The 70715-nt window shown below is 52.0% G+C and overlaps 3 protein-coding genes and 1 pseudogene across 4 annotated transcripts; all 4 read right to left on the bottom strand.

Annotated features, from left to right (window-relative positions):
* Positions 1-11456: 11456 nt before the first annotated feature.
* On the bottom strand, positions 11457-11762 carry LOC311218383 (feather keratin Cos2-3-like; the record flags this gene model as incomplete). The annotated part of the gene is made up of 1 exon (XM_084301059.1): positions 11457-11762. The coding sequence occupies one exon, from the start codon at positions 11760-11762 to the stop codon at positions 11457-11459; it is 306 nt and encodes a 101-aa protein (XP_084157185.1).
* A 13555-nt stretch (positions 11763-25317) lies between these two features.
* Positions 25318-25623, bottom strand: LOC311218353 (feather keratin Cos2-3-like; the record flags this gene model as incomplete). Its single annotated transcript, XM_084301015.1, has 1 exon — positions 25318-25623. The coding sequence occupies one exon, from the start codon at positions 25621-25623 to the stop codon at positions 25318-25320; it is 306 nt and encodes a 101-aa protein (XP_084157141.1).
* A 7045-nt stretch (positions 25624-32668) lies between these two features.
* On the bottom strand, positions 32669-45636 carry LOC311218632 (feather keratin Cos2-3-like; the record flags this gene model as incomplete). The annotated part of the gene is made up of 2 exons (XM_084301384.1): positions 32669-32994; positions 45534-45636. The coding sequence occupies 2 exons, from the start codon at positions 45634-45636 to the stop codon at positions 32669-32671; spliced, it is 429 nt and encodes a 142-aa protein (XP_084157510.1).
* A 9177-nt stretch (positions 45637-54813) lies between these two features.
* LOC311218531 (feather keratin Cos2-3-like) lies at positions 54814-55595 on the bottom strand (annotated as a pseudogene). Its single transcript has 2 exons — positions 55517-55595; positions 54814-55121 (listed from the first exon to the last, which is right to left on the bottom strand). The product of its transcript is annotated as a feather keratin Cos2-3-like (transcript).
* Between the last annotated feature and the right edge of the window lie 15120 nt (positions 55596-70715).

The raw sequence follows: 70715 nt of genomic DNA, 5'->3' as shown, positions 1-70715 counted from the left end.
TGGAGCGGAGACTCCCCAGCCGCCCAGCGCTGTTTTGCTTGTGTCTGCTTACTTGATTAATAAAATAATTTCAATAGACCAGTAAATTGTGTGGTCTAACTTATAACAACTTGGTGCCGTGACTCGGATGAAGGCAATCTGATTGAAAGACCTTCGAAGGAGGCGCCCCGCTGATTTCAGCGGCCTTCGCTAGGACTACTTTCATTCAAATCCTTCACCGACGAACCCAAAATTAGACACAAGCAAATAAAACCGGTAAACCCTAGGCAACCTTTGTGCACGAAGCCCGAACGAAGACCCACAGGGTGGGTAAGTATAGGCTGGTGTTCCGTTCGGTTGGGGTTGGGTATCCCGGAACACAACAAACGAGACGTCCAATTGCGGACGAAGCGAGTGTGGACCCCTCGGTAGTGCAGTTCCCACATCCCGCGAGGGACTGCGCCACAAAAAGGGGGAAGCGATTCGTGCGTGTTTGTGTGAAGGTGTTCCGGAAGATGGGACAGAAGAAGAGTAAGCCTTCTGGTCCCATGGGTGGGGTAACGTCTGATGTTAGGTTACCCTGGGATTAATGATTAAAAATTGGCAGGATTCCCCTTTTAGGCGGGGAAGGAATAAAGTGATACATTAAAAAATGATACATTATTGTGTTGAAGTTTGGGGTGGTAAACAGATTCGAGGAGACCACCTTTACTGGCCTGTATTTGGGTCTTTTGAAGATTGGGTTTGTCAGGCCTAAATATTTATGTAAACTGAAAGGAACCCTTTAGTCTGGAAGAAAGTGAGTATGCGCACCTCTGGATAAATTCAGATACGAGGACGCATCTATATCCTCTAAAAGGAAAAGGAGGGCGGGATAAAAAGAGAAAGGACTTAGAAGTCCCGACATCACCCCCGCCCTATATTCCACCGCCCGCACCAACGGCTCCTGTCCTTAATGGACTCCCCGAATTAGCTAATCCAGGAGAATCGGAATCGGATCATGAAACACAGGGGCTGGTAACCTGAAGCAGGGCAAGAAATCAGAAATCTGTTTTAAGGGAGGGATTATATCCCCTACGAGAAATAGCGATGGGGGGACCCCAGCCAGGAATGGAATATGTGGCCATCCCCATTAACTCCGGGGATGTCCGAGATTTTAAGAAAAGGACAGGAGGAGGGTAAGCGAGCTTTAATGGCAACTGGCATAGTGTTTGCAGCTGCTGAGGAATAATTCTAACTGGAATAATAACTGTACATTGTATATTGTATATATAAAAGCCCGGGCATTTTTGTTAAAGTATTCTTTTATACATATGTTAATATGTAAATATAAGAACTGCCATTGAGATGTATGTCTAAGGGAACAAAATTTGCACAGGCATATCATCAGCTCATCATGTTTAAATGTCCTCAGTGTAATTGTCAACAGGCAGTTAATTTACAGTGGTTTGATTTTATTTGTGTATCTATATATTGCAAATTTTGGAGGGATTGGGATTGACTAGTAAAGAGCTTCTAGGAAAACAGTGGCATATTAACCACTGTAGATTACAATAGGAAATGTTCAAAGCAAAGAAACCTCGAGGAAAAGCCCCCTAGGGTGTATACTAACACATTGGAGGGATATAGTGGGGTGAGAGGGTACAGAAAGTAAAAGAACTCTTATCAAATATTGTAATCAGTGGTGGCCACTTTATAAACTAGAGGATGGAGCAGAGTGGCCCCTAAATGGAACTATTAATTACAACACCATATTACAGTTAATGTTGTTTTTGTGGAAAGAAGGAAAATGGGATGAAATATGGTATATTGATTGATATGTTGTTTCAGTATCTTGGAGGGAAAAGGTATGGAATTAAGTTGGACTCAGAATGAGCCTTTGGTGCTGGTATTAGAAAAGTACGGGCTGGAGAAAGATAAAGGAAGTGTTAAAAGGGTTGCTGAAGGTGTTAAAGGTGTGGCATGTAATATTTAACAGAGCTGTTTGAAATTGAATGAGCAGGGAAAGGTGATGTAGGCATTATCTAAGTAACAGTCTAGAAGTTTTGGTATATTTGCATATTTGCTGTGGCGTTTGTTCAGTTTCCCAAGCATCGGGGAGGGGGGAACAGCCTGCTCCACCAGGGGCCTCTCCAGCGGCCGCAGAGGGGCTTCGGCTCCAGCGCCTGGAGCGCCTCCTCCCCCTCCTTCTGCACTGACTTTGGTGTCTGCGGGGGGGTTTCTCGCTCTCCCAACTGCTGTTGAGCAGCAGGTTTTTGTTTGTTTCTTTGTTTGTTTGTTTTCGTGGATGTGCTCTCACAGAGGCACGGACTGTATTGCTCATGGCTTGGCTCTGGGCAGCAGTGGGCCCCTTAGGGCCAGATGAAATTGTCCCTTATCTACCGTGGGGAGGTTTCTGGGTTTTTCTCACGGGGGCTGCCACTGCAGTTTCCCACTCCCACACCCCTCACACCCCCGAACCTTGCCATCAAACCCAATACACTGGGGAACAGCTAAGTCATCACTGACTTGTAAAGCATCAGGAGGAAGAATAACGACCCCCAACAACAGACTGCGCAGTCTCAGGACAGGTCTCGACAAGTCTCGACAAGCCGGAACTTCAATGCTATAAAACAGCAACACTGGAAAGGGAAAGTTGTGTGCCATGGTGGAGCGGAGACTCCCCAGCCACCCAGCGCTGTTTTGCTTGTGTCTGCTTACCTGATTAATAAAATAATTTCAATAGACCAGTAAATTGTGTGGTCTAACTTATAACAGTTCCAAAACTGCTGAGTCCATATGGGAGACTAACACTGTCATTTTCTGTCCCATTTGTGAGAAACACTCCGTAGCCAATAACTTAGGCTCAGGCGAGGATCTCAGTGAAGTAGTAATTTATTCGCGATTGCAATGGCAGGCGCCCCACAAGCAGGAGAGAGCGCATCTACTAGTTCCAAAACACAGTTTATATACCTTTTGATGGCAGGACCCTCCCCTGTTTCCCCACTGAGTGGGTAATCCAGATTCACAATCTATCTGATGCTTCACAAACAATGCATGGCCTTCAGTCGCCAGCCTGTTAAATTTCAAATTTCTTTTGACATTTTTACTGTTTGAAGTGGTAATGTTTCTTCACTTATCTGACTTGACTTGACACCATGATTTTCACCTAATTGTCCTAAGGAGTCTGATTGTCTGCATTTTACAAGGTTGCCTGCTAAACTTTTCTTATCACTGTAAGCATATCTCAGTACCACATTCCCTCCTTCTAAACAATGTAACTCTGCAAAAACAACATTTCTATTCCCACACATTGTAAACTTCAGAGCTTCTTTTATATTGATAACAACAGCTGCAACAGCCCAAAGACATCTGGGCCATCCTTTACTTACTTCATCTAATTGTTTAGAGAAGTAAGCTACTGCCCGTTTATAGGGACCCACTCTTTGTGCTAGTACTCCCAAAGCTATCCCTTGTCTCTCATGAGAGAACAACCAAAAGGGTTTTGAGAGATCCGGTAATCCCAAAGTCGGAGCGTGCATCAATTCTCGTTTAAGTTGTTTAAAGGCTTTTCGTGCTTCTCCAGTCCAGACTAACTTTGACTGATTACTCTTTATCAATTCATATAGAGGCTTTACCATTAGTCCATAATTATAAATCCAAAGGCGACACCAACCTGTCATTCCTGAAAAGGTTCATAGCTCCTTTACTGTTTGGGGTTCTGGAGTCTGGCAAATGACTTCCTTATGTTCAGTTCCTAGTTCTCGTTGTCCTCCCAAACTTTCAAATCCCAAATACGTCATGCTTTATTGAACCAGCTGGGGTTTCTGTTGAGAGATTCGATATCCATTTAAATACAGAAAATTAAGGAGACTTATAGTCCGGTGAATACAACTCTCTTTAGTCTCGGTAGCTATTAAGAGATCATCTACATAGTGTAACAAAGCCCCTTCAGTGTCTGGAGGTATCCAAGTGCTATATATGGAGTGGTAATTCGAGTCAAGAAAATGGTTGATATTAATAAAGAAGGGGAAGATGTGGGAATGTGGCCATGGAGGCTGGAAAGCCCCGTGGTTGAGATAACATTAGACTCTTAACGATGATGCCATCAGGAATATAAAAGAGTTTAGAGGGAACAAAGACGGGTGATTCAGGAGACTCCATGCAGTCTCCAGTACTTGTTCTCCAGCCATTAAGGCATGGAAATTTCTGGGTGTTTGCTGTTGTTGTTACATTCAAAGTTGTTTGACCAATGAAAAGTTGTTTTGAAAAGAACTGCTGTGGAGAGAAGGGTATAAGAGGGGAGCCTGCCCTCAAGATAAAAAAAAAAAAAAAAAAGGCAACAGGATGAAGTTACATCATCAATAAAGAAGCAGGAAAAAGAAGTGAAGAGGAACAGGCTGGCAGAACGGAGACCAGGATGGGAACAGGCACTTTGATCGCCTCATGAAGATAGGTTCAGCCAAACTCAGCAAACCGCTCAGAGAAGCTTGTACTGAAAGTTGCTGCAAATGGGTGCACCGGAGCTGGAAAGAAGCTCAAGCTGAGAGAAGCGGACCTGTGCACACAACTGCCCCTCGCTGGTAAACAGTTGCACATTAAGGGGAATAATACCTCCTTAGAAACAAAGACTGTCCTGGTAACCCTACAGCTTATTCTCCTTATAAATAATCGGACAGTTTATGATCCTGAAACATGGAACCAAATTGATGTCAAGATGTGGGACTCTGCAACTAAAAACGACAAGGTTACAGTGGGATTGCTTGGCACCTGGCGAGCAGTCTCTGAGGCCTTAAAGAGCCCTGTGGGGCCACAGTCAGAAGCATGTGGTTTGCCAGACAGTGAGGGAGCTGCGGGCTCCTTTACTGATCCGACTGCTACGCCATGGGCCCCTCTGCTGCTACAGCCATCGAAAGCTTTTGCTGTTTCACCCCCTGGTGACCTGGACGTGCCTTTTGACCCAGGCCCTATGGGCCTTCAAAACGAGATGGATGTGCTTTTCTTCGATTCGGGAAGAACGGGATACATAAGGCCCAAAGACCGAGTTGCTTGACAACTTAAAGTAAGACATATTGTTCAAAAGGAATGGAAAATGGAGACTTGTTTGTAATCAAGAAAAGGAATGGAAAATGGAGACTGTTAAGTCACAGAACTTAAAGGATTGTTTGTTACCATTTCTGATTGTACGTATGAATAGGCGTACTCGGGTTTAGTATGTAAAGCAATGTTCTGTATATTTAGAATGTTTGATGTTCATGTGTGCGTGTTGGTGGAGAGTAGACTCCCCGCACACCCAGCGCTGTTTAACTGCCTTTTATACCTTTTATAAATATTTCTTTTATAAATATTACTAAATTCAGATTGAGGTGAGACTTCATTTATAACACAAGTCTCGAGTTCCCTTGCTAATTGGTTTCCAAAAATAATGGGGCTATTCTTGAATCCTTGAGGTAGAACCGTCCACGTAAGCTGCATCTTTCTGCCTGAGTTGAGGTTTTCCCATTCAAAGGCAAATAGGTTTTGGCTTTCTGTGGCTAAGGTTAGGCAGAAGAAGGCGTCTTTTAAATCCAGTACAGTAAACCAGACTTGACTATTCTTTAATTTAGTCAGCAAAGTATAAGGGTTTGCCACTACTGGATGCATATCCTCAGTGATTTTATTTATGGCCCTCAAATCCTGAACTAGCCTATAGCTTTTTCCATCTGCCTTTTTAATTGGCAATATTGGTGTATTGTATTCTGATTTGCATTCAATCAATAATCCATACTGTAGAAATTTATCAATTATCTCTTTAATTCCTTTCCTATCTTCTATCCTCAAAAGATATTGCTTAACCTTATTGGGTTTCTCTCCTGGCTTTAATTTAATAATTATTGGGGTCACATTTTTAGCTCTTCCAGGGACTTCGGTGGCCCAAACTCCTGGATATACTTGATCTGTGATCTCTAAGGGTATTTCACTTTTAGGGTCAGTTTCTATTAGTGCCAAGCTCAACACATTTATTAGTTGTTCTTCTCCTATCCTTTATTCCATTTTCCCTTTTTCAAAGACAATTTCTGCTTCTAATTGTTCTAACAAATCTTGACCTAATAGAGATTTTGGAGATCCAGGTAGATATAAAAATCTATGTATCCCCATTTGTTTTCCCAATTTATATTTCAATGGCTTTAAGAAAAAAGCTTTTTCTTGTTGGCCAGTGGCTCCCATCACAGTCACAAAGTCTTTATCTTCTGGTATTAGTTTCTGGTTCAGCACTGAATAAGAAGCTCCTGTTACTATTTCAATTTGTACTTGTGTCCGAGCAGTTTTAATTACTAGTCGTTTTTTCTGTCTCGGATAACTCAGCCAGCATTATATCTATACCTTTCCAATCTGGATCTAAGTTCTTCACAATTAGCTCAAATCTTATAGCAACTGCCTCCAGATCATGTCCGTGCCCTTGTACTGCTTCCTTCCAGGAATCTAAATCATTTGTTGTAAAGGGCACCTTTATTCTGGCAGGCCCATTAGTTCCCATGGCTTGCCACAAAGGGGCTTGAATTACTAGCCCTACTTTACTCCTTGTACGAGCAGTTATCGGAGTAAATTCCTTTTGATCTAAATCATCTCTCGTTCCTTCAGCTCCTGTTGAAATCAGGGGCCGATGATTACCCTAGGGAAAGGCTACTCAATTTGTCCTCCAAAGCCAGGTCCAAATCAAATCTTTTTATTTATTTATTTATTTTATTTTATTTTTTATTATTTTTCCTTGCATTTCAGAGTTGGTCCAAAAATTCCATAGGGGTTTCTTTTGGACCTTGTTGGAAGCATATTCTCAATTCCGAATTCATTCAGATATTAGTATTTACTTAACCATTCATAATTTTCGGGATGATTAGGGTCTTAGTGGGGATCGGTCAGGGGAATGCAATTGTCCACAGTTCCCTGAGCAGTCCCATCTGCAATCTGAGCTCGCACATGAACTCAGGTTGTTTTAAGAGTTAACTGCTTTTCTGTTTCCATGACAACTCTCTTGGACCCATCACGATCCCTTTGCCCCAGCGGGCTAACACCTGTGATTTTAAGATCTCATCCTCGGACTGAGGCAGAACTATTAACATTCCTACATCCTCTTTCCCTGCTCATTCAACTTCAAACACCTTTAACACTTTCAACAACCTTTTTAACACTTCCTTTATCTATCTCCAGCCTGTACTTTTCTAATGCCAACATCAAAGGCTCAGTCAGGGGCCAACTTAATTCCATACCTTTTCCCACCAAGATGCTGAAACAACATCAGTATACAACATTTCATCCTGTTCTCCTTCTCAAAAACAACATTGACCGTAGCAAAGTATTATAGTTTAAAGTTCCATTAAAAGGCCACTTTTCTCCACATTCCAGCTTATAAAGTGGCCACCATTGATTACAATATTTTATCAATGTTTTCCTGTTCGCACTTCCACCGGCAGATCCTCCAATATCCTTCCAATAACTCAAAACACATCCTAAATGGCTTTTCTTTAAAATCCCACCAGTTTGCCTTCCTCCCATTTTCCCAGTTCACACTTTCAGAACACACTTATCACTTACAAAATGCAGCACACAGGTATCTTTCTATAGAGACACCAAGAACTTACTATTATCACCAAGAATATAGCCAAAATCACAATAACAATAATCAGAGTCAAATTCCACATGCAATAAGTCAGAAAAACGAAATAAGTAGCACTGTAACAATATCTTTCTATAGCAACACCACGAACCTACTATTGTTACCAAGAATATAGCCAAAATCACAATAACAATAATCAGAGTCAAATTCCATATGCAATAAGTCAGAAAACCAAAATAAGTAACATTGTAACTAATGAACCTTACTAGCAAACTTGCCAGGTTCCAAAGGGCAATTGAATGCCAACAAAACCAAACAAATGAACCTTAAAGCAAACTTGCCAGCTTCCAAATGGCAATTAAATGTTAACAAAATCAAACATATACTTAAGGTGCTAGCTACAAAAGTATACACCACCCGACAGAACTTTTATATTCCTACTTATGGGCAGTTTCAAATGACCGGTCTACCAAACAAACAAACCAAAACCAAAATAAAGAATACTGTCACTTACAGAGATGGGATCCTTGTCTGCCTCCACAGGGATCCATTGAGTCAAGGAGTCCCTCCGAGAAATCCCGGGGGTACCCTAGGGAGTCCTATTCCCAGCAGGTCCTGCAGTCCGGCAGACAGGCTGTCCTATCTGGGGTGCAAGATTGATTCAAAGATCGAAGCCGAAATTTCTAAGTGATGAAGTATCCATTATTGTCAGCGCTGGATGCATGGGGGATCCTTCAACCTAACGTGCATGTTCGAAGCAACAAACTATCTCATATTTATACAGCAAAACAATGAATATTCTATTAACGCCTATACATATTCATTACCTAAACCCGCCTACTCTCATGTCGTATGCTAGTTAGCTTATCAGTCACAGAATCACAGAATCACAGAATTTCTAGGTTGGAAGAGACCTCAAGATCATCGAGTCCAACCTCTGACGTAACGCTAGCAGTCCCCACTAAACCATATCCCTAAACTCTACATCTAAACGTCTTTTGAAGACTTCCAGGGATGGTGACTCCACCACTTCCCAGGGCAGCCTGTTCCAATGCCAAACAACCCTTTCAGTAAAGAAGTTCTTCCTAACATCTAACCTAAAACTCCCCTAGCGCAACTTTAGCCCATTCCCCCTTGTCCTGTCACCAGGCACATGGGAGATCAGACCAACACCCACCTCTCTACAGCCTCCCTTGAGGTACCTATAGAGAGCGATAAGGTCGCCCCTGAGCCTCCTCTTCTCCAGGCTGAACAAGCCCAGCTCCCTCAGCCGCTCCTCGTAGGACTTGTTCTCCAGGCCCCTCACCAGCTTCGTCGCCCTTCTCTGGACCTGCTCAAGCACCTCGATGTCCTTCTTGTAGTGAGGGGCCCAAAACTGAACACAGTACTCGAGGTGCAGCCTCAGCAGAGCTGAGTACAGGGGGACGATCACCTCCCTAGCCCTGCTGGTCACGCTGTTTCTGATACAAGCCAGGATGCCGTTGGCCTTCTTGGCCACCTGAGCACACTGCTGGCTCATATTCAGCCAACTATCAACCAATACTCCCAGGTCCTTCTCTGCCTGGCAGCTCTCCAACCATTCCTCTTCCAGCCTGTAGCTCTGCTTGGGGTTATTGCGCCCCAGGTGCAGGACCCGGCACTTGGCCTTGTTGAACTTCATGCAGTTGACCTCAGCCCACCGGTGCAGCCTATCCAGATCCTCCTGCAGAGCTTTCCTACCCTCAAGCAGATCGACACATGCACCTAACTTGGTGTCATCTGCAAACTTGCTGAGGGTGCACTCGATGCCCTTGTCCAGATCATCGATGAAGATATTAAAGAGGACCGGCCCCAGCACCGAGCCCTGGGGGACGCCACTAGTGACTGGCCTCCAACTGGACTTGACTCCATTCGCCATGACTCTTTGGGCCCGGCTATCCAGCCAGTCTCTAACCCAACGAAGCGTGCACCAGTCCAAGCCAAGAGCAGCCAGTTTCTTGAGGAGAATGCTATGGGAGACGGTGTCAAAAGCCTTGCTGAAGTCAAGGTAGACCACATCCACAGCCTTTCCCTCATCCACCCAGCGCGTCACTTTGTCTTAGAAGGAGATCAGTCCTTACGCTTGCACGAAGCCTCAAAAGAATTGTGGGCCGGGGTCTTCAGGACACGGGCAGTGGTCTTCATGAGGAAGACCGTGGTCTTCCTCATGATGTACTTTTCACCTTTTGCTAAAGAATTCCAAGTTGGCTGAATCAGTTGTTTTTCAAGCCACAGGAATGCCGAGTTGGCTCATGTTAGCTGAAGTTTCAGCATACCTGAAGGTCAACAGATAGCGGGATTTTTCAATTAACAAGATGCTTCAACATAACAGAAGGTCGACAGATAACAAGATGTCGTATATTTTGTTCTCATTACATTTTTAACTACAAGACTTATTCTATCCTAAAGTGAGTTTATGAAATATCAAAGTCTCAATACTTCAGTTACTAAACACCAAGTCGTCATTACATTTGACCTCAGTACCAGGGAAGCTCATGGAGCAGATCCTCTTGAGAGTCATCACGCAGCACTTGCAGGGCAAGCAGGCGATTAGGCCCAGTCAGCATGGGTTTATGAAAGGCAGATCCTGCTTGACGAACCTGATCTCCTTCTATGACAAAGTGACGCGCTGGGTGGATGAGGGAAAGGCTGTGCATTCTTACTGCCATGTCTCAGCAGAGACAGTGGGATATCTGCCCACACATGATCTCTTTTCTGGAGCATGATGGGGTTGTACCGCCTATGGGACTCTGAGTTCCAGGGCCTGATGAAAGATGATCCATACTTGCGAAAAAGAAAGCAAGACAGAGCAGCCATGACTGTTTGCGCATCAGTGCCTGTCCTGGGCCTGAGTTCATGAAAAAGGAGTTGAGTTCACAGGGACTGGGGACTCCAGTGTGTGGCCTGATGGGACTGGCACCAGTACAAACCTGTGGATCCCCTCAGCCCTATGCATCTTGGCAACACCTGGGTCATGCCAGAGGCTGTGCTGAAGTGTGATGGGGATGCACAGGGAAGCTGTACCTGCTCTCCATGCCCAGACATGATGCCCATGATAAGGTGGTGGAGGAAAGGTGAATGTGGAGGCAAGACAGAGGGCCATCGTAAAGACAATTACCCATTCCCAGTTTCTGCAGTCCTTTGAGACCATCTTTGTCTGAACCTCCATCCCTAGCACAGCTCCACCCAAAGCAAGACGAACACTCTTCCCCAAGAGCTGGGGCCTCCAATGTCAACAGTGCTTGTCTAGGCGGAGACGTCACAAGTCAAGGACTGGTGGCTATTGGCTGTGGAGGAACTAGGGATGTCTTCCTCACCTTCAAGAGACAGTGCCTGAAAGATGAATTGCTGCAGTATGCCCCACCCTCCAGCCTATTCCCCCTAAGGAATGGTTTTCTCCCTTGGCCATCAGTATCCAGATGAAAAGACCACACAGGGACACACTCAGGGTTGCTGCAAATGTTTATCAAGGCTCAGGAGGGAAAGGAGGTGACTCCCAGAGGAGGCCCCGAGATCGTAGCACAGCAGGAGCAGACAAAAATCTGTTCAGCTTTTCCAATGGCAGACTTGCAACAGGGCATCAATCTACCTGGCCCACATGGGGAGAGGGGCTAGCAGGTCTCTCCAGGCTGGTTTCTGGGGCCTCATGCAAAGCAGAGGGCAAGAGAAAGAAAAGAAAGAAAATGAGCGTGTGGAAAACAGGATAGGTAGATATTGGCCATGTTGTCATAGACTCCAGGCTGGCCCCTTCCTGTCTGTCTTTACAGGACAAGCCAGAGATGGTCAGGTCCTCTTAGAACAACATGAGGTCTCTTCTTCCTTCCATTTTGGCCAGCAGCATGTTGTGAGTTCCTGGGGTCCTGGTCTGGGGCACTGTCTGGCATCTTTAGCAGGGGCGGCACCTGCTGCCACAGTAGCGGCTGGTAATGCAGGAGAGGTCACAGCACCCAGAGTTGATGGGGACGCCATCACAGCTGAGGATGCTGCCAACGGCAGCAGAGGTGGAGGATCCCACAGCCGTGTTCTGCGGGAAGGAGCTGAGGATGGGGCCGGGCAGGGTCACCACCACGGGAGAGGGCTGGATGACGATGGTGGAGTTCTGGCACTGCCTGACACAGGGCTCGTTGCAGCTGCTGGCCAGCGGGGTCGGGCCGCACGGCTGGCATGGCCGGCACTGGTCGTAGCAGGACATGTCTGGGGGCAGGAAGTTCACCTGGGACAGAGGACAGGGAGGAAGCTTAAAATGGGGATGCACGAGGAGTAGCCTGTCACCACACCCTAACAGATCCAAGGCACAGGCAGTACTGTGAGCTGGAGGCTGTGCAGGGATGTGCAAGCAGTTCTTGGCTGCATCCTGACAGGGCTCAAAAGAGCAACCAGAGCCAGGCTACACCCTATGCACAAGAGCCATCATAACAAAGGCCCAGTTTTCCTCCATGACAAACCTTCTACCCCTTGACTCTCCCACAACCAGCAGTCCCAAGATTTGGCAGGGCACACAGCTGATAGCAGCTGAAAGGTCCAAGGAACTGAGTCCTCCTGTGGGAGAATGAGGGGGACAAGAAGGGGCTTCACACTCACCTGGTTCCCAACAAGAAGAAGGCCAGAGAAGTGGATGAGAGAGCACAGAGCTGGGCTGGCTTTTATAGTGGGCCTTGGCTGCCCCATGTCCAGAGGCATCCCTTGAAGCAGGGACTATTTTCTGACAAGCTACTCATGCATGAAAAACATCCCACCTAATGATACGGGATGTGTGCTGCCTTCCTGTGATGCTGCTTTTCATTTCCTGCTTTATGCCCTTTCCCCAAAGAAGGCAACTTCTGAGTGGCAGGCAGGGAGTCCCAAGTATTTCCAGGCAACACATGTCAGTGTGGGCAGAAGACAGCTCACGTGCTGGAAGAGTCCAGTAAAAGCATATGTTGTCAGTCTGGGTGACTCCCTAGGGACTCTCTGGGGCCCTTTTGGCTACAGGTGACCCAGCTCCTGACTGTGACCCTACCCCTGCTGACACTGCCCTCAGGGAAAACCTGCTGGACTGTTTTGCCTCCTCCTGCTCTGACCCAGGGATGTCTGTACAGGGGGAGAGGTTGTGCAGGGCCCTTTCTCGATCACAAAAGAAAGGCCCAACAGGTCAGTGGCTGTTTTAGTTAGAAGGAATAACAAGATGAATGTAGACAGAAAGGAAGCCTTTCATGTGCAGGTGATCCTGCCTTCTACCAGCATCGGACAGAGCCGGGTGGGTTTTCCCAAGACACACAGTGCAGATCCTGTCCATAGAGAATTCCTTCTTCACTCCCATAACTTGATGCCTTTCATTTTTTGCTTTAAAAAACAAACAAAATCATACACCATCTCCTTACATGATGCAAGCTTATTTCTTTCATGACACCCACCAGTGATCAGTTGGGGCACTCTAGCACTTTCCTTACCACTGCTACTCAGGCTAACAAATGGGATTCTCAGGCCTTAAGTGCAAGGCTCAAGAAAGCTGACATTGTCTTGTCAAGAGCCCTGGCTCCAGTGCCTTCTGGAAGGCTCCCAGTCCACCTCTCCTCTCTACCACGTCAAACCATGTGCTTTCACAGAATCACAGAATTTCTAGGTTGGAAGAGACCTCAAGGTCATCGAGTCCAACCTCCAACCTAACGCTAACAGCCCTCCACTAAACCATATACCTAAGCTCTACATCTAAACGTCTTTTGAAGACTTCCAGGGATGGTGACTCCACCACTTCCCTGGGCAGCCTGTTCCAATGTCTAACAACCCTTTCAGTGAAGAAATTCTTCCTAACATCTAACCTAAAACTCCCCTGGCTCAACTTAAGCCCATTCCCCCTCGTCCTGTCACCAGGCACGTGGGAGAACAGGCCAACCCCCACCTCGCTACAGCCTCCCTTGAGGTACCTATAGAGAGCGATAAGGTCACCCCTGAGCCTCCTCTTCTCCAGGCTGAACAAGCCCAGCTCCCTCAGCCGCTCCTCGTAGGACTTGTTCTCCAGGCCCCTCACCAGCTTCGTCGCCCTTCTCTGCACCCGCTCAAGCACCTCCATGTCCTTCTTGTAGCAAGGGGCCCAAAACTGAACACAGTACTCGAGGTGCGGCCTCACCAGAGCTGAGTACAGGGGGACGATCACCTCCCTCGCCCTGCTGGTCACGCTGTTCCTGATACAAGCCAGGATGCCGTTGGCCTTCTTGGCCACCTGAGCACACTGCTGGCTCATATTCAGCTGACTATCCACCATCACTCCCAGGTCCTTCTCTGCCTGGCAGCTCTCCAACCATTCCTCTCCCAGTCTGTAGCTCTGCTTGGGGTTATTGCGCCCCAGGTGCAGGACCCGGCACTTGGCTTTGTTGAACTTCATGCAGTTGACCTCAGCCCATCGGTGCAGCCTATCCAGATCCTCCTGCAGAGCTTTCCTACCCTCGAGCAGATCGACACACGCACCTAACTTGGTGTCATCTGCGAACTTACTGAGGGTGCACTCAATGCCCTCGTCCAGATCATCGATGAAGATATTAAAGAGGACCGGCCCCAGCACCGAGCCCTGGGGGACGCCACTAGTGACTGGCCTCCAACTGGACTTGGCTCCATTCACCACGACTCTTTGGGCCCGGCTATCCAGCCAGTTTCTAACCCAGCGAAGCGTGCGCCAGTCCAAGCCAAGAGCAGCCAGTTTCTTGAGGAGAATGCTGTGGGAGACGGTGTCAAAAGCCTTGCTGAAGTCAAGGTAGACCACATCCACAGCCTTTCCCTCATCCACCCAGCGCGTCACTCTGTCATAGAAGGAGATCAGGTTCGTCAGGCATGACCTGCCTTTCATAAAGCCATGCTGACTGGGCCTGATCGCCTGCTTCCCCTGAAATTGCTGCATGATGACTCTCAGGAGGATCTGCTCCATGAGCTTTCCTGGCACTGAGGTCAAACTGACAGGCCTGTAGTTTCCCGGGTCTGCCCTCCGGCCCTTCTTGTAGATGGGCGTCACGTTTGCTAGCCGCCAGTCGATTGGAACCTCCCCTGATAGCCAGGACTGTTGATAAATGATGGAAAGTGGCTTGGCCAGCTCCTCTGCCAGTTCCCTCAGTACCCTTGGGTGGATCCCATCCGGCCCCATCGACTTGTGCACATCTAAGTGCCGTAGCAGGTCACCAACCAGTTCTTCATGGATAATGAGGGCCACATCCTGCTCCCCATCGCCTTCCACCAGCTCAGGGTACTGAGTATCCAGAGAACATCCGGTATTGCCGCTAAAGACTGAGGCAAAGAAGGCATTGAGCACCTCCGCCTTTTCCTCATCTCTTGTAACTAAGTTTCCCCCCGCATCCAGTAAAGGATGGAGATTCTCCTTAGTCCTCCTTTTTGTGTTGATGTATTTATAGAAACGTTTTTTGTTATCTTTAACGGCACTAGCCAGATTGAGCTCCAGATGAGCTTTGGCCTTCCTAATTTTGTCCCTGCACAGCCTCGCTACTTCTTTAAAGTCCTCCTTAGTGGCCTGCCCACTTTTCCAAAGCTTATAAACCCTCTTTTTCCTCCTAAGATCAAGCCACAATTCTCTGTTGAGCCAGGCCGGTCTTCTTCCCCGCCAGCTCGTCTTTGGGCACGTGGGGACAGACCGTTCCTGCGCCATTAAGACTTCCCTCTTGAAGAACGCCCAGCCTTCCTGGACCCCTCTGCCCTTCAGAACCACCTCCCAAGGGACTCCACCAACCAGTGTCCTGAGCAGCTCAAAGTCAGCCCTTCGAAAGTCCAATACAGCGGTTTTACTGGTCCCCTTCCTGGCCTCGCCAAGAATAGTGAACTCCACCATTGCGTGGTCACTCTGCCCAAGACAGCTCCCGACGATCACGTCCTCCACCAGTCCTTCTCTGTTTGTGAAGAGAAGGTCTAGCGGGGCACCACCCCTGGTAGGTTCACTAACCAGCTGCGTCAGGAAGCTATCTTCCACGCTCTCCAGAAACCTCCTAGACTGCTTTCTCAGGGCTGTGTTGTGCTTCCAGGATATGTCAGGGAAGTTGAAGTCCCCCACGAGTACAAGAGCTGATGATTTAGCAACCTCTGTCAGCTGCCTGTAGAATTCCTCATCCGTCTCCTCATCCTGGTTCGGCGGTCTATAGCAGACCCCGACCAGGACACTAGCCTTGTTGTCCCTGCCGATCCTAACCCAAAGGGACTCGACCTTGTCATTCCCAACCTCGAGTTCTACAACCTCGAAAGACTCTCTAATATAGAGAGCCACACCACCACCCCTTCTATGCTGCCTGTCCCTTCTATAGAGCTTATAGCCAGGCATTGCAGCACTCCAGTCATGAGACTGGTCCCACCACGTCTCCGTGATGGCAACCAAGTCGTAGCCTGCCTGCCGCACGATGGCTTCCAGCTCCTCCTGTTTGTTACCCATGCTGCGTGCATTGGTATAGATGCACTTCAGCTGGGCCATTGCCTTATCCTCCGGCCTTGCCATTGTTCCCCCTGGCACAGCCCCAACAATCCTAGCCTCAGCCCCATCCCCCTTCCTACCTAGTTTAAAGCCCTCTCAATGAGCCCTGCCAGTTCCTGGCCCAGGATCCTTTTTCCCCTAAAAGATAGGGACCCGTCTGCGGCCATCAGGCCAGGTGCTGAGTAAAGTGCCCCATGATCAAAAAACCCAAGATTTCTGCGTTGGCACCAGTCCCGGAGCCACGTGTTTAACAGGTGAGCTTTCCGTGTCCTCTCTGAACCCCTCCCTGCCACCATAGGGATGGACGAAAACACCACCTGCACTCCCGCTCCATCCACTAACCGACCCAGTCCCCTAAAGTCCCTTTTGATAGCCTTGAGGCTTCTCTCTTCGATGTTATCACTGCCCGCCTGGACTATCAAAAGGGGGTAATAGTCAGAGGGGCGTACCAGGTTAGGAAGCTTCCTGGCAACGTCCCTGACCCTGGCCCCAGGGAGACAGCAGACTTCCCTACGGGTAGGGTCAGGCCGACAAATAGGGCCCTCTGTTCCCCTAAGAGTCGAGTCACCAACAACAATAACCCTCCTGTCTTTCTTGGTGGAGGCAGTCCTGAGGCGCGGAGTCGACCTCCTCGCCCCAGGCATCCTCCTGGGAACATTTGCTACCTCTTCCTCACACACCGGCCTCTCAACCTCTAGGGCCTCAAACCTGTTGTGTAAGGGCACCTGGGAGGGTGGGGCCGGAAGGGGAGGGGATCGCCTGCGATGTCGAGCAGGGACTTGTTTCCATTCCTCCTCAGCTCCCAGATCCCCTCCCTCTGCCCGACGGGGACAGGGCAGGGGGTCCGCCCCCATTTGAGAAGTCTCACCTCGGCACCTCCCCTTGAGGCCCTGCAGGGAGTTACTCCAGAAGTCTATCTCCCGCTCACAGTCCCTGATGGCCCTCAACCTCTCCACCTCCTCCTTGAGCTCCGCCACCATGCGGACCAGATCATCCACCTGCTCGCACCTCACGCACGCAGTTTCTCTGCCTCCCGCCGATGGCAGCAACAGGCTCAGACACTCCTTGCATCCGGTGACCTGAACTGCGGCATTTTTTAACGGGTAGTCGGTCTGCGTGTGTACCGACTTCTTGGAGAGCGCGCCGTACCTGGTGGCGACCATTATCACCTAGCTACGGCTGTTGTTAACGAGGTGTTGTTTGTGTGTAGGGGGAGCTCTCTGCCCTTCCTGCGCGCCCTGCCTGCGCGAACTGCCGCGCCACTCCCTTCTGACGCGCCACGCCCTGTTTGCCCGTCCTGTTCGCCGCGCTCCTGGTCGCTCGCGCTCCCTAGGGGCAGCTTTTGAATGGCTGGGGAGGGGGCGCTGCTGGCTCCGCCTTCGCCTCGTCAGCCTCCCTCACGAGGGCTGCCGGGTCCTGGCGGCTCCCTCCAGTAGGCTCGATGCCGGAAAAAATTAGCCCTGCCTGGCCCGATCCCCCGCTCCGCTGCAGAACGCGTCTGCCCCGGAGCCGATCGCCTCGGCAAATGGCAGTGAAATGGCGGTGGGTCCCGATTTAAATAGCCCGCCGCTGACGCTGCTGGCTCCGCCTTCGCCTCGTCAGCCTCCCTCACGAGGGCTGCCGGGTCCTGGCGGCTCCCTCCAGTAGGCTCGATGCCGGAAAAAATTAGCCCTGCCTGGCCCGATCCCCCGCTCCGCTGCAGAACGCGTCTGCCCCGGAGCCGATCGCCTCGGCAAATGGCAGTGAAATGGCGGTGGGTCCCGATTTAAATAGCCCGCCGCTGACGCTGCTGGCTCCGCCTTCGCCTCGTCAGCCTCCCTCACGAGGGCTGCCGGGTCCTGGCGGCTCCCTCCAGTAGGCTCGATGCCGGAAAAAATTAGCCCTGCCTGGCCCGATCCCCCGCTCCGCTGCAGAACGCGTCTGCCCCGGAGCCGATCGCCTCGGCAAATGGCAGTGAAATGGCGGTGGGTCCCGATTTAAATAGCCCGCCGCTGACGCTGCTGGCTCCGCCTTCGCCTCGTCAGCCTCCCTCACGAGGGCTGCCGGGTCCTGGCGGCTCCCTCCAGTAGGCTCGATGCCGGAAAAAATTAGCCCTGCCTGGCCCGATCCCCCGCTCCGCTGCAGAACGCGTCTGCCCCGGAGCCGATCGCCTCGGCAAATGGCAGTGAAATGGCGGTGGGTCCCGATTTAAATAGCCCGCCGCTGACGCTGCTGGCTCCGCCTTCGCCTCGTCAGCCTCCCTCACGAGGGCTGCCGGGTCCTGGCGGCTCCCTCCAGTAGGCTCGATGCCGGAAAAAATTAGCCCTGCCTGGCCCGATCCCCCGCTCCGCTGCAGAACGCGTCTGCCCCGGAGCCGATCGCCTCGGCAAATGGCAGTGAAATGGCGGTGGGTCCCGATTTAAATAGCCCGCCGCTGACGCTGCTGGCTCCGCCTTCGCCTCGTCAGCCTCCCTCACGAGGGCTGCCGGGTCCTGGCGGCTCCCTCCAGTAGGCTCGATGCCGGAAAAAATTAGCCCTGCCTGGCCCGATCCCCCGCTCCGCTGCAGAACGCGTCTGCCCCGGAGCCGATCGCCTCGGCAAATGGCAGTGAAATGGCGGTGGGTCCCGATTTAAATAGCCCGCCGCTGACGCTGCTGGCTCCGCCTTCGCCTCGTCAGCCTCCCTCACGAGGGCTGCCGGGTCCTGGCGGCTCCCTCCAGTAGGCTCGATGCCGGAAAAAATTAGCCCTGCCTGGCCCGATCCCCCGCTCCGCTGCAGAACGCGTCTGCCCCGGAGCCGATCGCCTCGGCAAATGGCAGTGAAATGGCGGTGGGTCCCGATTTAAATAACCCGCCGCTGACGCTGCTGGCTCCGCCTTCGCCTCGTCAGCCTCCCTCACGAGGGCTGCCGGGTCCTGGCGGCTCCCTCCAGTAGGCTCGATGCCGGAAAAAATTAGCCCTGCCTGGCCCGATCCCCCGCTCCGCTGCAGAACGCGTCTGCCCCGGAGCCGATCGCCTCGGCAAATGGCAGTGAAATGGCGGTGGGTCCCGATTTAAATAGCCCGCCGCTGACGCTGCTGGCTCCGCCTTCGCCTCGTCAGCCTCCCTCACGAGGGCTGCCGGGTCCTGGCGGCTCCCTCCAGTAGGCTCGATGCCGGAAAAAATTAGCCCTGCCTGGCCCGATCCCCCGCTCCGCTGCAGAACGCGTCTGCCCCGGAGCCGATCGCCTCGGCAAATGGCAGTGAAATGGCGGTGGGTCCCGATTTAAATAGCCCGCCGCTGACGCTGCTGGCTCCGCCTTCGCCTCGTCAGCCTCCCTCACGAGGGCTGCCGGGTCCTGGCGGCTCCCTCCAGTAGGCTCGATGCCGGAAAAAATTAGCCCTGCCTGGCCCGATCCCCCGCTCCGCTGCAGAACGCGTCTGCCCCGGAGCCGATCGCCTCGGCAAATGGCAGTGAAATGGCGGTGGGTCCCGATTTAAATAGCCCGCCGCTGACGCTGCTGGCTCCGCCTTCGCCTCGTCAGCCTCCCTCACGAGGGCTGCCGGGTCCTGGCGGCTCCCTCCAGTAGGCTCGATGCCGGAATTTTTTTTTGCTCAAATGCTGTCCAGAATCTTTGCCGTACACTGTGTCACGTTCATGCACATGTTCCTCCCTTGTGGGCACTTGCCTATACTGGGGCTATGTGGGACAGACTCAGCATTCCCCGCAGCAGCCCCTAGAGTGCTGTGCTCTGCACTTGGAGATAGAACAGCATTGCCTTCACACCAACATTAGAGCTATAGTGGAGCAGTGGTGACACAGCATCAAGACTCTCTCCAAGCCCCCCAAAGCCAGGAGGTGGGGGGTGGGCACAAGGTTGGGAGGGGACATCACCAGGGCAGGTGACCTAAGCCAACCAAAGGGATATTCCATACTGGGTGATGTCCCACTGAGCAGTGAAGATGTGAAAGGGGAAGGAAAACCAGGGGTGGGCATACTGAGTCAGTGCTTCCAAAGACATCGACAATCGACAAAAAAAATGCTGATGGGAATCGGAGAATAATTTTCTTTCATTTTGTTTCCAAACATCCTTCTCTCTTTAGTTTTTGATTTCTTCTTCCTTTTTCATTTAATTATATTATCCCTATCTACACTTGTAAGCCCTTTAGCTTAAATCACATTCTCTCCGCACATCTGCCGGTGCGGTGTCAGTAGTGTATCAGGTGGGACAGAGGTCCCCCATGGGGAAACCAATGCCACACATATGTCTGGGAATCAAGGGCCTGGTGCTGAATCATGCAGGGCCTGAAACCTTGGGCAGAAGTGGCATTGAACCAGAGGAACATGGGTCCTTGTGCTGTGGGAGGAAGGACGAACCCTTTGGGCGCTACACGGAAAGCCAAATAGACATATGCCTTTTCTACTCCCTCTTTGAAGAAGGATGCAAAGGAAACAGAGCTGGACTCTGGAGATGAAGCATACTTAGCCTGGGGCCAATAGGTGCAAGTTCAGAAATGGGTAGTTTTGGTTAGATACATGGAAGAAATATTTACCCTGAAGGTGATCAAGTCCTGGAGCAGATTGCCAAAGAGATGCTATTGGAGCTCCATCCTCAGAAGAGTTCAGACTTTGCCTGGACTTGATCCTTAGCAACCTGATCTGATGAGATCCACTCTGAAAACAGGGTTGGACTATGTGCGTGCTGGAGGTGCAGCCTGTGATCCTCTGGAGGGTTTCTCATTAGGACTGCTCAGGAAGCATGGGGCAACATGCACAGTCACCACATATCAGCCTTGGAGGGATGCTGTTGACAGATCACTGTTTCTGTTAATTCCCAGGGTGACCGTGGATCACAGTATCATTCATGACAAGAAAAGAGGGTAGAGGGAACAGCACTCATGCACACTGCTGCTCATGTCAAAAGATGCATGAATTCATGGGTGCACTCGCAGACACTCCTGGATGCATACTGAAGTATATTTGGGCACACATGCACAAAGACAGGTGTCCACACAGTGAGGAAAGCAAATGCTGCTCTCCTGAACTCTAGGGTTCTGATTTTACTTTCTACACTTTCTGAAGGAACATCCTGGCTTGCTGAGGCCCTGCTGTGTTTTACCTCCAGAAGATATCAAGTGGTGGAAGGCAAGGAATCCTGAGCAGCAACTCTATCTCCTTCCCACAGGAGTGAGGGGGACGTCTAGAGAGAGGTTTCTTTTGTTGCTGCTGGGTTTGTCTGAGAGCTGAGAGCTGCTGCTCTTCATCCTGGACTCAGATATCTACCTCTTGCTCCAGACTGGGAATACACTCGTGACGGCGGTGCCCAACACGCCCTTGCATCTTTCCGTGTCGTTTGTCTTTGGAAACCTCCCATTCAATGACATGTGCCATGTCTTGGTCAGGATGCCTCTTTTGCTTTTAGATGCTTTCTCATCAGATAGGACAATATACTTTTCCAGCTGTGTGGTCTGGTGATTAAAGAGCCAAATGGGTGTCCCTTGGCCCATCAGTGTGAGTGCATGTGACCCACTGAACCCACATCCTTTTTCCTGCTGACTCCTCACTCCTTGCCCTATGGAACAGATTGTCCTGCTCTCCTCTGGGCTTGTGCCATCCAACACCCCAATGGAGCCCCGTTCTTCTTGCAAATGCTAGGTTATCCCACCAGAACAGGACACAGTCAGAAAACCTGGGCTGCTGCGTAGCATGGTTCCTCCCTTCTTTCTGGAAATGTGGAAGAGAAATCAAAGTGTTTCTCCTCCCACAGGAAATAGGAACATCTCTATGGAGCAGAGGACCCCAGGGTAGAAAGAACAAGCTCAGTGGAGAAGACTGCCCTGACATCAGCCATGGCCAAGCAGTGCGTGTGCGGAAGAGAAGGCAGATGTAGCTGGGGAGGTGAGGACCCCACTGGGAGAGGAGATGAGAGCAGCCCCTGCACATGATGTGCCTCCCAGAATTCCCAGGACCCCTGACTGTGGCAATCCTCAGTGGTTGCTGCAGCTGGAGGAGGGAGAAACCCCAGGGAGCATTTGGGGCACAGTCACACCAGAACATATCTTGTCACTGAATCTGCACTTGTTCCCCCAGCAGAGTCATTTCCGGCAGCTCTGTTCTCTTGGGGCTGGGAGGTGCTTTTCTGACTCTCTCTCCTGCTGAAAACAGGAAAGTTGGTCTGAGCATGCACCGTGGGTATCTTGTCCTCACTGCCTTCCTGGGGCAACTGCTGGGTAAGTGCTGGCTTTTAATCAAGGTATAAATCTTCTTTCCCTAGGAAGCCCTCGTCAGCCTTAATGCATTTATGTGAGGAGCAACTCTTGAATCACAAGGAAAATGTTGCTAAATGTTGTCTCCCATTTATGGTTGCTAAATGTTGTCTCCCATTTCTGGTTTGTGATCTGGTTCTCTCAAGATGCTGTTTTTCTTTGAAATTTGGAAAGAGGAGATGGAGAAGAGACCTCTCCTGCTACTATAGTTCTTTCAGTCCATCTCTTTTCTGCATCTCTCTTCTCCACCTATTGTCACCAGAGAAGTTTTCACCCGTCTCTGCAGTCCCTCATTTCTGCCTTTCCTATAGAAAAAGCCAGATTGTGTCCAAGTGGATACAGGGACATTAAAGCTCTCCTCCCATGGACATTACCAGGGTGTCCAGTCTGTCTTCTAACTGATGTCTTCCTGCTGTGGCCTCCAGTGTCTTCCTGCTTGTCAGCACAGCCATGGCTCACTCCTGCCACCACTCACCTCAGCTTTGTTTGTACTGATGGGACTTGGAGGCCCCTGAGATGACAGGATCGAGGAAGCAGGTTGAACCTTTTCTCTATAGCTGTGTGGGCCGCTCAAGCTGCTGGAGGGTGCTGGTCCCAGCACACAAAGCCAGGCATGACAGACTGAGCTCTGGTCCTCTGGGCAGAAGGAGAGCAGGCAGGAGGAGCAGGCACACAGCACAGTTCTCCTCAGGGTCCGCTCTGGCCAAGGAGCTCTGAGCTCTGCCCCCACACCACCTTGCTGTGCCCCAGCCCTGGGGCCCTTTCAGCCCAGTAAAGGACAGAGAGAAAGGACGGGTCTGAATCCACTCCTGTTTGGTTGCCTGTACATTTCGCCACAGAACTGCTGACCTTCTCTATCTTCCAGAAACCATGGGGCAGGTGTCTGTCACTCAGCCAGAAGGACAAGTCACCGTGGAGCAGGGAAACACCTTCCAGACCAATTGCACATATGAAACCTCCAGCTTTAATGGCTTGCTCTGGTACAAGCAAAAGAAGGGACAAGCCCCTCAGCTGATTACACATCAAGCAGTAGCAGGCACCAAGCAGAGTGACCATTTCACCACGGAGCTGAACACTAAGGGGAAATCCAGTGTTCTGCGGCTGAAGGAAGTCGCGCTTTCTGACAGTGCCTTGTACCTCTGTGCTGTGAGTGACACCCTGGTGCAGGAAGCTGCCCTGGCTGAGCAACAACGCTGGAGGAGGAGGGGACTTGTTCTCCAGAAGGATTCTGTCATTTCCAAGACAAAAGTGAATGAATCTCCAAATTGTGAATGTGCTCCTCCATCTCAGACTTCAGTGTTAGCCAGGAGATAGCTGTGGCTCAGGAGCACCTATTGATTATTGCTCTAACCCAGGAAATAGATATGTTATGTGTAGAAAGTCTTGGTCCCAGCGTGAGAGCTGTGCTGGGGCTACTACTTGATAGGCCAGACTCCAGAGAGGCCTGGATGAAGGCTTCATCCAGTGATGGCCATGTACCACCTAAGAGGCTGGCCAGGCCAGGCTGACAATATTTGGCCAGGCAGGCACAGGCACACATGCAGCAGAGCTGGGGCAGGGCTATGCTAGGCCTGAGCTTGAGCAGAGACTCTGGGCTAGGGGCCAAGAGTCTTTGTGAAAGTAAAGCCCCCCCACACCACAGGGCCCCAAGGTGTGCAGATGTGGGAAGGCCCTCACCTGGGTGTGCAGAGCAGTGGGGCTACATGGAGCACAAGGGCCACTTCATCCTCATGGCTCTGGGAATGACAGAGGAGCTTGGTGCCTGGGAGAACATCCCCCAGCGTGTGCCCTGTGGTTGGGCTGGTGCATGCCCTGTGCCATTCACGGCCCATACACAGACCTTGCTGAGTGCACAATCAGGTCTTATTCTCACTGTTATGTCACAGTGGACACATCTTCCCCCACATGATCTCTTTTCTGGAGCATGGTGCAATTGTGCCACGTATGCGGCCTCAGTTGCGGAGCCTGACAAAAGCTGATCCATGCTTGGGGAAAAGACAGCAAGACCGAGCAGCCGTGAGTGTTTGGGTATCAGTGCCTGTCCTGGGCCTGAGTTCATGAAAAAGGAGTTGAGTTCACAGGGACTGGGGGCTCCAGTGTGTGACCTGATGGGACTGGTATCAGTACGAACCTGTGGATCCCCTCAGCCCTATGTATCTTGGCAACAGCTGGGCCATGCCAGACACTGTGCTGAAATCTGATAGGGATGCAAAGGGAAGCTGTACCTGCTCTCCATGCCCAGACATGATGCCCATGATCAGGTGGTGCCGGAAAGGTGAACGTGGAGGCGAGACAGAGGACCATCCCCCAGATAATTTCCCATTCCATGTTTCTGAAATCCTTTGGGATTATCTTTGTCTGAACCTCCATCCCTAGCACAGCTCCACCCAAAGCAAGACGAACACTCTTCCCCAAGAGCTGGGGCCTCCAATGTCAACAGTGCTTGTCTAGGCGGAGACGTCACAAGTCAAGGACTGGTGGCTATTGGCTGTGGAGGAACTAGGGATGTCTTCCTCACCTTCAAGAGACAGTGCCTGAAAGATGAATTGCTGCAGTATGCCCCACCCTCCAGCCTATTCCCCCTAAGGAATGGTTTTCTCCCTTGGCCATCAGTATCCAGATGAAAAGACCACACAGGGACACACTCAGGGTTGCTGCAAATGTTTATCAAGGCTCAGGAGGGAAAGGAGGTGACTCCCAGAGGAGGCCCCGAGATCGTAGCACAGCAGGAGCAGACAAAAATCTGTTCAGCTTTTCCAATGGCAGACTTGCAACAGGGCATCAATCTACCTGGCCCACATGGGGAGAGGGGCTAGCAGGTCTCTCCAGGCTGGTTTCTGGGGCCTCATGCAAAGCAGAGGGCAAGAGAAAGAAAAGAAAGAAAATGAGCGTGTGGAAAACAGGATAGGTAGATATTGGCCATGTTGTCATAGACTCCAGGCTGGCCCCTTCCTGTCTGTCTTTACAGGACAAGCCAGAGATGGTCAGGTCCTCTTAGAACAACATGAGGTCTCTTCTTCCTTCCATTTTGGCCAGCAGCATGTTCTGGGTTCCTGGGGTCCTGGTCTGGGGCACTGTCTGGCATCTTTAGCAGGGGCGGCACCTGCTGCCACAGTAGCGGCTGGTAATGCAGGAGAGGTCACAGCACCCAGAGTTGATGGGGACGCCGTCACAGCTGAGGATGCTGCCAACGGCAGCAGAGGTGGAGGATCCTACAGCCGTGTTCTGCGGGAAGGAGCTGAGGATGGGGCCGGGCAGGGTCACCACCACGGGAGAGGGCTGGATGACGATGGTGGAGTTCTGGCACTGCCTGACACAGGGCTCGTTGCAGCTGCTGGCCAGCGGGGTCGGGCCGCACGGCTGGCATGGCCGGCACTGGTCGTAGCAGGACATGTCTGGGGGCAGGAGGTTCACCTGGGACAGAGGACAGGGAGGAAGCTTAAAATGGGGATGCACGAGGAGTAGCCTGTCACCACACCCTAACAGATCCAAGGCACAGGCAGTACTGTGAGCTGGAGGCTGTGCAGGGATGTGCAAGCAGTTCTTGGCTGCATCCTGACAGGGCCCAAAAGAGCAACCAGAGCCAGGCTACACCCTATGCACAAGAGCCATCATAACAAAGGCCCAGTTTTCCTCCATGACAAACCTTCTACCCCTTGACTCTCCCACAACCAGCAGTCCCAAGATTTGGCAGGGCACACAGCTGATAGCAGCTGAAAGGTCCAAGGAACTGAGTCCTCCTGTGGGAGAATGAGGGGGACAAGAAGGGGCTTCACACTCACCTGGTTCCCAACAAGAAGAAGGCCAGAGAAGTGGATGAGAGAGCACAGAGCTGGGCTGGCTTTTATAGTGGGCCTTGGCTGCCCCATGTCCAGAGGCATCCCTTGAAGCAGGGACTATTTTCTGACAAGCTACTCATGCATGAAAAACATCCCACCTAATGATACGGGATGTGTGTTGCCTTCCTGTGATGCTGCTTTTCATTTCCTGCTTTATGCCCTTTCCCCAAAGAAGGCAACTTCTGAGTGGCAGGCAGGGAGTCCCAAGTATTTCCAGGCAACACGTCAGTGTGGGCAGAAGACAGCTCACGTGCTGGAAGAGTCCAGTAAAAGCATATGTTGTCAGTCTGGGTGACTCCCTAGGGACTCTCTGGGGCCCTTTTGGCTACAGGTGACCCAGCTCCTGACTGTGACCCTACCCCTGCTGACACTGCCCTCAGGGAAAACCTGCTGGACTGTTTTGCCTCCTCCTGCTCTGACCCAGGGATGTCTGTACAGGGGGAGAGGTTGTGCAGGGCCCTTTCTCGATCACAAAAGAAAGGCCCAACAGGTCAGTGGCTGTTTTAGTTAGAAGGAATAACAAGATGAATGTAGACAGAAAGGAAGCCTTTCATGTGCAGGTGATCCTGCCTTCTACCAGCATCGGACAGAGCCGGGTGGGTTTTCCCAAGACACACAGTGCAGATTCTGTCCATAGAGAATTCCTTCTTCACTCCCATAACTTGATGCCTTTCATTTTTTGCTTTAAAAAACAAACAAAATCATACACCATCTCCTTACATGATGCAAGCTTATTTCTTTCATGACACCCACCAGTGATCAGTTGGGGCACTCCAGCACTTTCCTTACCACTGCTACTCAGGCTAACAAATGGGATTCTCAGGCCTTAAGTGCAAGGCTCAAGAAAGCTGACATTGTCTTGTCAAGAGCCCTGGCTCCAGTGCCTTCTGGAAGGCTCCCAGTCCACCTCCCCTCTCTACCACGTCAAACCATGTGCTTTGCTCAAATGCTGTCCAGAATCTTTGCCGTACACTGTGTCACGTTCATGCACATGTTCCTCCCTTGTGGGCACTTGCCTATACTGGGGCTATGTGGGACAGACTCAGCATTCCCCGCAGCAGCCCCTAGAGTGCTGTGCTCTGCACTTGGAGATAGAACAGCATTGCCTTCACACCAACATTGGGGCTATAGTGGAGCAGTGGTGACACAGCATCAAGACTCTCTCCAAGCCCCCCAAAGCCAGGAGGTGGGGGGTGGGCACAAGGTTGGGAGGGGACATCACCAGGGCAGGTGACCTAAGCCAACCAAAGGGATATTCCATACTGGGTGATGTCCCACTGAGCAGTGAAGATGTGAAAGGGGAAGGAAAACCAGGGGTGGGCATACTGAGTCAGTGCTTCCAAAGACATCGACAATCATTAGTTGCTGATGGGAATCGGAGAATAATTTTCTTTCATTTTGTTTCCAAACATCTTTCTCTCTTTAGTTTTTGATTTCTTCTTCCTTTTTCATTTAATTATATTATATTATATTATCCCTATTATATTATATTATATTATATTATATTATATTATATTATATTATATTATATTATATTATCCCTATCTACACTTTTTACTTTCTACTCTCTCTGAAGGAACATCCTGGCTTGCTGAGGCCCTGCTGTGTTTTACCTCCAGAAGATATCGAGTGGTGGAAGGCAATGACTCCTGAACAGCAACTCTATCTCCTTCCCACAGGAGTGAGGGGAACATCTAGAGAGAGGTTTCTTTGGTACATACTGGGTCTTTCTGAGAGCTGCTGCTCTTCATTCTGGAATTCTCAGCCATCTGCCTCTTGATCCAGACTGGGAATACACTCGTGTGTGGTGCCCAAACAGCCCATGTATCCTTCCGTGTAGTTTGTCTTTGGAAACCTCTCATTCACTGACATGTGCCATGTCTTGGTCAGGATGCCTCTTTATGGACCATTTACTTTTCCAGCTGTGTGGTCTGGCTCCCCTTCCTCCACTAGTGGGCCTAAACTGGGATGTCCTCTTCACACTCATGGCCTATGACCAAGCTGCGTGCATCTGCCACCCACTGCAGAACTCCAGTCTGGTGGGAGGCCTGTGGGCTGAGCTCCTGCTCCCCTCCTTGGCACAAGCGGCGCTCACCCTTTTTTTGCCCTGCTCTGGCCCTACACAATTGCTGCTCCTTCTGGGACTTGCTGTCAGTCATGCAGCTGCCTTCTGCAGAGAGCTTGTGGACTGCTGTGCTCCTTAAATACAACAGCTCCACCAGTTTTCCTGTCCTCCTTGAGCTCCTGCAGGGTGCTCCTCCCTCTGAATGTAGACATGTGAGGAGACACAAGACACTGTCTGCTCACTCTCACTTCCCTGCACTTGTATCATGCCGGGGGCTATGTTCCTTGTCTATTCCCAGCCCATTGCCAACTTGTCCCGCAACAAAGTGGTGTCCATCTTCTCCAGGGCTGTGATGCCCCTGCTCCATGCACCAATCTGCAGCCTAGGGACCGAGAAAATGAAGGAAGCCATGCAAAACCGAGGGAGGTTTTTTCTTTGTTTGTTTCCCCTGCTGTGTTCTCTGTCTCTGCTTTCAGGGCCATGCCGTTTCTATACTCTCTTCTGCAATAGAGGTCTTGGGGAAGCTGCCATCACTGCTTCCACAGCAGCACTCATTTTCTTTCTTACCTTTCAGCTCCTCCCTCCTGAAGGGCTGCTTCTAGGGGAAGCACCTGGGGCGGGGCCGAGAGAAAGAACAGCAGGAAGCTGGAAGCAACACACAGGGATACAAACCTGACTGAGGGAGGCAGTGAGGAGACCAAATGTGGGCAGTCACATCACTTGCGTGGGGTACATGGGGCTGAGGCTCCTTCTCTGCTCTCCTCTATGCCTCCTCGTCTCCTACCCCGTTCACTGCCCTCCTCTCCCCTTCCCACTCCCAAAGGAGATGCCGTAGCAGACGGGCAGCTGCTGTCTCCGCTCCCTCGCCCTTTCGCTTTCGCTCCCTCTCCCACTCCCTCTCCCTCTGCCTCTCCTATCCCGGGCTGGGCTGCAGGACGGGCAGAGCCCCGTGGGCAGCAGCCGAAGCCCTGCCCGCCCACAGGCGCCCACCACTCGCAGCCCGGGCCAGCCCCCGAGCGGCCCCGGGGCGGAGCTGGCGGCGCCGGGCGGCGGCGGCGGGGAGGAGGCGCCGCGGGCGGAGCAGAGCCGGGGCTGGCGGGGGTAGCGCGGCGCGGGCGGCGGAGCGACGGGATGCGGCAGGGCCGGGCCGCAGGGCTGGCGGCGCTGGCCGCGGTGCTCCTGGGTGCGCGGGGCTGCCGGCGCCGGGGACGGGACGGGACGGGGCTGCCCTCGCTTCTGGCCCGCCGGCTTCTTCCGGACCTCGCTCCCCTCTGGCCTCCCTCTGCAGCCATCCCGCCTGCCTCCAGCGAGCTCAGCCGGCCGTTGCCTCCCACCTTGCCTTGCTCCCTTCCTCCCTCCTCTCCTTTCGGCACACCCCCACTCATCCTGCTTCCCTTCTCCTCCTGGCTCGGACTCTCCTTCCAAACAGCCGTGCTCTGACTTGGTCCCCTAATAACCATTCCCAGTGTAATGCCTTTGTGTGCTTTTTTCTGAGAAAAAGCTCGCATCAGCTGTCAACTGTTTTCTTCTCCCCTCTCCCCCTGCGTGACATTTTCGGTGCAGGAAAGACATTTTCTGAGTTTTCTCCTGCTTTCTTTCTCGGCAGTGCCTGTGGGCAGAGCCCAGGTGCAGCAGGAGCCATGGGCACAGACCACCGAGGGCACCGGCATCAACATCACCTGCTCACACCCCAACATGCAGACTGGTGACTACATCTACTGGTACCGTCATCTCCCGGGCCAAGGACCCGCATCCCTAGTGTTCGGTACTACAGGCTCCAAAGCACTGACGGACCTGCCGGGGTGGCTCGTGGTGGCAGCAGACCGCCGGTCCAGCGCCCTGTGGCTCACCGAGCCCCGTCTTCGGGACGCGGCGGTGTATTACTGCGCCCTGAGAGCCACGGGGAGAGGAGCCGGGGCTGCGGCCGTGCAGGAACCGTGGCGGGCGGGGCCGGGCGTGTGTGGCGGGGGCGAGGCAGGGGCACAGCCCCCAGGGGGCGCTGCCGCTCCGCCCGCCAGGACCACCTCGTCCCGCAGCCGCGAGGGTTCCTCCGCCAGCCCGGCCCCTCCAAGGCACTTCGGTTCTGCTGAAAGGGTCTGGAGCCTGGGTGCAGCTGAGCGGAGATGGCAGCAGCCTGGCAGAGGTGTGTGCAGGGAAGAGGCACTGAAACACAGCCCCTTTCTCCTGAGCTCTCCTTTTCTTCACGCTGCAACAATCTCCCTCAGTTTCTCCCAAATTCAGGCCCAAACAAGGACCGAATCAGGACAGTTTGGATCCTTGGTTTAATTCAGGGTAACAATGTTTGGAGTGCCTCAGCGTGGCTGTCCATCGATGACCTTGGGATGTATAGGAGAAGCAGACTGCTGTGAGGTTCCTGAGAGTGCCTATCAGTCAGGGTTTTTCCGCCCCTGGACACTGCCAGGTTCTTCTGGGAGTCAGTGCTGGAGACAGGCCTATTTCCTCACACTTGTCATTAAAGGCCTGCCAGCATTGTCTCAGAAATGCATCGCAGAGGGGACAGATTCCCATCCAACCCATGTCTGGCTGGTTCTCCTGAAGGCAAAGGGGCAGCTTCACACGTCGTATTTCAGAGCAAATGTGTTTTCTCAGCGTAGTGGGTGTCTCATCCAAGCTAATCTGCCTTGTTCAAACACAGAGGCAGATCACAACCACACTTTTATCTGTTTGCTAATGACATGCACCCAGAACTTCACCCAAACATTATATATTGCTAACAGTGTCCTGGGGCATTCAAGGTAGGCAATAAACAGCAGAGCAATTAAGAAACCAATGTCTCCAGGAACTACCAGTCATGTTTTGGGTTGCAACATGGGCCAAGCCCTTCCAGGGCAATGGGCCATCCCAACAAAGCAGAAATGTTTGTCAGAGCTCTGCCTGGGTCTCTTTCCTGTGGTCTACCCCACACCTTAGCCCTGGCAGTGCCACAGCTTCACCTGGGCTAAATTGGTTGCATTCTCTTGCAGCTGTGGCTGATTCCATTCCTCTGACACCAGGAAAGACAAAGGGTTTACCCCAGCGCACCTTTGGCTCATCTCTCTTGCCTGCATTGCTGATTCCTTCTGGACATGACAAGGCTGTACCAAGCAGGGCCATACATGAATCCATAAGGAAACATCTTTGTAACTGAGCAGGGACTGGGTGCCCTTCTGATGGGACCTGTTATAGATGTAACCAGGCTCTAATGAGATACTGATGAGAGATATCATGGGGCTGCAAAGCACTGACAGGAAAAATGTCTGCCAGCAGTCAAGCAGGGCCTGGAAACAATGGGCATCCTTGAAGTGCAACTGGGTAACAGAGAGCTGCACACATCCTGAACATAGCCTCTACATAACCAAAAGAAGAAACAGAGAAACAACTTGCCTGAGCAGGAGCAAAGCAAATGGTCAGGAAAAGTGGAAATGAGCGTGAGGAAGTCCCTGTGAGTGCACGTCCTGCACCTGAGGTAAGCTGTTGCATGCTTGGGGGCAAGTGGGCACCCTAGAGCAGCGTGGGGGCATGCAAACTGCCTGCTGTCTTTGCACTGACCCAACCCATATGGGTTCAGGGTCCTCAGGGACTAGAGATTTACGTGTATGGTCCATGATGGGGAACACCAATGCTGACTTGTGGAAGGGGATCAGCCCTGCATGTGTGCCATCACCTGGGCCCTGCCAAGTGCTGTGCTGGGGGCAGTTGGGCCTCATGGGACACATGTTCCTGCCGCACATGCCCATTTGTGCTGGCCATAGCCCTGAGGTAGGGCAAACAAGGGAAGATGAGGGTGGAGTAGAAGCAGTGGGGCATCCCTGCACTTATTCCACCCATTCCCCACATCTGCCATCCATCTTCTGTCCCCACCTGCTTCCCCAGCACAGCACTGTCCTGAGCAAGAAGAAGCCCGTTCCTAAGAGCCTACAGGGTGCCAAGCCTCCACAGCCTCCCACAGACTCGTAGCTTCTTCTGTGAGGACAGCAGAGGTTGTGCTCTCTGTTTGCAGGACAGGGGGGAGCTGTGGGCAGAGATGCTGCAAGGCAAGGGTAGATTGCCCCTTGCTCTGTGAAAGTGAGGAATGTCTTCTTCAGCTCCAACAGGCATTGTCCAAGAGCAATGAAGTCCCTCTGCAGCATGTCACAACCTCCCATTGTTCTGGGAGTGGGGAAAAGGCTCCTTAAACACCCATCTTATACCCACCAAAGGCAAGACAATTCTCGCTGGGCGGCTCAGGAGGGCATACGCAGAGGGAAGAAACATCCACAGCCAAGGCTGGGTTGCCGGAAACTTTAATGAGTGTACAGAGGAAAAGGAGGTCACTCTGAGCAGAGGCCCTTCAGTGCAGGGATCTCCAGGGCCTACTGAGAGACATGGGCTGAATTTTCAGAAATCTCAGACTAGCCCCTGGTCAGGCTCCTGCCAATGTTTGCCAGAGGAGGTGAGGAAGGTCAGTCATTCTGAAAGCAATGGCCTGAAGACTCCTTCTTCTGTTGTCCAGCACCATGGTCCTGCTGGAACCCCAGGGCCATGGGCAGTGCCTTTAGCAGGGCAGGCATCTTCTGCCACAGTAGCGGCTGGAAATGCCTGAGAGATCACAGCACCCGGAGGTGATGGGGACTCCGTCACAGCTGAGGATGCTGCCAACGGCAGCAGAGGTGGAGGATCCCACAACGGTGTTCTGCGGGAAGGAGCTGAGGATGGGGCCGGGCAGGGTCACCACTACGGGAGAGGGCTCAATGATGACGGTGGAGTTCTGGCACTGCCTGACGCAGGGCTCGTTGCAGCTGCTGGCCAGCGGGGTCGGGCCACAGGGCCGGCATGGCAGGCACTGGTTGTAGCAGGACATGTCTTGGGCTGGAGATGCACCTGGGAGAGAGGGCAGAGAGGAAGCAGAGCATATGGTGAGGAGCAGCCCCATTATCCCACCACAAAGGAGCTAAGGCAACTGGTGAGGGTGGATGTGGAGGCTGTGCCAGGAGGTTCATGGTCTTCATCGCTTTGTACTGACAGGGCCCTTCAAAGCGCAGGCTGATCCAATGAGACAATCACGTTGCACATAACCCAAAAGGCTACCTCTGCACCATGTCACAGCCTCTCTCTACACAGAACGTCTCTCTCCACCCCTCTCCCATGGGAAGGAACTCCAAGGCCCAGCATAGCTCTGAACCACCACCAGATGAGATGTCTGTTGCTGCAAGATCCCTTCTACTTGAGAAGAGGAGGAGAGAGGGCTTCAGACTCACCTGGTTACCAAGGAGGATGAGGCAACAGAATTGGATGAGAGAGCAGAGAGCTGGGCTGCCTTTTATACTGGTACTTCATTGCCGCAGGCCCAGAGGCACCCTTGGCAGAGGTAACAATTTTCTGACAAGCTCATCTTGAATGCAAACCATCCCAACAAATGATATGGGCCGTGCACTGGTTTCCTGCACTGCTGCCTTTTCATTTCCAGATCTAGGCCATGGCCATTCTGCAGTGATGGTTTCTTTAGAGTGATGGCATGAAATGTCCAAGGATTTCTAGGGCAGGAATGCATCAGTGAGGGCAGAAGACTCACTGGATGTGCTGGATGGGTCCCCTCTGATCATCTTCATGGCTCTGCTCTGAACCCACTTGAACAGCTCTATATCTTTCTCATGCTGGGGGCCCCAAAGCTGAACACAGCACTCCAGGTCGGGTCTCACTGAAGCGGAGCACAGGCTGTGAATCACCTCCCTCCATGTTCTGGACTTGCTTCTGTCAAGACAGACAAGCATGGAAACAAAGATTCTTTCCTTGGCCAAATTCAATTCTGGCTTCGATTTAGCTCTCCTAACTTGATTCCTATCTTGCCTCATCAGACTATGTATCTATATTCTTTCCAGTCTACCTGTCCTTGCTCCCACCCTCTATGGCCTTCTCTGTCATGTTTGAGTTCAGCTAGTTGCTCCATGTTCATCCATGCAGTTCTCCTGGCATTTTGCCTGACTCCCTCTTGGGATGCATCACTCCTGAGCTTGGAGGAGGTAATCCTTGAATATTGCTTGAATATTCCTTGAATATTAACCAACCTTCTTGGGCCCACCTCCCCTTCAGGGCTTTGTATCATGGTACTCGACCAAGCAGATGCCTGAGCAGACCAAAGTCTGCTCTCCAGAAGTCCAGGGCAGCAAGTTTCTTGTGCTTCCTCCTCACTGTGCTCAGGAACCTAACTTCCACCATTTCACAGTCACTGCAGCCAAGGTTGCCCTTGAGCTTCACAGTCCCACCAACCCCAGGTACTATGAGAACGAGGTCCAGAATATAGCACCTCTCCTTTTAAGCTCACCTTTTTCACTCACCTGAGTGCCCGGTTGCTTTTGTTCACATATCTGCTCTTGTCTTGTGACAACCACTGTGCAGCTGGCTTTGTGTGAAGGCACGTGGGTGCAGAGATTTGTGCAGGACTCCATGCAGGTATAGATGAGCACGTGCGTGTGTCCTTGTTTCCACTTTATCACGAGGGTATATGCACTTGGCAGCACTCTCCCCTGCTCTGTGCATGAGTCCTGCAGGGGAGCGGGTTCCCATGGTCAGAAGGAACCTGAGAGCAGCTGAACGCAGATGGCACCAGCCTCTCAGAGATGTGTGCAGGGAAGAGGCACTGGAAAATACAGCTCCTTTCTCCTGAGCCCTCCTTTTCCTCCCGCTGCAACAATCACCCCCTGTTCCTGCCAACTTCAGGCCCAAACAAGGACCATATCAGGACAGTTTGGATCCTTGGTTTAATTCAGGATAGCAACGTTTGGAGTGCCTCAGAGTGGCTGTCCATCGTTGACCTTGGGATGTACAGGAGAAGCAGACTGCTGTAAGGCTCCTGATAGTGCCTGTCAGTCAGAGATTTCCAACCCTGGACACTGCCAGGTCCTCCTGGGAGTCAGTGCTGAAGCCAGGCCTATCTCCTCACAGTTGTCTATAAAGGCCTGCCAGCATTGTCTCAGAAATGCATCGCAGAGGGGACAGATTCCCATGGCTGGTTCTGCCTGGACTGGCTGGTTCGCCTGAGGGTAAAGGAGCAGCTGTCACTCCTCCATGTGTAGAATATCACAGCAAAGGGATCACACAATAGCAAGAGTAATTTGTGTGTCCTCCCCTCACTCCCCCTTGTGCCAAATGAATTCTCAGCATTTGGAGTGCTTCAGCATGGCTGACCGTCTGGCACAGTGTTCATAGTTCGTCGGAGCCCTTCCCGCAGGCCTAAGCCTGCAGCTTTGGCATGGAGGGCACCTTCTGCTTGAGTAGCAGCTGGCAGTGCCAGACACCCAGTCCTGCTGAATGCTTTCATTAGGGCCACAAGCAGTTGGAAGGAGGGCACCGTCGTTTGTGCATGGTCCACAACAAGGGAACACAGGTCATGACAGCGTAGGTCACAAATGTGCTGTGGAGAACACAGGCTGGCTGGAGAAAGGGGCTGACCAGAACCTCATTTTGGTGCAAAGGAGCAAAGAAAAGGATTTTCCGCTTGGGCAGGAAGTACCCCCAGAGTAATTCAGGATGGGGGCTGGCTGCCAAGGAAGCAAACCCTCAGGAAAGGCTTTTGGGTGCAGGAGGCACCCAGCCACACACGAGCCAGCAGCGCGCCCTTGCAGCAAAGGTAGCCAACGGCCTGTGGAGCTGGAGGCATCAGGGGGTGCCCCGCAGTGCGTGGGGCCGGGCAGGTGGGGCGTGGGCGAGGCGGGCGCACAGCCACAGTCGGGCCGCGTGGGGTCGCTGCCGGTGCTTGGAAGTCCCCTTGCAGGGCCTGGAGTTAAACAGCACGGGCCCGAGGGAGCCTCAGAACAGCCACATTGGGTTTCCTCCGTTTTCTGCAGTGGTCTTGTTTCCAAGAGCTTGTTGTACAGGTTTCTTCCTAAGCCCAAATCCAGGACCTCTGGCGCTGAGATGACGTCCTGGCAATACAACAAATATCTGTGCTGGACACTCACTCTAATGACACGTGTTGGAACCTTGGATCTTGCCAAAGGACCGAGTCACTGAGGGGTTTGCTGCACTAGCCAGCACTGTTGTAGGTCTGCCCTTGGTGCAGTATTCACTCCTGTGTGTGCAGAGCTGCTGACTGCTGAACAGAGGGCTGTGGTGGGGCGTCCTTCCCTGCCAGATAATGTGTGGCTCTCCCGGGGGATTGGGTGGAAAGGGGGTGAGGGAAGCAATCCCATCTTCATTGACAGCAGAGGTGGGTGCAGGCCTCTGTGTCTGGCCGGGTTCTGGATGGGAGGGGGAGGCCACTGGGGACACTTGCCCCTTGCTGGGGCTGCTCACCTGCCGGAAGGGGCAAAAAGAGGGAAGCACACAGCAGCCATGTTGGTGTCCTTTTGCCTTTATGCTGACCAAGTGAAATGTCCTAGGCTTCACAGGCTTTCAGCTGTGAGCTAACTGCACAAGTGTGACGCTCCCAGTGCTGGAAAACTTCTGGCTGGCCAAGGGGTCCTGGAGCACAGCAAAGACTGGCTGGATTCCTTTCTGACTGCTTTAGCCACTAGTCCATCCCTCTCTTGAGAGCCTTGCTGGGGCAGGGGTGAGCCCCAAGGAGCAGCAGGGGGAGAGCTTTGCTCCACCCTCTGTGCTGAGGTTTAGAGGCTGCTTTGAGCTGGCAGAGGGGGAAGTGAACTTGCAAGCTTGAGCTCCCTCTTTCCAGGCACTACATGGGCACCCTGTGAAGGCGAGAGCGTGACATGGTCCTGCTTTTCCTGGCAGCCTTGTTGGCACTGTCAGACTTAGGTGAGATGTGACTTTGAGGCAGGGCAAGCTAGGGTCAAGATGGCATCCCATCGTTTCTGGAGGGGGGAAATAGGACTCCTTCCTCCTGGAAGAACTAGAAGTGTTTTCTGTAGGGAGAGCAGGGGCTGCAGACCAGTACGGGAGACAGTCTGGGAGATGTCATGAGCAACGAGTGTACAGGGATGAATAAGCATCTGCACTTTTCCTTTGCAGATGCCTAGCGTTCATACTTGCATTGTTCATAGGTACGTAAGGACTCAAATCCTGGTAAGATACTGCTAAAAAGTAGGTAAGCTGACAGACTTGGGTATGGGAATTGAATAACACCTGCAGAAAGAAGAGTGCATGTGTACTTAGCTCAGCATTTTATAGCCCATGAAAAGGGAGATGGAGGGGGGGACAGTGAACAAGTTGGTGAGCTGATAGACACAGGAAAGAGAGGGGGAGAACAGATACATCTTCAAGCAGTGCTGAGATGCTGTTCTGGCTTTGCAGGTCATGCACAGAAGGACTCTGTGGTGCAGTTTGCACAAGAATCTGCCATCCAGGTGGGACACAACGCTACTCTGCACTGCAATTTCTCCACCAGCTTCTCTGCTCCCTATATCTTCTGGTACCAGCAGCACCTGACCCAGTCCCCTCAGTTCTTGCTGCAGGTGAGCAAGTTCAAGCCTCATGTGCATTCCGGGAGGATCTCCTCTGTGCTCTCCATGCAGAACTCCCAGGTGCTTCTCCACGTGCAAGATGCCAAGCTCCAGGACAGCGCTGTCTACCTGTGTGCACTGAGCCCACACTGGTGCCTTCAGCTTGCAGCTTTATACAGGAAGGTGCAGGTGCTGTGAGGTGCAGTTCCCTCTCATCACAGTTTGCATGGAGCTCTGAGCTGAGCCTGCCCAGCAAGGACACCTGGGGCTTGTGGTGAGCCAGCCGTCCCACTCCTGATGCCTGGCAGTGTGGTTAGCATAACCAACAGCAAGGCAAATATCCATCATGTGGAAGGGGCTGTTAATGTGCACCCCTGCCTCCTTGTCTCTCCCTCTCACTTGCCCCAGCATGCTGAGACACCCACCATTGTGGCGGCAAAGGGCATTGGTGTTATCAAGCTAGTAATCAAACTAGCAATTTATTTGTAGTAAGCTTTAGGATTTTGTAGTAATTTTTAGTATTTCTAGTAATTTGTTATGTAATAATAAATCCCTAGTTACAACCACAAGCAGTGGCCAGTCCTCATTCTGCCAAGGATCCGTAGAGAACCTGCCAGTGCTCTGTAGTGTTGGGAGACAGAGCTGGGTGTAGTCAGCAGGAGCCTTGTGTTAGAATAATGAATGGTTCCCTTGATAAATGGGCCACACTGTGAAAGGTTTTCTTGGAAATGGAAGGCAAGATGCAAAGCAGCAATGGCTAAGCTCAATACACCACAATCCAAATCCCTCAAGGAATGAATTTAATAAATGGAAAGATGCATGTACAGTAAGGAAAGAGAAAAGGAAGGAAGGAGAGTTAGCTGGCTGTTAGCTGCAATGTGGAAAAATTGAGAAGGAGTGGGCTGGAAGGCGATCAGGCCCAGTCAGCATGACTTTATGAAAGGCAGGTCCTGCTTGACAAACCTGATCTGCTTCTATGACACCGTGACGCTCTGGGTGGATGAGGGAAAGGCTGTGGATATGGTCTACCTTGACTTCAGCAAGGCTTTTGACACCGTTTCCCACAGCATTCTCCTCAAGAAACTGGCTGCTCATGGCTTGGACTGGCGCATGCTTTGTTGGGTTAGAAACTGGCTGGATAGCCAGGCCCAAAGAGTCATGGTAAATGGAGTCAAGTCCAGCTGGAGGCCAGTCACTAGTGGCGTTCCCCAGGGCTCGGTGCTGGGGCCGGTCCTCTTTAATATCTTCATCGATGATCTGGATGAGGGGATTGAGTGCACTCTCAGTAAGTTTGCAGATGACACCAAGTTAGGTGCATGTGTCGATCTGCTTGAGGGTAGGAAGGCTCTGCAGGAGGATCTGGATAGGCTGCACCAATGGGCTGAGGTAAACTGCATGAAGTTCAACAAGGGCAAGTGCCGGGTCCTGCACCTGGGGCACAACAACTCCAAGCAGAGCTACAGGCTGGGAGATGAGTGCTTGGAAATCTGCCAGGCAGAGAAGGACATGGGAGTGTTGGTTGATAGTCAGCTGAATATGAGCCAGCAGTGTGCTCAGGTGGCCAAGAAGGCCAACGGCATCCTGGCTTGTATCAGAAGCAGTGTGGCCAGCAGGTCTAGGGAAGTGATCGCCCCCCTGTACTCGGCTCTGGTGAGGCCACATCTCGAGTACTGTGTTCAGTTTTGGGCCCCTCACTACAAGAAGGACATGGAGGTGCCTGAGCAAGTGCAGAGAAGGGCAACAAAGCTGGTGAGGGGTCTGGAGAACAAGTCTTATGAGGAGCAGCTGAGGGAGCTGGGCTTGTTCAGCCTGGAGAAGAGGAGGCTCAGGGGTGACCATATCACTCTCTACAGGTACCTCAAAGGAGGCTGTAGTGAGGTGGGGGTTGGTCTATTCTCCCACGTGTCTGGTGACAGGTCAAGGGGGAATGGGCTAAAGTTGTGCGAGGGGGGTTTTGGTTGGATATTAGCAAGAACTTCTTTACTGAGAGGGTTGTTAGGCATTGGAATAGGCTGCCCAGGGAAGTGGTTGAGTCACCATCCCTGGAGGTCTTTAAAAGATGTTTAGGTGTAGAGCTTAGGGATATGGTTGGACTAGGTGATCTTGAAGGTCTCTTACATTCTGTGATTCTGTGATCCTCAGAGAGGAAGGGTCCCTTGTTGGGCCGGGATCTCCCAGCACACAGGCGTGATTTTTACTCCTGTAATTAGGATAGTACACGGTGACTTCACATGTAAATACTCCTAATCTTTGTTTTTCAGCTGTCTATTCATATTGAATTGCTAGGTGATATATTCAAAAGCCAAATGAAGCCACACTCTTCTTGAATGAGCAAAAGAACACAAGGCAATGCGCACATTCTGGAACATAAAAAATTCCTACTAGAAATTGGGACTTTTGTTGCTTTTCTTCAGGGTGGATTGTGAATAAAGATGGATGCCAGCAGGAGTGACTTTCTAGTACCGATTTAAACACCATAAGTTGGAGGTAACACAAGAAAGAATAAGGGAATAGCATAGGCAAGTTTTTTTTCTGGTGCTGGGAACCCTGATTTATGGAGCTTTACTGGGACTGTCTGGGACAGAACTAACATTCCCCACAGTAGCCCCTAGAGTGCTGTGCTCTGCACTTAGAGCTAGAACTCCACTGCCATCGCAACAATGTTTGGGCAATTATGGACCAGCGCTGGCACAACATCAAGATTCTTTCTCCAACACCTCCAAAGCAAGGAAGTGGAGGGTGGGCAAAAGGAGGGAGGGGACATCACCATGGCAGCTGACCCATATCATCCAAAGGGATATTCCATACCATGTGATGTCACACTCAGCAATAAAAGGTGGAAAAGGGGAAGGAAAGCGGGGAGCTCTCATTATGAAGACATCTGTCCTCCCAAACAATCGCTATGAGTATTGAGGCCCTGCTTGCCAGGAGATGGCCAAACATCACTTTTTGAGGGGAAGTAGAGAATAATTTTCTTTTCTCTCTGTGCTTCTGTGCAGCCCTTGCTTATTTCTCTCTCTTACTTTTCCCTTATATTAAATTTATTTCTTCTCACCCTCTTCTGATGAGGGGGAGTAAGAGAGTGGTTGTGGTGGAGCTCACCAAGGAACAGAAGACAGACCACTTGTCAGGGCAAGGCACATGCTGCAGATCCTGCTCCTGCTGAGATTCACTGGCATTGTTATCTTTGGAGATTTTCTGGGATTTTGTGTAATTCTTCTTTGAAATGGAGAACTTTATTCATCAAACAACAACACATTGCTTCACTCCTACAGACTTGCCACATGCACACTACCACATGCCAAAGGATGTGGACAGCACAGCTCTGTCCAGCACAGCAGAGCTCTGTGCCTATTCAGGCGAGCTGCCATGTAGATCCCAAACTTCTCCATGAACAATCTCCTTCTCTTTTGGGACACCACAGGCAGTGAAGAGGATTCACTGCTTCATGCGGTAAATATTTTTGGACAGAGGGAGAACGTTCACGCTGCCTGGGGGCTATGAAAGGAGCAGTTGGGGTCTGCAGGGCTTGGAGTGTCATTCCTTTGGATGTCTGAGAAGTACACATTTGAGGCATTGACAAGGCAACTAGCCAGGCGCAGCCTAGCCAGACAAGGTGTTAGGGGTGGTGATAGAGGGGGCCCAAGCATCAGGGAAGCAGAAACTGCTGGGGATGTGGCCCTGGGTGGGTGCCCCCTGTGGCCCATCATTGTGAGTGCACGTGACCCACTGAACCCACATCCTTTTCCCTGCTGACTCCTCACCCCTTGCCCGATGGAACAGGTTGTCCTTGTCCCCTCTAGGCTCGTGCCATCCAACACCCCAATGGAGCCCCGTTCCTCTTGCAAATGCTAGGTTATCCCACCAGAACAGGACACAGCCAGAAACCCTGGGCTGCTGCGTAGCATGGTTCCTCCCTTCTTTCTGGAAATGTGAAAGGCATCTATTCCTCACACAGGAAACAGGAAAATTTCTATGGAGCAGAGGACCCCAAGGTAGAAAGAACAAGTTCAGTGGGGAAGACTGCCCTGACATCAGCCATGGCCAAACAGTGCCTGTGCAGAAGTTAGAAGAGAAGGCAGATGTAGCTGGGGAAGTGAGGACCCCACTGGGAGAGGAGACGAGAGCAGCCCCTGCACATGATGTGGCTCCCAGAGTTCCCAGGATCCCTGACTGTGACAATCCTCAGAGGTTGTTGCTGCTGGAGGAGGGAGAAACCCCAGGGAGCATTTGGGGCACAGTCAGAACAGAAAATTTATCTTTGCTGAATCTCCTCCTGTTCCCCCAACAGGGTCATTTCCTGAGCACTGTTCTCTTGGGGCTGGGAGGTGCTTTTCTGACTCTCTCTCCCACAGCAAACAAGAGGGTCGGTCTCAGCATGCACCGTGGGTATCTCGTCTTCACTGCCTTCCTGGAGCTACTGCTGGGTAAGTGCTGGCTTTTAATCAAGACATAAATCTTCTTTTCCCAGGAAGCCCTCGTCAGCCTTACCACATTTATGTGAAAAAGAGATTATGAATCACAGGGAAAATGTTGGTAAATGTTGGCTCCTGTTTCTGGTTCTTGGACTGGTTATCTCACAATGCTGTTATTCTTCGAAATTTGGAATGAGGAGATGGAGAAGAGACCTCTCCTGCTTCTCTCGTCCTTTCAGTCCATCCCTTTTCTGCATCTCTCTTCTGGTCCGCCTACTGTAACCAGAGCAGATTTCATCAGTCTCTGCAGTCCCTCATTTCGCCCTTTCCTATAGAAACAGCCAGATTGTGTCCAAGTGGATACAGGGACATGAAAGCTCTCCTCCCATGCACATTACCAGGGTGTCCAGTCTGTCTTCTGCCTGATGTGTGAGGCAGGAGGAGCAGGCACACAGCACAGCTCTCCTCAGGGTCTGCTCTGGCCAGGGAGCTCTGAGCTCTGCCCCCACACCACCTTGCTGTGCCCCAGCCCTGGGGACCTTTCAGCCCAGTAAAGGACAAGGGGCCTTATCTCCCACAGGTCTGAATTCACTCCTGTTTGGCTGTCTGGAGATTTCCCCACAGAACTGCTGACCTTCTCTTTCTTCCAGAAACCACGGGGCAGGTGTCCGTCACCCAGCAAGAAGGACAAGTCACCGTGGAGCAGGGAAACACCTTCCAGACCAATTGCACATACCAGAGCTCCACACCTGATGCCTGGCTCTGGTACCAGCAGAAGAAGGGACAAGCCCCTCAGCTGATTACACATCAAGCAGTAGCAGGCACCAAGCAGAGTGATCGTTTCACCACGGAGCTGAACACTGAGAGGAAATCCAGTGTTCTGCGTCTGAAGGAAGTCGAGCTTTCTGACAGCGCCTTGTACTTCTGTGCTGTGAGTGACACCCTGGTGCAGGAAGGTGCCCTGGCTGTGCAACAACTCTGGATGTGGAGGGGACTTGTTCTCCAGAAGGATTCTGTCATTTCCAAGACAATTGTGAATCTCCAAATTGTGAATATGCTCCTCCATCTCAGACTTCAGTGTTAGCCAGGAGATAATTCTGGCTCAGAAGCACCTATTGATTATTGCTCTAACCCAAGCAATAGATGTGTTATGCGTAGAAAGTCTCGGTCCCAGCGTGAGAGCTGGGCCGGGGCTAATACCTGATAGGCCAGATTCCAGAGAGGCCTGGATGAAGGCTCCATCCAGTGATGGCCCTGCACCGCCTAAGAGGCTGGCTAGGCCAGGCTGACAATATTTGGCCAGGCAGGCACAGGCACACAGGCAGCAGAGCTGGGGCAATGCCATGCTAGGCCTGAGCTTGAGCAGAGCCCCCAGTCTTTGGGCTAGGGGCCAAGAGTCCTTGTGAAAGTAAACCACCCCCACACCACAGGGCCCTGAGGTGTGCTACTGTGGGAAGTTCCTCACCTGGGTGTGGAGAGCAGTGGGGCTACATGGAGCACAAGGGCCACTTCATCCTCATGGCTCTGGGAATGACAGAGGAGCTTGGTGCCTGGGAGAAGATCCCCCAGCGTGTGCCCTGTGGTTGGGCTGGTGCACACCCTGTGACATTCAGGGCCCATACACAGATCTTGCTGAGTGCACAATCAGGTCCCATTCTCACTGCTATGTCTCAGCAGAGACTGTGGGATACCTGCCCACACAGAATGTCTTTTCTGGAGCATGGTGCAATTGTGCCACCTATGAGGTCTCTGAGTTCCAGGGCCTGATGAAAGATGATCCATGCTTGGGGAAAAGAAAGCAAGACTGGGCAGCCATGAGTGTTTGGGCATTGGTCCCTGTCCTGGGCCTGCCTTCATGAAAAAGGAATTGAGTTCACAGGGCCTGGGGACTCCAGTGTGTGGCCTGATGGGACTGGTACCAGAACGAACCTGTGGATCCCCTCAGCCCTATGCATCTTGGCAACAGCTGGGTCATGCCAGACGCTGTGCTGAAGTGTGATGGGGATGCACAGAGAAGCTGTTCCTGCTCTCCATGCCCAGACATGATGCCCATGATTAGGTGGTGGAGGAAAGGTGAAAGTCGATGAGAGACAGAGGGCCATCGCCAAGACAATTACCCATTCCCAGTTTCTGCAGTCCTTTGGGATCATATTGGTCTCAGCCTCCATCCCCAGCACAGCTCCACCCAAAGCAAGACGAACACTCTTCCCCAAGAGCTGGGGCCTCCAATGTCAACAGTGCTTGTCTAGGCGGAGACGTCACAAGTCAAGGACTGGTGGCTATTGGCTGTGGAGGAACTAGGGATGTCTTCCTCACCTACAAGAAACAGTGACTGAATGATGAATTGCTGCAGTATGCCCCACCCTCCAGTGCCTAGAGGAATGAGGCGGTGCCCCAAGCCTATTTCCCCTAAGGAATGGTTTTCTCCCTTGGCCATCAGTATCCAGATGAAAAGACCACACAGGGACACACTCAGGGTTGCTGCAAATGTTTATCAAGACTCAGGAGGGAAAGGAGGTGACTCCAAGAGGAGGCCCCGAGATCATAGCACAGCAGGAGCAGACAAAAATCTGTTCAGCTTTTCCAATGGCAGACTTGCAACAGGGCATCAATCTACCTGGCCCACATGGGGAGGAGGGCTAGCAGGTCTCTCCAGACTGGTTTCTGGGGCCCTCACACAAAGCAGAGGGCAAGAGAAAGAAAAGAAAGAAAATGAGCGTGTAGAAAAGAGGATAGGAAGACATTGGTCATGTTGTCATAGACTCAAGACTGGCCCCTTCCTATCTGTCTTTACAGGACAAGCCAGAGATGGTCAGGTCCTCTTACAACAACAACATGAGGTCTCTTCTTCCATCCATTTTGGCCAGCAGCATGTTGTGAGTTCCTGGGGTCCTGGTCTGGGGCACTGTCTGGCATCTTTAGCAGGGGCGGCACCTGCTGCCACAGTAGCGGCTGGTAATGCAGGAGAGGTCACAGCACCCAGAGTTGATGGGGACGCCGTCACAGCTGAGGATGCTGCCAACGGCAGCAGAGGTGGAGGATCCCACAGCTGTGTTCTGCGGGAAGGAGCTGAGGATGGGGCCGGGCAGGGTCACCACCACGGGAGAGGGCTGGATGACAATGGTGGAGTTCTGGCACTGCCTGACGCAGGGCTCGTTGCAGCTGCTGGCCAGCGGGGTCGGGCCGCACGGCTGGCATGGCCGGCACTGGTCGTAGCAGGACATGTCTGGGGGCAGGAGGTGCACCTGGGAGAGAGGGCAGATAGGAAGTTTAACATTCATGAGGAGCAGCCAGTCACCCCACCCTAACAGATCCAAGGCACAGGCAGTACTGTGAGCTGGAGGCTATACAGGGATGTGCGAGCAGTTCTTGGCTGCATCCTGGCAGGGCCCAAAAAGAGCCACCACAACCAGGCTACACCCTAGGCTCCAGCACGGGAGCCATCATACCAAAGGCCCAGTTTTCCTCCATGACAAACCTTCTACAACTTGACTCTCCCACAACCAGCAGTCCCAAGATATGGCAGGGCACACAGCTGATAGCAGCTGAAAAGTCCAAGGAACTGAGTCCTCCTGTGGGAGAATGAGGGGGACAAGAAAAGGCTTCACACTCACCTGGTTCACAAGAAGAAGAAGGCCAGAGAAGTGGATGAGAGAGCACGGAGCTGGGCTGGCTTTTATAGTGGGCCTTGGCTGCCCCATTTCCAGAGGCATCCCTTGAAGCAGGGACTATTTTCTGACAAGCTACTCATGCATGAAAAACATCCCACCTAATGATACAGGATGTGTGTTGCCTTCCTGTGATGCTGCTTTTCATTTCCTGCTTTATGCCCTCAGAAAGCAACTTCTGAGTGGCAGGCAGGGAGGCCCAAGTATTTGCAGGCAACACATGTCAGTGTGGGCAGAAGACTCAGCTCACGTGCTGGAAGAGTCCAGTAAAAGCAAATGTTGTCAGTCTGGGTGACTCCCTAGGTGCTTGAGCGGGTCCAGAGAAGGGCGACGAAGCTGGTGAGGGGCCTGGAGAACAAGTCCTACGAGGAGCGGCTGAAGGAGCTGGGCTTGTTCAGCCTGGAGAAGAGGAGGCTCAGGGGCGACCTTATTGCTCTTTACAGATACCTTAAAGGAGGCTGTAGTGAGGTGGGGGTTGGCCTGTTCTCCCACGTGACTCGTGACAGGACGAGGGGGAATGAGCTAAAGTTGCGCCAGGGCAGTTTTAGGTTGGATGTTAGGAAGAACTTCTTTACCGAAAGGGTTGTTAGACACTGGAACAGGCTGCCCAGGGAAATGGTGGAGTCACCATCCGTTTAAGTCTATAAAAGACGTTTAGATGTAGAGTTTAGGGATATGGTTTAGTAGGGACTGTTAGCATTAGGTCAGAGGTTGGACTCGATGATCTTGAGGTCTCTTGCAACCTAGAAATTCTGTGATTCTCTGATTCTGTGATTCTGTGACTCTCTGGGGCCCTTTTGGCTACAGGTGACCCAGCTCCTGACTGTGACCCTACCCCTGCTGACACTGCCCTCAGGGAAAACCTGCTGGACTGTTTTGCCTCCTCCTGCTCTGACCCAGGGATGTCTGTACAGGGGGAGAGGTTGTGCAGGGCCCTTTCTGGATCACAAAAGAAAGGCCCAACAGGTCAGTGGCTGTTTTAGTTAGAAGGAATAACAAGATGAATGTACACAGAAAGGAAACCTTTCACGTGCAGGTGATCCTGCCTTCTACCAGCATCGGACAGAGCCGGGTGGGTTTTCCCAAGACACGCAGTGCAGATCCTGTCCATAGAGAATTCCTTCTTCACTCCCATAACTTGATGCCTTTCAATTTTTGCTTTAAAAAATGAATAAAATCATACACCATCTCCTTACATGACGCAAGCTTATTTAATTCATGACACCCACCAGTGATCAGTTGGGGCACTCCAGCACTTTCCTTACCACTGCTACTCAGGCTAACAAATGGGATTCTCAGGCCTTAAGTTCAAGGCCCAAGAAAGCTGACATTGTCTTGTCAAGAGCCCTGGCTCCGGTGCCTTCTGCAAGGCTCCCAGTCCACCTCTCCTCTCTACCACATCAAACCATGTACTTTGCTCAAATGCTGTCCAGAATCTTTGCTGTACAATGTGTCACGTTCATGCACATGTTCCTCCCTTGTGGGCACTTGCCTATACTGGGGCTATGTGGGACAGACTCAGCATTCCCCGCAGCAGCCCCTAGAGTGCTGTGCTCTGCACTTGGAGATAGAACAGCATTGCCATCACACCAACATTGGGGCTATAGTGGAGCAGTGGTGACACAGCATCAAGACTCTCTCCAAGCCCCCCAAAGCCAGGAGGTGGGGGGTGGGCACGAGGTTGGGAGGGGACATCACCAGGGCAGCAGACCTAAACCAACCAAAGGGATATTCCTTACTGCATGATTTCACACTCAGCAGGAAAGATGTGAAAGGGGAAGGAAAAACAGGGGTGGGCATACTGAGTCAGTGCTTCCAAACACTTCGACGAACATCACTTGCTGATGGGAAGTGGAGTATAATTTTCTCTCAGTTTGTTTCCAAACACCCTTCACTCTTTAGTATTATAATTATTCTTCCTTTTTCATTTAATTATATTATCCCTATCTACACTTGTAAGCCCTTTAGCTTAAATCACATTCTCTGCGCACATCTTGCTTTCAGCAGGGGGTGTGAGAGAGCTGTGTGGTGGATGTTTAGTTGGCAAGAAGAGAGCAAGAAGGAACCTGAGAACAGCTGAACAATCACAGAACAAAAACAGCCCAGAAGTGCCCACAGCACATATGCTGGAATGCAGCCTTCTGTATCTGAAGCCCTCTTTCTCCTGAGCCTAAGAAGTTCATTGCCAATGTCAGTCCCCAACAAGGATAGGCCCACAACAGTTTGGATCCTTTCTATAATTCTGTACCACAGGATTTAGAGTGTAAGAACATGGTGGCAGTCACCCCTCCCTGCCTCTCCAGGCTAGGACACAGCTACACTCCCCATGGCTAGAGAGTTCAAAAGGATGGCGTTAGCCTTATGTACAGGGTGGAAAGGCTGAGAAATCCTGCCATCCTTGTGCAGGCCCAGCCCTGCGTGGATCTACTGCCGGTGCAGTGTCAGTGGTGTGTGGGGTGGGACAGAGGTCCCCCATGGGGAAACCAATGCCACACATACATCTGTGACTCATGGGCCTGGTGCTGAGTCATGCGGGGCCTGAAACCTTGGGCAGAAGTGGCATCGAACGAGAGGAACATGGGTCCTGGTGTTGCTGTGCTGTGGGAGGAAGGACAGACCCTGTGGGTGCCACACAGAAAGCCAAACAGACGTGTATTGTCTACTCCCACCTCACAGGGGGATTCAAAGGAAACAGAGCTGAACTCTGGAGATGAAGCATACTTAGTCCGGGGCTAATGCGTGCAATTTCAGAAATGGGTAGGTTTGGTTATATGGATGAAATATACATGGAAGAAATATTTACCCTGAAGGCGATCAAGTCCTGGAGCAGATTGCCTAAGAGATGCTATTGGAGCTCCACCCTCTGAAAAGTTCAGACTTTGCCTGGACTTGATCCTAAGCAACCTGATCTGATGAGACCCGCTCTGAAAACAGGGTTGGACTACGTGCGTGCTGGAGGTGCAGCCTGTGATCCTCTGGAGGAGGATCATGCACAGTCACCACATATCAGCCTTGGAGGGATGCTGTTGACAGATCAGTGTTTCTGTTAATTCCCAGGGTGACCCTTGATCACGTAGCGATATCATTCATGATATCAAAAGCGGGTAGAGGGAACAGCACTCATGCACACTGCTGCTCATGTCAAAAGATGCATGAATTCATGGGTGCACTCACAGACACTCCTGGATGCATACTGAAGTATATTTGGGCACACACAGAGATAGTTGTGCACACAGTGAAGAAAACAAATACTGCTCTCCTGAAATGCAGGGTTCTGATTTTACTTTCTACTCTCTCTGAAGGAACATCCTGGCTTGCTGAGGCCCTGCTGTGTTTTACCTCCAGAAGATATCGAGTGGTGGAAGGCAAGGAATCCTGAGCAGCAACTCTATCTCCTTCCCACAGGAGTGAGGGGAACATCTAGAGAGAGGTTTCTTCTGTTGCTGCTGGGTTTGTCTGAGAGCTGAGAGCTGCTGCTCTTTATTCTGGACTCAGATATCTACCTCTTGATCCAGGCTGGGAATACACTCAAGTGTGGTGCCCAAACAGCCCATGCATCCTTCTGTGTAGTTTGTCTTTGGAAACCTCTCATTCACTGACATGTGCCATGTCTTGGTCAGGACGCCTCTTTATGGACAATTTACTTTTCCAGCTGTGTGGTCTGGCTCCCCTTCCTCCACTAGTGGGCCTAAACTGGGATGTCCTCTTCACACTCATGGCCTATGACCAAGCTGTGTGCATCTGCCACCCACTGCAGAACTCCAGTCTGGTGGGAGGCCTGTGGGCTGAGCTCCTGCTCCCCTCCTTGGCACAAGCGGCGCTCACCCTTTTTTTGCCCTGCTCTGGCCCTACACAATCGCAGCTCCTTCTGGGACTCGCTGTCAGTCATGCAGCTGCCTTCTGCAGAGAGCTTCTGGACTGCTGTGCTCCTTGAATACAACAGCACCACCAGTTTTCCTGTGCTCCTTGAGCTCCTGCAGGGTGCTCCTGGTCTCCTTCTGAGTGTAGACATGTGAGGAGACACAAGACACAGTATGCTCACTCACACTTCCCTGCACTTGTATCATGCCGGGGGCTACGTTCCCTCCTCTATACCCACCCCATTGTCAACTACTACCGCAACAAAGTGGTATCCATCTTCTCCAGGGCTGTGATGCCCCTGCTCCATGCACCAATCTGCAGCCTAGGGACGAAGAAAATGAAGGAAGCAATGCGAAACCTGAGAAACAGAGGGAGGTTGTTTCTTTGTTTCCTCTGCTGTGTTCGCTGTCTCTGCTTTCAGGGCCATGTGGTTTTCTCTACTCTCTTCTGCAATGGAGGTCTTGGGGAAACTGCCATCACTGCTTCCACAGCAGCCCTTATTTTCTTTCTTACCTTTCAGCTCCTCCCTCCTTGTTTCCTACCCTAGAAGCAGCCCTTCAGCACTTGGGAGGAGGGCCGAGAGAAAGAACTGCAGGAAGCTGGAAACAACACACACGGATACAAACCTGACTGATAGATGATGAGGAAGGAAGAGAAGAGATCAAATGCGGGCAGTCACAACACCAGTTGGTGGCCTATCAAGAAGGCCACAGCTTGGGCCTTGCACCTCCTACAGCTGTGGGCTAGGACACACGCTGGGGTGGGTGCAGGACAGACCTATACAACCCCATGAGGGGACGTGCAGGGAAATGGGAGCCGGGAGGAGCACACTAGGGCAGACAGAGCAGGGTGTAAAAGGGGCTGCAGCCTGTACTTGCGTGGCTGGGCCCTGCACATGAGCACCGCTGTCTGTCCTGTCCTCTTCTGGAATATTTCCTTACGTCTCCATAATCTCGCTCTGCCCCATGCACACATGTGCTGCAAGGAGAACGTAGCAATTCCTCATGGAGTAGCAGAAGTGGATTTGATGCTCGCTGCTGGAGTCAGACTCAGCGCGAGGACATCCCTGCCCTGTGCTGTCAGCTGCTGGAGCCAGGGGTCCCCCAAGCAGGGAAAGGGGGTCTCAGCCTCCAGGAAAATGTGGCAAGTCCATTTGGGGGCTCCAAAAGCAGCTACTGGGGGTACTGGCCTGGGTGTATCTTCCCCAAATGGGCATGCTTGTCCCTGCCTGTGTGTCTCCCAGGTACATGCTCAGCTACTATTGCCGTGAAGCCTGTAAATGGGAAAGTGGCAACTGTGCCCCTCAATCTGGGTAGAGACACTCGACCGATGATGACAGCTCAATGGGCAGTGCCAGACAGCAGGGCCCCGTACGGTTTGGGGTGCTGTTGGGGCACTGTGTCCCCGGACCCGTTCCTGCTGCTGGCTTTCCACACCTGCAGCAGTGCCGGCCACAGCTGTGATACCAGCGCACCACAGCACCAAGTTCCCAGGCCCAGCCCGGCCTGACCCGTTGCCCTCCACTGGGGACGCTTCAGGCAGGCAGCTGCTTTCTCCTCTCCCCCTTCTCTCCTCTCTCCCTACTCATCTCCTACCACGTTCACTGCCCTCCTCTCCCCTTCCCACTCCCAAAGGAGATGCCGTAGCAGACGGGCAGCTGCTGTCTCCGCTCCCTCTCCCTTTCGCTCCCGCTCCCACTCCCACTCCCTCTCCCTCTGCCTCTCCTATCCCGGGCTGGGCTGCAGGACGGGCAGAGCCCCGCGGGCAGCAGCCGAAGCCCTGCCCGCCCACAGGCGCCCACCACTCGCAGCCCGGGCCAGCCCCCGAGCGGCCCCCGAGCGGCCCCGGGGCGGAGCTGGCGGCGCCGGGCGGCGGCGGCGGGGAGGAGGCGCCGCGGGCGGAGCAGAGCCAGGGCTGGCGGGGGCAGCGCGGCGCGGGCGGCGGAGTGGCGGGATGCGGCAGGGCCGGGCCGCAGGGCTGGCGGCGCTGGCCGCGGTGCTCCTGGGTGCGCGGGGCTGCCGGCGCCGGGGACGGGACGGGACGGGGCTGCCCTCGCTTCTGGCCCGCCGGCTTCTTCCGGACCTCGCTCCCCTCTGGCCTCCCTCTGCAGCCATCCCGCCTGCCTCCAGCGAGCTCAGCCGGCCGTTGCCTCCCACCTTGCCTTGCTCCCTGCCTTCCTCCTCTCCTTTCGGCACGTCCCCACTCATTCCTGCCTGCTTCCCTTCTCCTCCTGGCTCGGACTCTTCTCCCAAACAGTCCTGCTCCGACTTGGTCCGCTAATAACCATTCCCAGTGAAATGCCTTTGTATGCTTCCTTCTGAGAAAAAGCTCACATCAGCTGTCAACTGTTTTCTTCTCCCCTCTCCCCCTGCGTGACATTTTCGGTGCAGGAAAGACATTTTCTGAGTTTTCTCCTGCTTTCTTTCTCGGCAGTGCCTGTGGGCAGAGCCCAGGTGCACCAGGAGCCATGGGCACAGACCACCGAGGGCACCGGCATCAACATCACCTGCTCACACCCCAACATGCAGACTGGTGACTACATCTACTGGTACCGTCATCTCCCGGGCCAAGGACCCGCATCCCTAGTGTTCGGTACTACAGGCTCCAAAGCACTGACGGACCTGCCGGGGTGGCTCGTGGTGGCAGCAGACCGCCGGTCCAGCGCCCTGTGGCTCACCGAGCCCCGTCTTCGGGACGCGGCGGTGTATTACTGCGCCCTGAGAGCCACGGGGAGGGGAGCCGGGGCTGCGGCCGTGCAGGAACCGTGGCGGGCGGGGCCGGGCGTGTGTGGCGGGGGCGAGGCAGGGGCACAGCCCCCAGGGGGCGCTGCCGCTCCGCCCGCCAGGACCACCTCGTCCCGCAGCCGCGGGGGTTCCCCCGCCAGCCCGGCCCCTCCAAGGCACTTCGGTTCTGCTGAAAGGGTCTGGAGCCTGGGTGCAGCTGAGCGGAGATGGCAGCAGCCTGGCAGAGGTGTGTGCAGGGAAGAGGCACTGAAACACAGCCCCTTTCTCCTGAGCTCTCCTTTTCTTCACGCTGCAACAATCTCCCTCAGTTTCTCCCAAATTCAGGCCCAAACAAGGACCGAATCAGGACAGTTTGGATCCTTGGTTTAATTCAGGGTAACAATGTTTGGAGTGCCTCAGCGTGGCTGTCCATCGATGACCTTGGGATGTATAGGAGAAGCAGACTGCTGTGAGGTTCCTGAGAGTGCCTATCAGTCAGGGTTTTTCCGCCCCTGGACACTGCCAGGTTCTTCTGGGAGTCAGTGCTGGAGACAGGCCTATTTCCTCACACTTGTCATTAAAGGCCTGCCAGCATTGTCTCAGAAATGCATCGCAGAGGGGACAGATTCCCATCCAACCCATGTCTGGCTGGTTCTCCTGAAGGCAAAGGGGCAGCTTCACACGTCGTATTTCAGAGCAAATGTGTTTTCTCAGCGTAGTGGGTGTCTCATCCAAGCTAATCTGCCTTGTTCAAACACAGAGGCAGATCACAACCACACTTTTATCTGTTTGCCAATGACATGCACCCAGAACTACACACAAGGTTTATATATTGCTAACAGTGTCCTGGGGCATTCAAGGTAGGCAATACACAGCAGAGCAATTAAGAAACCAATGTCTCCAGGAACTACCAGTCATGTTTTGGGTTGCAACATGGGCCAAGCCCTTCCAGGGCAATGGGCCATCCCAACAAAGCAGAAATGTTTGTCAGAGCTCTGCCTGGGTCTCTTTCCTGTGGTCTACCCCACACCTTAGCCCTGGCAGTGCCACAGCTTCACCTGGGCTAAATTGGTTGCATTCTCTTGCAGCTGTGGCTGATTCCATTCCTCTGACACCAGGAAAGACAAAGGGTTTACCCCAGCGCACCTTTGGCTCATCTCTCTTGCCTGCATTGCTGATTCCTTCTGGACATGACAAGGCTGTACCAAGCAGGGCCATACATGAATCCATAAGGAAACATCTTTGTAACTGAGCAGGGACTGGGTGCCCTTCTGATGGGACCTGTTATAGATGTAACCAGGCTCTAATGAGATACTGATGAGAGATATCATGGGGCTGCAAAGCACTGACAGGAAAAATGTCTGCCAGCAGTCAAGCAGGGCCTGGAAACAATGGGCATCCTTGAAGTGCAACTGGGTAACAGAGAGCTGCACACATCCTGAACATAGCCTCTACATAACCAAAAGAAGAAACAGAGAAACAACTTGCCTGAGCAGGAGCAAAGCAAATGGTCAGGAAAAGTGGAAATGAGCGTGAGGAAGTCCCTGTGAGTGCACGTCCTGCACCTGAGGTAAGCTGTTGCATGCTTGGGGGCAAGTGGGCACCCTAGAGCAGCGTGGGGGCATGCAAACTGCCTGCTGTCTTTGCACTGACCCAACCCATATGGGTTCAGGGTCCTCAGGGACTAGAGATTTACGTGTATGGTCCATGATGGGGAACACCAATGCTGACTTGTGGAAGGGGATCAGCCCTGCATGTGTGCCATCACCTGGGCCCTGCCAAGTGCTGTGCTGGGGGCAGTTGGGCCTCATGGGACACATGTTCCTGCCGCACATGCCCATTTGTGCTGGCCATAGCCCTGAGGTAGGGCAAACAAGGGAAGATGAGGGTGGAGTAGAAGCAGTGGGGCATCCCTGCACTTATTCCACCCATTCCCCACATCTGCCATCCATCTTCTGTCCCCACCTGCTTCCCCAGCACAGCACTGTCCTGAGCAAGAAGAAGCCCGTTCCTAAGAGCCTACAGGGTGCCAAGCCTCCACAGCCTCCCACAGACTCGTAGCTTCTTCTGTGAGGACAGCAGAGGTTGTGCTCTCTGTTTGCAGGACAGGGGGGAGCTGTGGGCAGAGATGCTGCAAGGCAAGGGTAGATTGCCCCTTGCTCTGTGAAAGTGAGGAATGTCTTCTTCAGCTCCAACAGGCATTGTCCAAGAGCAATGAAGTCCCTCTGCAGCATGTCACAACCTCCCATTGTTCTGGGAGTGGGGAAAAGGCTCCTTAAACACCCATCTTATACCCACCAAAGGCAAGACAATTCTCGCTGGGCGGCTCAGGAGGGCATACGCAGAGGGAAGAAACATCCACAGCCAAGGCTGGGTTGCCGGAAACTTTAATGAGTGTACAGAGGAAAAGGAGGTCACTCTGAGCAGAGGCCCTTCAGTGCAGGGATCTCCAGGGCCTACTGAGAGACATGGGCTGAATTTTCAGAAATCTCAGACTAGCCCCTGGTCAGGCTCCTGCCAATGTTTGCCAGAGGAGGTGAGGAAGGTCAGTCATTCTGAAAGCAATGGCCTGAAGACTCCTTCTTCTGTTGTCCAGCACCATGGTCCTGCTGGAACCCCAGGGCCATGGGCAGTGCCTTTAGCAGGGCAGGCATCTTCTGCCACAGTAGCGGCTGGAAATGCCTGAGAGATCACAGCACCCGGAGGTGATGGGGACTCCGTCACAGCTGAGGATGCTGCCAACGGCAGCAGAGGTGGAGGATCCCACAACGGTGTTCTGCGGGAAGGAGCTGAGGATGGGGCCGGGCAGGGTCACCACTACGGGAGAGGGCTCAATGATGACGGTGGAGTTCTGGCACTGCCTGACGCAGGGCTCGTTGCAGCTGCTGGCCAGCGGGGTCGGGCCACAGGGCCGGCATGGCAGGCACTGGTTGTAGCAGGACATGTCTTGGGCTGGAGATGCACCTGGGAGAGAGGGCAGAGAGGAAGCAGAGCATATGGTGAGGAGCAGCCCCATTATCCCACCACAAAGGAGCTAAGGCAACTGGTGAGGGTGGATGTGGAGGCTGTGCCAGGAGGTTCATGGTCTTCATCGCTTTGTACTGACAGGGCCCTTCAAAGCGCAGGCTGATCCAATGAGACAATCACGTTGCACATAACCCAAAAGGCTACCTCTGCACCATGTCACAGCCTCTCTCTACACAGAACGTCTCTCTCCACCCCTCTCCCATGGGAAGGAACTCCAAGGCCCAGCATAGCTCTGAACCACCACCAGATGAGATGTCTATTAATGCAAGATCCCTTCCACTTGAGAAGAGGAGGAGAGAGGGCTTCAGACTCACCTGGTTACCAAGGAGGATGAGGCAACAGAATTGGATGAGAGAGCAGAGAGCTGGGCTGCCTTTTATACTGGTACTTCATTGCCGCAGGCCCAGAGGCACCCTTGGCAGAGGTAACAATTTTCTGACAAGCTCATCTTGAATGCAAACCATCCCAACAAATGATATGGGCTGTGCACTGGTTTCCTGCACTGCTGCCTTTTCATTTCCAGATCTAGGCCATGGCCATTCTGCAGTGATGGTTTCTTTAGAGTGATGGCATGAAATGTCCAAGGATTTCTAGGGCAGGAATGCATCAGTGAGGGCAGAAGACTCACTGAAAGTGCTGGATGGGTCCCCTCTGATCATCTTCATGGCTCTGCTCTGAACCCACTTGAACAGCTCTATATCTTTCTCATGCTGGGGGCCCCAAAGCTGAACACAGCACTCCAGGTCAGGTCTCACTGAAGCGGAGCACAGGCCGTGAATCACCTCCCTCCACATTCTGGACATGCTTCTGTCAAGGCAGACAAGCATGGAAACAAAGCTTCTTTCCTTGGCCAAATTCAACTCTGGCTTCGATTTAGCTCTCCTAACTTGATTCCTATCTTGCCTCATCAGACTATGTATCTATATTCTTTCCAATTTACCTGTCCTTGCTCCTACCCTCTATGGCCTTCTCTGTCATGTTTGAGTTCAGCCAGTTGCTCCATGTTCATCCATGCAGGTCTCCTGGCATTTTGCCTGACTCCCTCTTTGGTGGGATGCATCACTCCTGAACTTGGAGGAGATGATCCTTGAATATTAACCAGCCTTCTTGGGCACACCTCCCTTTCAGGGCTTTGTATCATGGTACTCAACCAAGCAGATGCCTGAGCAGACCAAAGTCTGCTCTCCAGAAGTCCAGGGCAGCAAGTTTCTTGTGCTTCCTCCTCGCTGTGCTCAGGAACCTCAATTCCACCATTTCACAGTCACTGCAACCAAGGCTGCCCTTGAGCTTCACAGTCCCACCAACCCCAGGTACTACGAGAACGAGGTCCATAATATAGCACCTGTCCTTGTAGGCTCACCTTTTTCACTCACCTGAGTGCCTGGTTGCTTTTGTTCACACATCTGCTCTTGTCTTGTGACAACCACTGTGCAGCTAGCTTTGAACAGGCCAAAGTCTGCTCTCCAGAAGTCCAGGGCAGTTTCTTGTGCTTCCTTCCTCCAGCCCCTTCAGTTCTGTGATTCTATAGCAGAGGCCGTGAATCACCTCCCTCCACCTTCTGGTCATGCTTCTGTCAAGGCAGACAAGCATGGAAACAAAGCTGCATTCCATGGCCAAATTCAATTCTGTCTTCCATTAAGCTCTCCTAACTTGATTCCAAACTTGTCACCTTGTGCACTCACCTGAGTGCCCGGTTGCTTTTGTTCACACATCTGCTCTTGTCTTGTGACAACCACTGTGCAGCTGGCTTTGTGTGAAGGCACGTGGGTGCAGAGATTTGTCCAGGACTCCATGCAGGTATAGATGAGCACATGCGTGTCCTTGTTTCCCCTTTATCACGAGGGAATGTGCACAGTTGTAGCACTCTCCTGTGCTCTTTGCATGAGTCCTGCAGGGGAGCGGGTTCCCATGGTCAGAAGGAGCCTGAGAGCAGCTGAACGCAGATGGCACCAGCCTCTCAGAGGTGTGTGCAGGGAAGAGGCACTGGAAAATACAGCTCCTTTCTCCTGAGCCCTCCTTTTCCTCCCGCTGCAACAATCACCCTCTGTTCCTGCCAACTTCAGGCCCAAACAAGGACCATATCAGGACAGTTTGGATCCTTGGTTTAATTCAGGATAGCAACGTTTGGAGTGCCTCTGAGTGACTGTCCATCGTTGACCTTGGGATGTACAGGAAAAGCAGACTGCTGTAAGGCTCCTGATAGTGTCTGTCAGTCAGAGATTTCCAACCCTGGACACTGCCAGGTCCTCCTGGGAGTCAGTGCTGAAGCCAGGCCTATCTCCTCTCACTTGTCTATAAAGGCCTGCCAGCATTGTCTCAGAAATACATCGGAAAGCAGGCAGATTCTCATGCACCCCATGTTAGACTGGTTCTCCTGAAGGCAAAGGGACAGCTGTCACTCCTCCACATGTGGGATTTCACAGCAAAGGGATCACACAGTGGCAAGAGTAAATTGATCCACCCCTTGCACCAGAGGAATGCTCAGCGTTTGGAGTGCTTCAGCATGGCTGCCCATCAAGCACAGTTTTCATAGTTCCTGGGAGCCCTTCCTGCAGGCCTGAGCCTGCAGCTTTGGCATGGAGGGCACCTTCTGCCTGAGTAGCAGCTGGCAGTGCCAGACACCCAGTCCTGCTGAATGCTTTCATTAGGGCCACAAGCAGTCGGAAGGAGGGCACCCTCGGTCATTTTGTGCCTGGTCCCCAACCGGGGCACACAGGTGGTGACTGCGTAGGTCACAAATGTGCTGTGGAGATTACAGGCTGGCTGGAGAAAGGGGCTGACCAGAACCTCATTTTGGTGCAAAGGAGCAAAGAAAAGGATTTTCCTCTTGGGCAGGAAGCACCCCCAGAGTAATTCAGGATGGGGGCTGGCTGCCAAGGAAGCAAACCCTCAGGAAAGGCTTTTGGGTGCAGGAGGCACCCAGCCACACACGAGCCAGCAGCGCGCCCTTGCAGCAAAGGCAGCCAATGACCTGCGGAGCTGGGGGGGCCAGGGGGTGCCCCGCAGTGCGTGGGGCCGGGCAGGTGGGGCGTGGGCGAGGCGGGGGCACAGCCACAGCCAGGCCGCGTGGGGTCGCTGCCGGTGCTTGGAAGTCCCCTTGCAGCGCCTGGAGTTAAACAGCACGGGCCCGAGGGAGCCTCAGAACAACCACACTGGGTTTCCTCCATTCTCTTTAGTGGTCTCTTTTTAAGAGCTTGTTGTACAGGTTTCTTCCTAAGCCCAAATCCAGGACCTCTGGCGCTGAGATGATGTCCTGGCAATACAACAAATATCTGTGCTGGACACTCACTCTAATGACACATATTGGAACCTTGGATCTTGCCAAAGAACTGAGTTGTAGAGGAGTTTGCTGCACTAGCCAGCGCTGCTGAAGGTCTGCCCTTGGTGCAGGATTCACTCCCGTCTGTGTGTGCAGAGGTGCTGACTGCTGAGCAGAGGGCTGTGGTGGGGCGTCCTTCCCTGCCAACTTGAGAGAACATGGCTTTTCCGAGGGGGTTGTGGGGAAGGGGTGGGGGAAGCAATCCCATCTTCATTGACAGCAGAGGTGGGTGCAGACCTCTGTGTCTGGGGCTGGGTTCTGGATTGGAGGGGAAGGCCACTGGGGATTCTTGCCCCTTGCTGGTGTTATATATGGAGTGGTAATTCGAGTTGAGAAGATGGTTGATATTAATAAAGAAGGGGAAGATGTGGGAATGTGGCCATGGAGGCTGGAAAGCCCCGTGGTTGAGATAACATTAGACTCTTAACGATGATGCCATCAGGAATATAAAAGAGTTTAGAGGGAACAAAGAAGGGTGATTCAGGAGACTCCATGCAGTCTCTAGTACTTGTTCTCCAGCCCTTAAGGCATGGAAATTTCTGGGTGTTTGCTGTTGTTGTTATATTCAAAGTTGTTTGACCAATGAAAAGTTGTTTTGAGAAGAACTGCTGTAGAGAGAAGGGTGTAAGAGGGGAGCCTGCCCTCAAGATAATAAAAAAAAAAAAAAAAAAGAAAAAAAAAAGAAAAAAAAGAAGGCAACACGATGAAGTTATGTCATCAGTAAAGGAGCAGAAAGAAGGAATGAAAAGGAACAGGCTAGCAGAACAGAGACCAGGACTGGAACAGGCACACTGATCTCCTCATGAAGATAGGTTCGGCAAATCTCAGAAAACTGCTCAAAGAAGCTCGTACAGAAAGTTGCTGGAAATAGGCGCACCAGAGCTGGAAAGAAGATAAAGCTGAGAGAAGCGGACCCGCACACACAAGTGCCCCTTGCTGGTAAGCAGTTGCACATTATGGGGAATCATACGTCCTTTGGAACAAAGACAGTCCTGGTAACCTTACAGTTTATTCTCCTTATTAAAAATCAGACGGTTTATGATCCTGAAATATGGGACCAAACTGAGGTCAAGGCGTGGGACTCTGCTAGTAAAAACGACAAGGTTGCAGTGGGATTGCTTGGCACCTGGCAAGCAGTCTCTGAGGATTTAAAGAGCCACGTGGGGCCACAATCTATGATACTGGCCCCGCTGCTGCTACAGCCGTCAAAGGCTTTTGCTGTTATGCCCAAAAGTGACTTGGACGTGCCTTTTGACCAAGGCTTATTGGCCTTGAATGGAGTCAAATCCAGCTGGAGGCTAGTCACTAGTGGCGTCCCCCAGGGCTCAGTACTAGGGCCAGTTCTCTTTAATATCTTTATTGATGATGTGGAAGAGAGGATCGAGTGCACCCTCAGTAAGTTTGCAGATGACACCAAGTTAGGTGCATGTGTCGATCTGCTCGAGGAAGGAAGGCTCTGCAGAATGATTTGGATGAGCTGAGGTCAACCGTATGAAGTTCAACAAGGCCAAGTGCCGGGTCCTGCACCTGGGGCACAACAACCCCAAGCAGAGATACAGGCTGGGAGATGCGTGCTTGGAAAGCTGCCTGGCAGAGAAGGACCTGGGAGTATTGGTTGATAGTCGGCTGAATATGAGCCAGCAGTGTGCTCAGGTGGCCAAGGAGGCCAACAGCATCCTGGCTTGCATAAGCAGTGTGACCAGCAGGTCTAGGGAAGTGATCGTCCCCCTGTACTCGGCTCTGGTGAGGCCACACCTTGAGTACTGTGTTCAGTTTGGGGCCCCTCACTACAAGAAGGGCATGGAGGTGCCTGAGCAAGTGCAGAGAAGGGCAACGAAGCTGGTGAGGGGTCTGGAGAACAAGTCTTACGAGGAGCAGCTGAGGGAGCTGGGCTTGTTCAGCCTGGAGAAGAGGAGGCTCAGGGGTGACCATATCACTCTCTACAGGTACCTTAAAGGAGGCTGTAGCAAGGTGGGGGTTGGTCTGTTCTCCCACGTGTCTGGTAACAGGTCAAGGGGGAATGGGCTAAAGTTGCGCGAGGGGGGTTTTAGGTTGGATATTAGGAAGAACTTCTTTACCGAGAGGGTTGTTGGGCATTGGAATAGGCTGCCCAGGGAAGTGGTTGAGTCACCATCCCTGGAGGTCTTTAAAAGACATTTAGATGTAGTGCTTAGTGATATGGTTTAGTGGAGGACTGGTTAGTGTTAGGTCAGAGGTTGGACTAGGTGATCTTGAAGGTCTCTTACATTCTGTGATTCTGTGATCCTCAGAGAGGAAGGGTCCCTTGTTGGGCCGGGATCTCCCAGCACACAGGCGTGATTTTTACTCCTGTAATTAGGATAGTACACGGTGACTTCACATGTAAATACTCCTAATCTTTGGTTTTCAGCTGTCTATTCATATTGAATTGCTAGGTGATATATTCAAAAGCCAAATGAAGCCACACTCTTCTTGAATGAGCGAAAGAACACAAGGCAATGCGCACAGTCTGGAACATGAAAAATTCCTACTAGAAATTGGGACTTTTGTTGCTTTTCTTGAGGGTGGATTGTGAATATAGATGGATGCCAGCAGGAGTGGCCTTCTAGTACCGAATAAAACACCGTAAGTTGGAGGTAACACAAGAAAGAAAAAGGGACTAGTATAGGCAAAGTTTTTTTCTGATGTTGGGAACCCTGATTTATGGAGCTGTACTGGGACTGTCTGGGACAGAATTAACATTCCCCACAGTAGTCCCTAGAGTGCTGTGCTCTGCACTTGGAGCTAGAACTCCAGTGTTGTCACAGCATCAAGATTCTCTCCAACACCTCCAAAGCCAGGAAGTGGAGGGTGGGAAAGAGGCAAGAGGGGACATCGCCAGGGCCACTGACCCATACCATCCAAAGGGATATTCCATACCATGTGATGTCACACTCAGCAATAAAAGGTGGGAAAGGGGAAGGAAAGCGGGGAGCTCTCATTATGAAGACATCTGTCCTCCCAAACAATCGCTATGAGTATTGAGGCCCTGCTTGCCAGGAGATGGCCAAACATCACTTTTTGAGGGGAAGTAGAGAATAATTTTCTTTTCTTTCTGTGCTTCCATGCAGCCTTTGCTTATTTTCTTCTCTTACTTTTGCCTTATACCAAATGTCTTTCTTTTCCTCTTCTTCTTCTGAGGAGGAGTGAGTGAGTGGTTGTGGTGGAGCTCACCAAAGAACATAAGAGAGACCACTTGCTGCAGATCCTGTTCCTGCTGAGATTCACTGGCATTGTTATCTTTGGAGATTTTCTGGGATTTTTTGTGATTCTTCTTAGAAATGGAAAACTACTCATCAAACAACACATTGCTTCACTCCTACAGACTTGCCACATGCTCACTGCCATGTGCAGTGAGCACTTCTGGGGACCAGATCTGCGGAAGACGTGTGGGGAGATGGTCTGCAGAGCTAATCTGTGACCTGGTCTAGGAATCAGTCCTGGGCACTAACTCTGAGGAGCAGCCCTGGGCACCCACTCTGACGACCAGGTCAGGAGACCAGCTCTCAGGAGTGCAGGTCTGGGGACCAGATCCGGAAACCATGTCTGGGCACCAGGAGTGGGGACCACGTCTGTGAACTAGCTCTGGAGACCAGATCTTGGGGGTAGAACTGGAGACCAGGTGTGCAGAGCAGGTCTGGATACCAGATTTGTGAGAGCAGAACTGAAGAACAGATCTGGGGACCAGGTCTGCAGACCACTTCTGGGAACCAGCTCTGGGGACCACCTCTGGGAAACCGGTCTGGGGAGCAGTTTTCAAGACCAGATATGTGGAACAGGTGTGCAGAGCAGGTCATATTAGCAGGTCTGGAGAGCCAGCTCTGGGGAGCAGCTCTAGCGAGCATGTCTAGAGACCAGATCTGTGGAACAGGTGTGAGGAGAAGGTGTAGGGAGCAGGTCCTGGTGGAGCACGTCTTGGGACCAGGTCTGCCAGCTGCAGCAGGCCTCCGGGAGCTGCAGCGCAACCTCGCTGGCGAGCTGCTATGGTCTCCTGGGTGTGGCAGCGGAACCCTGCCAATGACCTGCGTCGGACTGAGGGCGTGGCAGCGGACCCCCGCTAATGATCAGCAGTGGTTTCCCAAGTGCCACAGCAGACTCGCACCGAAGAGCCATGCCTAGCTCTCCAGGAGCTACAGCGGACCCTTGCCGGCAAGCTGCTGGAATCTCCCGAGTGCGGTGGTGGACCCCCACCAGCCAGCCATGGTTGGCCTCCGGAACCTACAGTGCCCCTCACTGGCAAGCTGTTGCAATCTACTGGGCTATATGGGGACAAGAGCTGTGATCCAGATCTGAGGATCAGGTATGGGCAGCAGGTCTGGGGGAGCAGATCTGCAGACCAGGTGTTCATGCCCGGGTCATGGGAACCCGATCTGGGAACTCTGTACTGGGAAGAGCTCTGTGGGATCCAGCTCTAGGGAGCAGGTATGGGGAGCAGATCTGGGTACAAGGTATGAAGAACAGATATGGGGACAAGATCTTGGGCTCAGGATGTGGACAGCACAGCTCTGTACAGCACAGCAGAGCTCTGTGCCTACTCAGGTGAGCTGCCATGCAGATCCCAAACTTCTCCACGAAAAATCTCCATCTGTTTCAGGAAACCACAAGCAATGCGGAGGATTCACTGCTTTGTGCAGTAAACTTTTTTGGAGAGAGGGAGAACGTTCACGCTGCCTGGGAGGTATAAAAGGAACAGTTGGGGGCTGCAGGACTTGAAGTGTCATTCCTTTGGGTGTCTGAGAATTCTGCATTTGAGGTGTACTGAGGGAGGTATGGGGGAAGACAATGCAACTAGCCAGGCACAGCCTAGCCAGACAAGGTGTTAGGGGTGGTGATAGAGGGAGCCCAAGCATCAGGGAAGCAGAAACTGCTGGGGATGTGGCCCTGGGTGGGTGCTCCCTGTGGCCTATCATTGTGAGTGTATGTGACCCACTGAACCCACATCCTTTTCCCTGCTGACTTCTTACCCCTTGCCTTATGGAACAGGTTGTCCTTGTCCCCTCTGGGCTTGTGCCATCCAACACCCCAATGGAGCCCCATTCCTCTTGCAAATGCTAGGTTATCCCACCAGAACAGGACACAGCCAGAAACCCTGGCTGCTGCATAGCATGATTCCTCCCTTCTTTCTGGGGATGTGAAAGAGAAATCAAAGTGTCTTGTCCTCCCACAGGAAACAGGAACATCCCCATGGAACTGAGGACCCCGGGTGAAGGTGCACAAGCTCAGTGGAGAAGACTGCCCTGACATCAGCCATGGCCAAGCAGTGTGTGTGAAGAAGAGAAGGCAGATGTAGCTGGGGAGGTGAGGACCCCACTGGGAGAGGAGACAAGAGCAGCCCCTGCACATGATGCTGCTCCCAGAGTTCCCCTGACTGTGACAATCCTCAGGGGTTGCTCCTGCTGGAGGAGGGAGAAACCCCAGGGAGCATTTGGGGCACAGTCACACCAGAACATATCTTGTCACTGAATCTGCACTTGTTCCCCCAGCAGAGTCATTTCCTGAGCTCTGTTCTCTTGGGGCTGGTTGGTGCTTTTCTGACTCTCCCTCCTGCAGTAAACAGGAGGGTCAGTCTCAGCATGCACCATGGGTATCTCGTCTTCACTGCCTTCCTGGAGCTACTGCTGGGTAAGTGCTGGCTTTTAATCAAGACATAAATCTTCTTTTCCCAGGAAGCCCTCATCAGCCTTATCACATTTATGTGGGGAAGAGTTTATGAATCACAGGGAAAATATTGGTAAATGTTGTCTCCTGTTTCTGGTTCTTGGACCAGTTCTCTCACGATGCCATTATTCTTCGAAATTTGGAAAGAGGAGATGGAGAAGAGACCTATCCTGCTTCTCTCATCCTTTCAGTCCATCCCTTTTCTGCCTCTCTCTTCTGGTCCACCTACTGTCACCAGAGAAGATTTCATCAGTCTCTGCAGTCCCTCATTTCTCCCTTTCCTATAGAAAAAAACAGATTTTGTCCAAGTCAATACAGGACATGAAAGCTCTTCTCCCATGGACGTTACCAGGGTGTCCAGTCTGTCTTCTGCCTGATGTGTTCCTGCAATGGCCTCCAATGTCCTCCTGCTTGTCGGCACAGGCAGGGCTCCGTCCTGGGAAACTTATCTCCCACGTGTCTAAATCCACTCCTGTTTGGCTGCCTGGAGACTTCCCTACAGAGTTGCTGACCTTTTCTTTCTTCCAGAAACCATGGGGCAGGTGTCTGTGAAACAGCAAGAAGGACAAGTCACCGTGGAGCACAGAAATACCTTCCAGACCACTTGCACGTACCAAAGCTCCAACTTTCAGGGCTTATTCTGGTACCAGCAGAAGAAGGGACAAGTCCCTCAGCTGATTTCACATCAAGGCATAGTAGGCACCAAGCAGAAGGACCGTTTTACCACAGAGCTGAACACTGAGGGGAAATCCAGTGTTCTGCAACTGAAGGAAGTCGAGCTCTCTGACAGCGCCTTGTACTTCTGTGCTGTGCGTGACACCCTAGTGCAGGGAGGTACACTGGCTGTGCAACAACCCCAGAAAGGGAGAGGATGTGTCTGTGCAAGGCAGAGCTCTGGTATTGGGCCCTCAGCTCTCCCCTGGTAGTGCTTCTTCCCTTGTGGACCCTGAGATCTGCCAGCCAGATCCTCTTTCCCAAACAGGCTAGTGTCAATGGCTGTGCAGAGAGGGCTGACTGACTGGCTGACCTGGACCACAGTGCTCTGCTGTTGTACCCTTTCCAGACTGCCAGAATAGGGCAAAGCCTGCTGGGAACCAGGACTCCCTCGGGGGCTTGCTCTAAGCCCTTCATCCCCAGGGTGAGTAAATTCATAGCAGCCCATGATTTAGCAGCTTGCTCCAAGCCCTGGCCTGGCCAGCCCAGAACAAATTCTCAAACTGGGCCGCAGGCCCAGGCCCCGGGCCCCTAGAACAAATTCTGACAGAGATTTGCAGGGTTCTTCCCTCTCTTCAATGAGTCAGTCGGTAAACTTGATTCACATCCCAGCCACCACGTTATCTCCAGGTTACATTCAGCTAGTCCATGTCCAAAGCCTGTGCCTGAGGGACAGAAAAAATAGAACAGCCCTTAGTGCCAAAGGCCTAAGAGTTCTCCATGTTCACCACTTTAAGCAATCAGAGCAAGAGATAAATGAAGACCTACAACCTGTTGCATTAGATGTCATCTTCTCATGGGAGCTGGGGGCATGTGTGATGATCTCCAGCTCCTGTACAGGGAGCAGTGTCGTAGTGAAGCAGTGGTGTAGTGACCAGCTCCTGCAGCAATGGGGGATTCGCGTGTCTGGGCGAAGAAGGGCATCTTGCAGGATGCAAATGCCGAGACCAGACAGAAGAAACGAGGCTGTGCTGATGAAGCTTCTCTGTCTCACAAACCATGTTGAATATGGTGTTTTGACATCCTCAGGCTTGAGGAAACTCTTGTGTGTGCTTGCAAGAGCAAGAAGCAAAGCAACCTGGAGAAAGAAAAGCTTGGCCCAGGCAGCTCCCAGCAGGGGACAGCCATGGGCCCTCTTTTCTCTGTGCTCTCAGGGAAGGCAGCACCAGCCTCAGCCTTGTCTCAGAAAGGGTCTGATCTACCCCCGGGATCACTGCCCCAAGGATTCTCTGGAGACATTGAACACCACTGCAGGAACAATGCTTTCCCTCTGGTTCTTGCCTGGGAACATGCCTGGGGCTGACCAAACAGCTGTTAAATACCAGTTTGAGAATCCGAATGAGAAAAAAAATGCTTCTAAAATTTTGTTTATTTTTTGTTTCTTTTGCAACATTTTGAATCTTAATTTCTCTTCACTTTGATTGGAAAAAAAAAATCGATGGGTTGATACTGATGGTTGTGTATAAGAGTATTTCTGTTGTCTGGCTGGAATTCTTATGAGTTGGGAATATCTTTTACGCAGAAAATTATTGTATGTAATACAGCACTGTGGGACACAAATATTTCACTAGAAATGCAAATAAAAAACAAATAGAATTACTATTTCTTTGAAACCTGAATAAAAAATTTCTATCAAATGCTCCAGATTTGTCTGACCTATTTCGTTTTTGGAAACTGACACAAGAGAAGAGGTAAGGGACAAGAATAGAGAAAAGAATCTGGACTTGATAGACTAATTTGTATCTCACTTCCAGGAGGGTCATGCAGTGAAGAGTGAGTGGATGGATGCCTGGAGAAGGATGGACAGCTGTTTGTATTGCTGTCTGTAATGAAGCAGAGTGTGAGGGAGAAAGGACAGATGGAGGGAAAATGAGAGATCAAGAGAGGCCATGAGAGGAAATGGAAGACGCTTTTTGTTGATGTTTTCTGCTGCTCATATTGCAGCACGAAAGCTCAGGAATAGGAAAGATGGAATCAAAAATTTCACTTGTTCTCCAGATGGATTTTGTCGTTTCCAAGACAAAGGTGAATCTCCAAATTGTGAATATGCTCCTCCATCTCAGACTTCAGTGTTAGCCAGGAGATAGTTCTGGCTCAGGAGCACCTATTGATTATTGCTCTAACCCAGGCAATAGATGTGTTGTGCATAGAAAGTCTCAGTCCCAGCGTGAGAGCTGGGCGGGGGCTAATACTGTTATAAGTTGCCCCCTTAATTAATTTTCAGAGAGCATTGCATTAATAATAGAAAGGAATTTACTGAGTAAGCAACAGCAGGCAAAACAGCGCTGGGCGGCCGGGGAGTCTCGGCTCCGTCAACGGCGCGCACCTCACCCCCACCAGGGTCCCTTTTTATATCTTGGTAATTCTGGGATTACGCAGCACATCCTGGTATATTCTGCGACTGCGTGCACTGTTGCTAGGGGTTCGTCTCTGTCCCTCTGGTGGTCGTGAAGATGAAGGCCGTAGCCTTCCTTGGCGTTGTGGTTCAACTTCTTTTTTTAAATTGGTCATGTTGGCCCAGTGTGAGACAGGAAGGCAGGATGTTGATACACTAGTTTAGCAACTTATCAGGAGATGTTTACATGAGCTTTGCAGCAGTGTCTTTGAACAAAAGAGGCAACTGAGATGCAGAAGGAGAGAAGGGGAGGGGGTTCTCTTTTTTGTTACATTAAGCAAAGGAATTTTCATAGTGTCTAGCCAAGCATTATACATCTCCTTACTTCAGCAGGAAGCTTTTGCAACTCCTGCTCCTCAAACAGAACTCCTTGTTTTTCTAATACAAAAGACAATGAACAAACATTTATTGTGTATTACAATACCAGATAGGCCAGACTCCAGAGAGGCCTGGATGAAGGCTCCATCCAGTGATGGCCCTGCACCACCTAAGAGGCTGGCCAGGCCAGGCTGACAAGATTTGGCCAGGCAGGCATAGGCACACAGGCAGCAGAGCTGGGGCAGGGCTATGCTAGGTCTGAGCTTGTGCAGAGACCCTGGGCTAAAGGTCAGGCCAGAGCTGGGCTGTGGTGGGCTTGGTTCTGATGCGTGTTGCCCTTGCACCGCCACCTGAGCCAGCACTGCCTCCCAGAGAACCTGGCCTGGGGAGAGGTCCCCCCATCCTCACACCATGGAGCAATAACCCCATCCTCCGTCCTGGTCCCATTACACTGGCATACAGTCTGTGTGAAACTAAATCAGCCCCACAACACAGGGCCCCAAGGTGTGCAGAGTTGAAAAGGCCCTTGCCTGGGTATAGAGAGCAGCGGTGCTGCATGGAGCACAAGGGCCACTTCATCCTCATGACTCTGGAAAATACAGAGGAGCTTGGTGCCTGGAAGAAGATCCTCCAGCGTGTGCCCTATGGTTGGAGCATGGTGCGATTGTGCCACCTATGGGGTCTCTGAGTTCCATGGCCTGATGAAAGCTGATCCATGCTTGTGGCCCTGCTGGCCAGTGGCATCAGGCAACAGGGCTGGCATGGCTGGCACTGGTCATAGCAGGACATGACTGGGGGCAGGAGGTGGACATAGGAGAGAGGGCAGAGGGGAAGCAGAACATGGGCTTGCATGAGGAGCAGCCTGTCACCCCACCCTAACAGATCCAAGGCACAGGCAGTACTGTGACCACGGAGGTCTTCCTCCATGACAAACCTTCTACCCCTTGACTCTCCCACAACCAGCAGTCCCAAGATATGGCAGGGCACACAGCTGATAGCAGCTGAAAGGTCCAAGGAGCTGAGTCCTCCTGTGGAAGAATGAGGGGGACAGGAAGGGGCTTCACACCCACATGGTTCCCGACAAGATGAAGGCCAGAGAAATGGATGATTGAGCACAGAGCTGGGCTGGCTTTTATAGTGGGCCTTGGCTGCCCCATGTCCAGAGGCATCCCTTGAAGCAGGGACTATTTTCTGACAAGCTGCTCTTGAATGTAAAACATCCCACCTAATGATATGGGATGTGTGTTGCCTTCCTGTGATGCTGCTTTTCATTTCCTGCTTTATGCCCTTTCCCCAAAGAAGGCAACTTCTGAGTGGCAGGCAGGGAGGCCCAAGTATTTCTAGGCAACACACCTCACTGTGGGCAGAAGACTCAGCTCACGTGCTGGAAGAGTCCGGTAAAAGCAAATGTTGTCAGTCTGGGTGACTCCCTAGGGACTCTCTGGGGCCCTTTTGGCTACAGGTGACCCAGCTCCTGACTGTGACCCTACCCCTGCTGACACTGCCCTCAGGGAATACCTGCTGGCCTGTTTTGCCTCCTCCTGCTCTGACCCAGCGATGTCTGTAAAGGGGGAGAGGTTGTGCAGGGCCCTTTCTGGATCACAAAAGAAAGGCCCAACAGGTCAGTGGCTGTTTTAGTTAGAAGGAATAACAAGATGAATGTACACAGAAAGGAAACCTTTCACGTGCAGGTGATCCTGCCTTCTACCAGCATCGGACAGAGCCGGGTGGGTTTTCCCAAGACACGCAGTGCAGATCCTGTCCATAGGGAATTCCTTCTTCACTCCCATAACTTGATGCCTTTTATTTATTGTTTTAAAAAATAAATAAAATCATACACCTTCTACTTACATGATGCAAGCTTATTTCTGTCATGACACCCACCAGTGATCAGTCGGGGCACTCCAGCACTTTCCTTGCCACTGCTACTCAGGCTAAAAAATGGGATCTCAGGCCTTAAGTGCAAGGTGCTGAGTCATGCAATGCCTGAACCCTTGGGCAGACGTGGCCTTGACGAATGGAACATGGGTCCTGGTGTTGCTGTGCTGTGGGTGGAAGGACAAACCCTGTGGGTGCCACACAGAAAGCCAAACAGACGTGTATTTTCTACTCCCACTTCACAGGAGGATGCAAAGGAGACAGAGCTGGACTCTGGAGATGAAGCATACTTAGTCTGGGGCTAATGCATGCAAGTTCAGAAACGGGTAGTTTTGGTTAGATACATGGAAGAAATATTTACCCTGAAGGTGATCAAATCCTGAAGCAGATTGCCTAAGAGGTGCTATTGGAGCTCCATCCTCAGAAGAGTTCAGACTTTGCCTGGACTTGATCCTGAGCAACCTGATCTGATGACCCGCTCTGAAAACAGGGTTGGACTATGTGCGTGCTGGAGGTGCAGCCTGTGATCCTCTGGAGGGTTTCTCATTAGGACTGCTCAGGAAGCATGGGGCAACATGCACAGTCACCACATATCAGCCTTGGTGGGATGCTGACGTCAGATCACTGTTTCTGTTAATTCACAGTGTGCTGCTTGTTCTCATACCGATATCATTCATGACATCAAAAGCAGGTAGAGGGAACAGCACTCATGCACACTGCTGCTCATGTCAAAAGATGCATGAATTCATGGGTGCACTCACAGACACTCCTGGATGCATGCTGAAGTATATTTGGGCACACACAGAGATAGTTGTGCACACAGTGAAGAAAACAAATACTGCTCTCCTGAACTCCAGGGTTCTGATTTTACTTTCTACTCTCTCTGAAGGAACATCCTGGCTTGCTGAGGCCCTGCTGTGTTTTACCTCCAGAAGATATTGAGTGGTGGAAGGCAAGGAATCCTGAGCAGCAACTCTATCTCCTTCCCACAGGAGTGAGGGGAAGGTCTAGAGAGAAGTTTCTTTTGTTGCTGCTGGGTTTGTCTGAGAGCTGAGAGCTGCTGCTCTTTATTCTGGACTCAGCCATCTACCTCTTGATCCAGGCTGGGAATACACTTGCGTGTGGTGCCCAAATAGCGCATGCATCCTTCTGTGTAGTTTGTCTTTGGAAACCTCTCATTCACTGACATGTGCCATGTCTTGGTCAGGATGCC

This window comes from Netta rufina, assembly GCF_964035555.1.
Source record: "Netta rufina genome assembly, chromosome: 24".
NCBI classification, from domain to species: domain Eukaryota; kingdom Metazoa; phylum Chordata; class Aves; order Anseriformes; family Anatidae; genus Netta; species Netta rufina.
This window is presented reverse-complemented; position numbering and strand designations above follow the sequence as displayed.